This window comes from Sus scrofa, chromosome 13 (genome assembly GCF_054392235.1).
Source record: "Sus scrofa isolate SSC_HxYL_T2T_F1_AM1 chromosome 13, Sscrofa_HxYL_maternal_Yorkshire_Landrace_v2.0, whole genome shotgun sequence".
Lineage (NCBI taxonomy): Eukaryota > Metazoa > Chordata > Mammalia > Artiodactyla > Suidae > Sus > Sus scrofa.
This window is the reverse complement of record NC_139395.1, coordinates 134,393,595-134,465,683: the sequence shown is the minus strand read 5'-3', so window position 1 is coordinate 134,465,683 and position 72,089 is coordinate 134,393,595. Positions and strand designations below refer to the sequence as shown.

The following is a 72,089-nucleotide window of genomic DNA, read 5'->3' as shown; positions in this document are numbered from 1 at the left end:
GTACACAAGTAGTGTTGATCATTTCCCAGGTGAGCACCCAGTGTGACTCACAGGGGGACTTTGCAAGAATGACTGGAAATATCTACAACTTCATTCCTACTTCCAAACTTCCTGTTTTGTGATTGGTCATCAGATGTACCTTCCAGTGTTTTATCACCTATCTCAGACTTTAACAAAATATGTTCTATAATGCCAGGGAAGAGAGGAAGGATTGTACCGCTTCACTCTTTTAATGTACACCCTTCAGCTCCAAAATTTAGTGTTCTCTGTGGATATCCTATAAAATTAAGGAGAGCTTATAAAGGGCCTGTGACCCACAGAGAGCTTAATGCATTTTAAATGAACAATTCTGGTAACAGTGTCAGATTATGGATTTCCAAATGGCAGCCACAATCATGATTTAGAACAGATGGTCAAACCACAGGCAACAGAATCCACAGAATTTTCTGCCATTCCCAAGAGGCTAACAGAATCCAAGAGAAGTATCTGACATCACTTAAATTGGTAAACAGCTCAAAACAATCTTAATTAACAGTTCGCTGGAGCACTTAATGACAGAGAGCATGCCTCAGTAGAAATCGGTATTCTTAGGCAGCATTCATATATTATTAACTACATAGGAAGATGGTCTAATGCCCTAGGAAAAGCAGTCAAAATTAGGAATTAGGAAATCTTAGGTTTGGTCTTAGCTCTGACACTAGGTGACCTTGCGCAGTAATTTGAATTTTCTGAACCTGTTTCCTTGTCTATAAAATGATGTCTAAGTTACCTTCTCTTAGCTTTAAATGTGTACCCAAAGCAGTTGGAGAATGGGGAGGACTTTAGCCATAAATGAGCAAAATAAGAATCACTCAAGCATTTTAGATTATAATAAACTAAAATCCATCTTTCAATACAAGAGGCTGCAAAGTTAAACGTTGACTGCTGTGATTCATTTTGCTACTAGAATTACTATGGCAGAGGATATTATTTTACTGGAATTATTAATGCTTGCAGCAGAGCAAACCATCCTGCCTATGGATAAGGATCCTTTCTTAAATCAACAAAATCATGTAACATTGTCAGTTAGGAAATGTTGAACTATTTTTTATATAGTCATCTTTGGTTCTCTGTGTTGTCAGTCTTCTGGAATAGGCTTTAAAAAGAATGGGTAATCTTTTCAGCATTGCTTGTTATCCAGTGCAAGAAACTCTGATAAGGAAAGACTCCACAATGAGCCTCAGCAAGTAAGCAAAAAAAGTTTCAGCCTGAAATAACCCAGAACTAGTTAGGTCTAGATGCCAACAGGCACATTTACTCTGTTTCTTTGCACTCTCCCTATGTTTCTGTGATAGAATTTTTTTTTTTTTTTTTAAAGACTATGTTCAAGTTTTCAAGAAAAGTCATGTTAGGCATGTACTTTCTGAAACTGATGTTAGAAGAGAGGAGAGAGGTTGAAGAGAAGGGACAGGGGAGTAGGAGAGGGGACAGAATTAAGCTCCCGGGAAGGAAGCCCACTGCTTCTCAAGTTACCGTTTGTAAACCCTTTACCCGGTTCTGTTTGGGCTATTGTCCCGGGTAAATCATCCATTGAAAATCAAGCTCTTCAGCTCATTATATATTCTTCATTTGAGGTGACTAGAACTATTTCCTGAAACCTGGTTTGGGTGCTAATTACCTGCTCAAACACCTTGTAAATACCTCCATGAATTTGTCATAGGAAATTTTCACTTTTTTATTTTTCTTAAATTGAGCACACTTATTGCAAGTTCCCCTTTCAACTTCCTAGTCATGACAATACAAGCCTTCTGAGTGGAAGAGCCTTCTGCTGCTCTGGTTACTGTGAAGTGACTCTCACTCCTCCTCAGCTACCCCAAGGCATAGTTTGCAGCTCTGACTCTATTGTAGAGAAATGTTTACCCAAGTCAGCAGCATATTTCTATACAGAGCAGTAAGCTGCTCTTACCTCCCCTGGCCTCTCTCCCTCCCTCCGCAATGAGGCAAGAGCCCCTTTTCACAAATATCCAAAGAAACTAGTACTAAAGAGACTTGCTCTCACAGTTCTTTCTCTTTAGATTTTTAAATAACTGTTTCTGTCAGCCTTCTTCCTCTCCTAACCCTCCAGCGAAAAAACCTCAAACTCATAGTATATATACACACGTCTTGTCCATGTAATAGGATGACATTTCTACCAGTTTTGAAACTGGAAAAAAAATTGACTGGGGGAAAATGTTTATTCATTTCTATATCTCTAATTGATTCAATACAAAATTATGGCATCTTTTCTTTCCTTCCCACATCTAAGCAAATGTATGTCCGAAAACATAAATGTAGGTGTCATCTTTAAGAAAAATAATCAAATTAAGCCAGAAAAATGTGGGACAAAACCACATCAACAGAACCAATATAAGTCAAGATTTTAAATACACATACTTCAATTTTTTATCCCTGGAAAAGAACTGGAAGACTAGAAATCCTGCTTCCTGACTACGCAAGATTTTTTTTTTTTTCTTTTCCTTAAGAAAGCTGAAGGTGAAGCCTGTCTCTATGTGGCACTGTGGTATAAGTGACCGCTGTTGTAGAGGAGAAAAGCCCATGAAGCTTAAAATTTTTGCAAAGAGAAAACAATCCTCCTGCAGACCACAGTAAATAAAATAACAGCAGTGGGGTGATTTGCAACCATGTAACGGGGCTTTTGTCTGGGTCTATTTCTCTAGGCCTTGAGGGTTTCTGTGTTCCTTCTCCACGGGATCTCAGTGTAGCGCCCCTCCATTACAAAGGCCCAGGGCTTGAGCCCCTCCTCCAGCTGTTCACCCCCAATCTTGCCCATGCTGAGGCTTACTTACAGCAGACTGAAGAGTTTCAGTGGGGTGCAGGGCACTGTAATTTAGGATTTCTGCAGTACAGGGTGAATTTTCAAGAGTGTATCAGAAAGGGGAGCCAGACTTAAAAATAGCCTTTACTCATCCTACTAACCATTTCGGTGCTGAACTGGTTTTTAAGACTAGGCCAGCAGGGTTTTTCTCCCTAGCAAACACTAAAATTGCTACAGCTGCCTCTGACCCTTTTATATAAATACAATACTTCACTATGTCTTGGATAACATCTGAATAAATGTTCTGACTCATTATAGAGAGAATGATTTTAAAAACCATTGTATTCTCCTATACGCCTTGTTTGAAGGTAGGAAAGAAGGGAAAGGATTAGAGAAATAGAGGTAAGAGGGAAAGTGAAAGAAAGAAGGAAAAGAGAAATCTTGATGAATGGAGGAGTGAAGCCTCTTGTTCTGGTTTGTACTGATCTTATTTAAGCTTGGGGAAAACTGATGAGTCTGTGATTATTTTAATGACCATGAAACCTGTGCATTCAAAGAAATAAATGAAGCTATGTAATCACCTTCTAAGTAATATCAAAGACCCAGAAAAGGACCAGGGGGAGGGACATCATTGTATAATAGTATTTACATCATAGAGGACACGGCAGGCAAAGGTAAACCAGGGGTTGAAGTATTTGCAGAACTAGAGCCCAAAATTGAATCCAATAATTGTTTCTACTTTGGTATTTTAGCAAGAGAAATGCTGTTTTTCTTTTCTTTTTTCTTTTTTCTTTTTTTTTTTTTTTTTTTTTTTTGAGGTTTTGTGAGCAGTTTATAAAGCAAGTTAAAACTTTGGAAGTGCAACAACAGAATATACCAACGATTGGCAAACTGAATCAGAAGTTGTATACTAGATGAGAGTATTGGGACAAGATGCTCTAAATTTTATATAGTAATGAAATTACTCTTGGTTTAAACAAAGACAAATTTCTTTTTTTTTTTTTTTTGTCTTTTTGTCTTTTTGCTATTTCTTTGGGCCACTCCCGCGCATATGGAGGTTCCCAGGCTAGGGGTTGAATCGGAGCTGTGGCCACCGGCCTACACCAGAGCCACAGCAACGCAGGATCCGAGCCGCGTCTGCAACCTACACCACAGCTCACGGCAACGCCGGATCATTAACCCACTGAGCAAGGGCAGGGATCAAACCCGCAATCTCATGGTTCCTAGTCGGATTCGTTAACCACTGCGCCACGACGGGAACTCCCAAATTTCTGATTATCTTAAATAGCATGACATTCCTTTTTTTTTTTTTTAGGGTCTTACCTGAAGCGTATTAAAGTTCTCAGGCATGGGGTCGAATCGGAGATGTAGCTGCCTGCCTACACCCAACGCCACAGCAATGCAGGATCTGAGCCACGGCTGCAATCTACACCACAGCTCACAGCAACGCTGGATCCTTAACCCACTGAAGGAGATCAGGGATCGAACCAGCGTCCTCATGGATACTATTCCAGCTCATTACAGCTGAGCCACAACAGGAACTCCACATTATGTTCTTTTAATCTGACATAAAATTATATGACTGCTTGTCTAAGGGAGTATGAGACACTGACACTGCCCTTGAGATAAGCAAGAAAGGCAAACACATATACACAGATGACTAGCAATGCCTCTGGGCCTCAGTTTTCTCATCTGTAAAATGGGTATAACATTTCATACCTAGGTTTCTGTGAGAATTAAAGAAGATAATAAATGGAAAGCATTTATTTGAGCAGGTGCCCAATCAAAATAGCTACTATCATTCACCCCATTACTCTAAATAGGTAACGGAAAGTCTTAAGGAAATTAGGAAGCCCAGAGAAATAAAACCTAATTAAAAACAAAAACGAAAACTCAGCCCTTCAAACCAATGAAGCTTCTGAGTTTTGGGTTTTTTTTTTGTTTTTTTTTTTTTTTTTGATAATTGCAACGATTTTTAATTTTTATTTATTTATTTATTTTGCTTTTTAGGGCCACACCCACAGCATATGGAGGTTCCCAGGCTAAGGGTCCAATCGGAGCTACAGCTGCCGGCCTATGCCACAGCCACAGCAACGCTGGATCTGAGACTTGTCTTTGACTTACACCACAGCTCACGGCAATGCCAGATCCTCAAACCACTGAGTGAGGCCAAGGATCGAACTCACAACCTCATGTTTCCTAGTCGGATTTGTTTCTGCTGTGCCATGACCAGAACTCCATGAAGCTTCTGATTATGAAATTGTCATTAATCAAACTTTGCTACAAACAGGGTTTCCAGATAAAAAACACACCCACTTAAATTTTAGTATCAGAACAACAGATATTTTTAGTATAAGAATGTCCCATGCACTATTATACTAAAATATTGCCTGTTGTTCAGCTAAAATTCAAATATAACTGATTGTCCTGTTTTTTTTATTCAACAAATGTGGCAACCTAACTGCAAACAGTAGAGACCTAGTTTGTTTAATTCCTACTTTTTAGCCCATGTCCCTGCAGAGGTACCAGGAAAGGAAACCTTATTTCAGAAAGTCAAAAAAATTTAAAAAATGAAATTTATACAATTAAAACTTTTCAAATTTTCAGAACTTATCAATTAAGAGAAACAATGTCTGTTTTTCCATTTTAGAGTTTAGCAAGTGGCTTTTGGTTTTTAATAATCTCTCACCTAAACCATGGCAATGTGCTGTTTCTAGGTTCCCTTGGCCAGTTCTGAATTTTGTTTTGTTTTGCCTTTCCTCTTTCTCCAGTGCTGGGCTCCATGGAAACTTGCTTATGCAGAGAGACCTGTGGAGCTGAGAGTAAACTGACAAATAAGACACCCAGACTGAGATGCTTTGTCAAAAGGAATGATCCTTTCCAGTCAAGTGGTACTATGTAGGGAGGGGAAGATGTAGGTCCAGGAAATGTTTACATCAATGGAGTAAATGTAAAAGGATGTTATGAACATATCTATGACATTTTGCATTTCCTAGATTAACACCTGGTGTTCCTTTGTTAGTTTATGTTTTGCAAAAAGGTGACAGGGTGAAGGCCTACAACAGTTTAATGAATTCAGAAACTTTCATCAACAATGAAGTTAATACTTGAAGCATGAGCTTTGTACTCTAAATTCTGTGAGACACTACCTATGTGCAGAGAGTAGTAATAAGGATTTCTGGTTTAATTTTGTTGACAAAAGACACTATATTAAGTTTTGCTTTCATATGTATTTACTTGGCTTCATGGTTAATTAACATGGTTGATAAAACACATACTTACATACAAATTCAGGTATATTATCCACTGACATGAAAAATGAAAAAAGGTTCAAAAATAACTTTATGGAGTTCCCATCGTGGCGCAGTGGTTAACGAATCTGACTAGGAACCATGAGGTTGTAGGTTCGGTCCCTGCCCTTGCTCAGTGGGTTAACGATCTGGCGTTGCCATGAGCTGTGGTGTAGGCTGCAGACGCGGCTCAGATCCTGCGTTGCTGTGGCTCTGGCGTAGGCTGGTGGCTACAGCTCCGATTGGACCCCTAGCCTGGGAGTCTCCATATGCCGCGGGAGCGGCCCAAGAAATGGCAAAAAAAAAGACAAAAAAAAAATAAATAAATAAATAATAAAAAAATAACTTTATTTTAGTGTTTAAAAATGTTTTTAAAAATTTCAAGAAAGTCCCCTCATGGCACAGCAGGTTAAGGATCCAGTGTTGCCACAGCTGTGTCGCAGGTCAAAACTAAGATGCAGGTTTGAACCCTGGCCTGGGAACTTCCACATGCTGCAGGTGCAGCCAAAAAAATTGAAAGTTGCAGTTTTTGCTTTAAGTTCCCTTATCCATCACTGATACAGATGTTCTCTTAATTTTTACAATTTTATGATATCCCAATATTTATTTAAAGTCCGTAAACCTCTTTAATCATTTCTAAGTAAATGTTAAACTTTTTTTAGATATTATTATCCTATCGAAATCCTTATTTCATCTTAATTTAGAATTTAAAACAATGAAACCGAGAAAAAAGAAAGAAAGAACTGTCAAAGCAAACACAAAACCAAAAGAACATTAGAACAACACATTTTCCTTTGAAGAGCAGAGAAAAATCATGGGTAATTCGGGCCAGTTGATTTCTAGAGAACTCCAGCTATCAGAATGACTTTGTCGGGAGCAGCCACCCAACAGTCCTGGCCATTACATGTCAATCTGTCAAACCAACAAACAAAAACACCACAGGCTTTAGTGCAAATGGCATATGACAAATGCAGATGTGCCTCTGAAAAGAATCCTTTGCTTTTTAAACACCTGCAAGGATTCCAAAACAACTGGCATGCCTTCCACTCTGCCATAGCCACTCTCTTGACCCTGAGTTCGGGGTGGTAAAGAAAAAATGCCTAGAATGTACAGTCTTCCAACCCTATTTGGAAGAGCAGTGGGGGGCTGATGAGGAACTAGTACAGTGTTGATGTCACAATGCCATGCACCTGCTTTGGATGTAAAAAGAAAGAGTTTATTACAGAAACTGCAGCGTTTTTTTCATCTTCTCATTAAGTAGACATGAGCAAATTCAAGTGTGTCTCCCATTTATTAGGTTAACCCATCCTGAATTAAAAGGGCTTATTGAGAGGTTTTTTTTTCCTTTTCTTCCCCAACAGGTATATTGTCTTCCTTTCACAATTAAATTGCCTCCTACCTTTTGGTTTGGGCAGATGAGTCATTTGTAGTACTGTTGCAAAACAGTGTTTCTTAGACACAACAACAAAAAAATGTAGTTTACACTTTTATAGACATTTTTTAAATATTAAAAGGACAAGCATCCCACAAATACCTTTTATTTATTTATTTATTTATTTATTTATTTATTTACTTACTTAATTTACTTATTTATTTTGCTTTTTAGGGCTGCACCCAAGGCATATGGAGGTCCCCAAGCTAGCGGTCAAATCAGAGCTACAGCTGCCAGCCTACACCACAACCACAGCAACTTGGGATCCAAAATGCATCTGTGACTTACACCACAGCTCACAGCAACACCGAATCCTTAATCCACTGAGTGAGGCCAGGGATCAAACCCGAAAACTCATGGTTCCTAGTCGGATTCGTTTCCACTGTGCCACGAACGGGAACTCCACAAATACCTTTCTATTTGATGATTTTTTTTTTCATTGAGCATTTTTATGTCTAAAAAATATATTACCAAAGAAACATAACTCATTCCCAAGGAATAACCCTTCTGTGTCCGTTTCAGCTGGTATCTTTTGTAGTGTGATCCTTATAAAACTATACTATGAAACAATGGCTAACATACATGTCTTTAAGGATCTCAGCTGGTAGAGGAAAACGTCCCTTTAACCCAGTAATTTTGTTTGCCAGAGGCAGTTTGATAGCATTCTTCATCTCTTCCTTAATAACAATCATTATAATATGTACATGTAGTTACCAAACAGAATCTCTCAGGTTAGTAGTCAAGCTATAAATATAGATAGGGCACTACTATGTTATCAGAAAGAATGTCAGCCAGAGCAGGCTGCCCAGTAGCAAATTACAAAGTTTTGGCTCCCAAGAATGAGATGCGTTGTTTGCTCTTGCACACTGCAGCTGCCACCCCACCCCACCCCCCTTGTTTGGTGGTTTATTACACACAAGCTACTAATGAATGGGAGCCGCTGTTTTACAGTACACCACACTTACAGGACTTATCTCTAGGCCCACCACAGATTTGACTGATCAACAGCAGGGCACCGCCATCATAATTCTTCCTAGAAACAGGAGTATAAAAAGGGGTTTGTTGGAGGTTGGCTGGGTCTGCAGAGAATCCTGCCCGCAGGGCTTGCCGATGCCATCACTAGCTGTTATGGTCTTTGGCCTAATAAGGTACAGAAACAAAGATTGTTCACTTATTCAAGAAGACTAAAGCACCAGAATGATGGAAAGTAGAGGCAGTAGGGCACACATCCAAGTGGGATTAAGGCCACAAGTGCAACTTTATAGGGCTGTCTGGGTGGCAGAATAAGGAACTGCAGCTGAAAATCCAGTTCAAACATAATTTATTATACGTCATTCATAGTTAGAGGTGGCTGTCATTAGGACTTAAATTGTTGCATTGTGTCCAACTGATTTTGATAAGTATTTTTGGAAGCTTCTTACGTGTTATCATAACTCAGAAACAGAGGCAGAAGGTAAACAACAGACTGTTAATTAAACTGATGTAGTGCTATCTAAGAAATATATCTGGAAAGGGCCATAGTGCTTCATTTTTTCCCCATTCTCTACCATAAGTCACACTATGTTCTTCACATTTCTTTTTTTTTTTTTTTTTTTTTTTTTTTTTTGTCTTTTGTCGTTGTTGTTGTTGCTATTTCTTGGGCCGCTCCCTCGGCTTATGGAGGTTCCCAGGCTAGGGGTTGAATCGGAGCTGTAGCCACCGGCCTACGCCAGAGCCACAGCAACGTGGGATCCGAGCCGCATCTGCAACCTACACCACAGCTCACGGCAACGCCGGATCGTTAACCCACTGAGCAAGGGCAGGGACAGAACCTGCAACCTCATGGTTCCTAGTCAAATTCGTTAACCACTGCACCACGACGGGAACCCTGTTCTTCACATTTCTAACTTTTGGCATTGTTTTTACTGCAGTGAAACATCACAGTTGCCATCTCCTAGACTTTCTCAAACTTTCAGATAAACATCAATAAAATAAATTCATCTATTTCCCAACAAAACAAACACAGTAATCCTGTTTTATATCAGAGGAAATTTCAATTTGGAGAAGTCATTTGCCCCAGTTCTAAAGACATTGAATGACTTAGCCTAGAATAAAATTCTAAAGTTAAATACTACCGGAATTAGAAATGTGGGCTATGGAGTTCTGTAGTGGTGCAGCAGGTCGAGGATCTGGTTTTGTCACTGTAGCAGCCTGGGTCACTGCCATGGTGCAAGTTCAATCCCTGGCCTGGGAATTTACACATGCTGCAGGAGTGGCCAAAAGAAAAAAAAAAAAAAAAAAAAAGGAAAAGTAAGCTATTAGAAGGGTATTTCCACAATGAGCCCTGCATATTTTGAAGTCACTGTACAATAGTCTCTTGTCTGCAAGAGAGGACTATACTTGGCTGAGACTTCATTGTATTACAAATGGACTATATGTTCTAGGATCACAATGAATTAAAGTCATTTCAATTGACTTTAATATGTATTTGTAGTTAATGAAGTTTGATTATCTTAATATTATTTAATAGAGTGTTATAAGTTATAGAGTTTGTGTGTGAGGGTACTGGGGTCAATCACAATAATGTCAGATCAGTGTTAATTGAGGATTACAATCTGAGATTAGAAGTAAATGTAGCAGTTTTTCAAATAATATCCTTCAAATAGTTCAAGTAGCAAGTCATCCTCTCAGCCCCGCCTCCCACCACCATGTTTTATTTATCCTGATCAAACCATTTGAGCTTTTAAAATTGGTGTCATAAATTTAATATTATCTTTAATATTTACTTAGGACATTGCCCGGCTTACTATTTTATTCAGTCTTTTAATATATTCCCTTATATCTCTCTGCTCACGTCCACTTTGGCAGCACAGTAACTTATAGTAGTCTGGTACTTGTCTTAGAAAGCAGAAATGTCTTTTGTGACCACTGTATGTGTGAAGCTATTCTAAATCAAATGGGAAATTGTGAGGTAAGACAGTGTGAAACTGTGTTAAACTAGTTCTCCTCTGAACTCTGTTACTTTAGCTATTTGACCTTATGCAATTTACTAAACTTCTCTAAGCCTCACTTTGATCATTTATTCTATGGGGATATCTTATATACTTGACCCTTCTGCATTCCTTGTTATATATTCAAGGACAAGTAGCTGCTTTAAAGCAGAAATAACTGGAAACAACCTAAATGACCATCAATAAGATAATGGTTAAAGAAATTCGGGTACTGTGGGATATTAGGCAACAGTTACAAAGAGTGAAATGTTTTATAGCAATGTCTGTGTTATAATAATGTCTTCCCTGCAGTTCCCATCATGGCTCAGCAGTAACAAACCCAACTAGTATCCACAAGGACATAGGTTTGATCCCTCGGCTCGCTCAGTGGGTTAAGGGTATGGCGTTGCTGTGAGTTGTGGTATGGGTCATAGACTCGGCTTGGATCCTGTGTTGCTGTGGCTATGGTGTAGGCCAGCAGCTACAGTTCCAATTCTGATTCGACTCCTAGCCTGGGAACTTCCATATACCGTGGGTGCGGCCATAAGAAGACAAAAAAAAAGGTCTTCCCTGACATATTATGAAGTGAGAAAAACACATAATAAAATCTCATTTGTTTAAAAAAAAAGCTTAGTATATGTGTGCATTCATAAGAACAAGGGTATCTAACCCTTATATAATGCTTACTGTGTGCCAAACACTGTTCTAAGCAGTTCACATAAAAATTTACTTAATCCTTATAATAACTCAATGTGATAGTATTGTTGCTATCCCCGCTTTTACAGATGAGGAAACTGAGATCATACATGTGGTAAACAATAGAGCTGGGACCCAAAACTTGATTCTCTAGATCCAGAGTCTGTGTTCTTCACTATTATCTATCTGTCTGGCTACCTATCTATCTATCTATCCATCAACTACCTATCATTTGTCTGCCTATCTTTCCAACCATTCATCCATCATCCATCCATCTTTATACCTGAGATATGGAAGGATGCACACTCTTGGAGAAGTGATGAAGGGCACTTTCACTTTTTTCTACATTATCACTTTCATTTCTATAAATTTCTGTATTGTTGGCCATGCCATAGTAAAATTTAGAAGCATAATACCGGGTATATTTGATTAAAAGTTGCAGTAATTATTAAGGAAAAGCTTTACAAACAAGTGGTCCTTAAGTGGGTATTAAAAGCAATGTTAACAATTTTCTTTGAGTCACCCCTTAAATATGAAAATTGTTCTGTATCTTTTAGGGCAAGTGGTATGACATCTTTTACATTTTTTTTCTTTTTAGGGCCACACCCTTGGCGTTTGGAGGTTCCCAGGCTAGAGGTCTAATCGGAGCTACAGCTACCAGCCTACACCACAACCAAAGAAATGCCATATCCGAATTGCATCTACAACCTACACTACAGCTCACAGCAACACTGGATCCTTAACCCACTGGGCGAGTCCAGGGATCAAATCAGCAACCTCATGGTTACTAGTCAGATTCATTTCTGCTGAGCAACAATGGGAACTCTGACACCTTTTGCTTTTAACTGCAACATTTTTTTCATTCAAGAGCACCTACATAACACCTTGTTTCCCCTATGAACATTCAGAAGTTTTGTACTGACTGAAAGGAGCCTATAAGTAAAAGACTTCTGTTAGAGGAGGGTTATAATTTGAGGGTATGTGGCAGGGCAAAGTCAAATCAAAATTAAATATATGATTCTAGACAATTAACCAGTGCTTTATTCAACATGATTAACCAGCAACAGATAAAAATGGGTGTTTCTTTTACTGTCACAAACCCTTGCACCCATCCACATTGTTTGCCTCATATTTGATTCTAATTTGATGTTCCATATGTTTCAAACCATTTCCCCTATAAAATATTTCTTGGGCCTGGAAGCTTTAGTTAATTTAGTTTGAAAACTAAACTGAGACTTAGTTTCTACTTGAGTTTCATATTAGTAAGATCGACACATAACAAACATTACATTACTGGACTGTTGTGCATTACTTCACTAAAAAACTTGTATTAGTTTACTATTTTGATTTCAAGATGATTATGATATTGCTAGAATGTATTTAGTGTGTCTTTATTCCTTGCTTCTTTGCCTGTTAGTATCTTTTTATCAAAGATTTTGAGGTTGATCATACAATTGGCTGATACTTCCTGATTATAAGATATCCCTGTGGCCTTTTAAATGTATTTGAGTGTATTTCTAAACTTTCATTCACTTGCATAGGTGTAAATGAAGAACATCTGGGTGGCAGAATTTAAAAAATTATTTTTTCCTTTCTTAAGCTAAAGATTTGTTCACTTAAAAACACATGTTAAGGAGTTCCCATCGTGGCTCAGTGGAAACGAATTTGACTAGTATCCACTTGGATGCAGGTTCGATCCCTGGCCTCGCTCAGTGGGTTAAGGATCCAGCATTGCCATGAGCTGTGGTGTAGCGTGAAAGCATGGCTCGGATCTGACATTGCTGTGGCTGTGGCCTAGGCCAGCAGCTAGGTGGGAACACCACCATGTGTCACGGGTGAGGCCTTAAAAAACAAAAAAAACACAAAAAACAAAAACCACATTTTAAGATGCAGTGTAGGAGATCCTGTCGTGGCTCAGTGGTTAATGAATCTGATTAGGAACCACGAGGTTGTGGGTTCAATCCCTAGCCTTGCTCAATGGGTTAAGGATCTGGCATTGCCGTGACCTGTGGTTTAGGTCGCAGACGTGGCTTGGATCCCGAGTTGCTGTGGCTCTGGCAAAGGCCGGCGGCTACAGCTCCGATTAGACCCCCTAGCCTGGGAACCTCCACATGCTGGGGGAGCAGCCCTAGAAAAGGCAAAAAGACAAAAAAAAAAAAAAAAAAGATGCAGTGTTTATCCGTAACTATAATGAAACTTTGAGAGCAAGTGGCACATAAGAAGTGACCCACATAATTTCTTTGAGAAAGAATGATTGATTTTCCATGAGTCTTCAATTTATTCTTTGAAATGTTATTTCACAAATATGAGAAATACATATCTACATGAGGATACTGAGGAACATAGAGGCACCTAGATCCAGGGATGAGCTAGTGTGACAAGCACTAGATTTCTCACACTTATTCCTCACCACTGAATTTTAACTCTCTTTAAAATAAATGTTTTTAATACCTGTAAAATGTTTTCATGGCACTTATGATGACAGTATTTCCTGAATGAATAAGGTATAAAATGGCCCATTAAAACAGATAACATTTGGTCTCACTTTGTGTTATTCTCAAAACTTTATTTGAAACCAATTAAATAATTTTTATTGTACACTGTACAATTTCATTTCTATACATTTCCCCCCACCTAGAATATGGTCCCATATCTGTCTATCACAGCCCGGCCCACTCTTCAAGTCCCATGCTCTCTATCAAACTTCTCCAGGATATTCTGTTTTCATAGCAGTTCATACCTTTACTGTGACTTATTCTGAGGAAACGTATCCAATTTCTTTTTCCTGGATCGATAGCTGGGCCCAAATCCCAACCTTTTTTGGTATTTTTAAATTATAATCCGTATTTCCACAAAATTTCACGATGGCAGGAGTTTATTTAGTCTTTTGTTATCTTTGAATAACTTGGAGGAATACCTTATACCTACTGTAGAGGAAGTCAACGGCATTTATTCAGTGGGTAGCAGGCACCCAAGGATAGTCAACTGAAATAGATTTCTCCACTAAATTAAGTTCCATAATCAGGAATTGTATCTATCAGCACTCAAGTATAGATATATTCACAAATTTGAGAGAGAGAAAAAAATCTGATATTAAACAAACACTCAAATAATTGACTGAATTTTTCACTATACATTGTGATCTTCTACTACATAGATATAAAATATTCCTTTTGGAAGAATACAAAACATTTTTATGACTGGTTGACTTGCTTAAAAACCTCATTAGGATATTTTTAAATTTTAAAAGGAAATCCTATTTTGCCAAAATTATGTGAATTTGTCCAGAATGATAACAGCTTCAGGAGAGAGGGAAAGGAGGAAGAGGAGGCAAAGGAGAAGGAAAAGAAAAAGAAGAAAAAGGAGGTGGGGAGAAAGAAAATGTATTTTTGATATCACAATATGTTGGGCAGGAGTAATTTAAAAGAAAAATGAAGAATCTCTGACCTTTATTTATGCTTCCCAGTGCTCGTGTGGTGTGTGGTGCTTCTATGTACCTTCTATGTGCAAACTTTATGTAGCAATTGACAAATTTTCTTTTGGTATTCCTAAAATAATTTCTTCTCCTCCTCCTTCTTCATCTTCTTCTTTTGCAACATGGGAAGTTTACATGAAAGTGTACCAACAGCTTAGATTACTTAGAAATACTACGAAGACAGCAAGAGGGACATTACCAGAATCTATAATACTAAAAGTTGATTCCCAGACTTCCCGTCATGGCTCAGCGAAAACAAATCTGCCTAGCATCCATGAGGATGTAGGTTCGATCCCTGGCCTTGCTCAGTGGGTCAAGGATCCGGTGTTGCCATGAGCTGTAGTATAGGTCACAGACTCACTAGGATCCTGTGTTGCTGTGGCTGTAGCATCGGCCTGCAGCTGCAGCTCTTATTCAACCTCTAGCCTGGGAACTTCCATATGGAGCAGGTATAGCCCTAAAAAGGAAAAAAAAAATTTTTTTTCAGAGTATCTAAACAAACATTTCAATGTTAATATGAGTCTTTATTTTTGCATTTCTTAATTTGCAAATTGTAGAAAAGACACTCCAAGTTTGACTTTGGGGGCTTGAGCATCTACTTCCAAATCAAAATAAACAATTCTCAGTTTAACTGTCATGTTTTTTTTTTTTGTTTTTGTTGTTTTTTTTTTTTGTCTTTCGTCTGTTGTTGTTGTTGCTATTTCTTGGGCCGCTCCCGCGGCATATGGAGGTTCCCAGGCTAGGGGTTGAATCGGAGCTGTAGCCACCGGCCTACGCCAGAGCCACAGCAACGCGGGATCCGAGCCGCGTCTGCAACCTACACCACAGCTCACGGCAACGCCAGATCGTTAACCCACTGAGCAAGGGCAGGGACCGAACCCGCAACCTCATGGTTCCTAGTCGGATTCGTTAACCACTGCGCCACGACGGGAACTCCTAACTGTCATGTTTTAATTGAAAAACCTTGCCATAAGAAAGGTTATAATATACGTCATTCTTTATATACAATATGCAACGTCTAACCAGAAACAGTAGCTTTTCTTTTTTATATACATTTATTTTATTTAATGTATTTATTTATTTATTTATTTATTTATTTTTGTCTTTTTGCCTTTTCTAGGGCCGCTCCAGGGGCATATGGAGGTTCCCAAGTGAGGGGTCTAATCGGAGCTATAGCTGCCGGCCTATGCCACAGCCACAGCAACGCTGGATCATTAACCCACTGATGGAGGCCAGAGATCGAACCCGCAACCTCATGGTGCCTAGTCGGATTCGTTAACCACTGAGTCATGACAGGAACTCCTTTTTTTTAAACATTTAAAATTGTATTCTAATCCTAAAAAGACGACTGAATTTGTTTGGATGCTTGCATAATTCAGGGGCAAAGGCCTTGATTTAAGTTTATGTAAAATTACTAATTTAAGTGTATACAACTTAAGAAATTAAAAAATAGGAGTTCCTGTCGTGGCGCAGTGGTTAACGAATCTGACTAGGAACCATGAGGTTTCGGGTTCGATCCCTGCCCTTGCTCAGTGGGTTAAGGATCCGGCATTGTCGTGAGCTGTGGTGTAGGTCGCAGACGCGGCTCGGATCCAGCGTTGCTGTGGCTCTGGTGTAGGCCGGTGGCTACAGCTCCAATTCGACCGACCCCTAGCCTGGGAACCTCCATATGCCGCAGGAGCGGCCCAAAGAAATGGCAAAAAGACAAAAAAATAAAATAAATAAAAAAAAATAAAAAATAATAATTTCCAGGGAGTTCTCTTGTGGTTCAGCAGCTTAAGGATCTGGCATTGTCACTGCAGCAGCTTGGGTCACTGCTGTGGGGTGGGTTTGATCTCTGGCCTGGGAACTTCCTCATATCTCGGGTGTGCCCCCACCACCGCCAAAAAAATTTCCGTGTTAACATCCACAAGCATACATTACATAATTAAAACAAAATAATTTAATTAACTAATAACCTAATTAGAGTCACATGGTGTAATCCTTTTGTGTTTCTTAATTTCTGTATTTTTTGGGGTTTTGGTTTTTTTTTTGGGTTTTGGTTTTTTTTCTGGTTCCTAGTCAGATTCGTTAACCACTGTGCCACATCGGGAACTCCCCCTTAATTTCTGTATGTTTAGAGAGGTTGTATCAATATCCGATTAACTAAACTTTTTATTTGTCGTTTTTTAGAGTATTTTGTAAACTTTTTTTTTTTTTTAACACGGAGAGTAGAAATCCAAGAGAAGCAAAAAGTAGCCCTTCACAACTTTGTTTATTCAGTCTTGTTAAGACATCAAAAGATACCAGTCTATAAATGCTAAAAAGGGCAGAGCTGGGGAGTGAGGAAATTAGAGAGAGGTTGATAAAATGGTACAAACTTTCAGCTATAAGATGAATAAGGTCTGAAAATGTAATGTGTAACATAGTGACTATAGTTGATAACACTGTATGAATAATCGAAATTTGTTAAGAGAGCAGAACTTAAATGTCTTCTTTTAAAAAAAAGATAAATACAGAAGGTGATGGATGTGTTAATTAACTAGATGGGAAAAACACTTTCACAGTGTATGCTTCTATCAAATCATCACGGTGTACATTTTAAATATCTTACAATTTTGTAAATTATATTTCAATAGAGCTGAAAAAAAAATCTAGAAGGGAAACCTTACCTATAACACTGCAGAATTTAATCAATGGTATGCTCTCAAATAATTACTTAATATGCATAACCTACTTCTAAAAGCATATTTATTATTACATTTTGTTTTGAAATATACATACAATCTACGGTTTTCTTGTACATTTTAAAAAATTCAAGGTAGTTATTTAATTTATATAAGGCTGTTCATGTTTGATTTTTAAAGATTAAGACTTTCCATTCTAAAAGACCGATACATTGACAGATGGATAGGTAGATAGATAGACAGACAGATACACACACACAAAGAAAAACAATAATTAGCAAAATTTACTTCTCAGTGAATAGAATTTTTAAAATTGGGTCTTTTAACCTTTTTGTCTGTGACATATAAAAACTTTGCTCTTTGATATAAAATCTTGATTTTTCAGAGATATAGAAATAAAAATAAAAAAGCCTAAATAACACAACACAACATTCTAAATCAACTATACTCCAATAAAACTTTTAAAAAATTAAAAAGCCTATTGCTATAGGTTAATCAATTGAAATAGAAAGCCATAAAGAGAGCTATCCCAGTTCCATTTATCAGGTGGATCAGAGTGTGCAAATGACTCAGCTGTCTCCTTGGCAAAATGGCATTAATGATATTTATTTCATGACATTATTCTATGGATCAAACAAAATTATGAATTGAGAAGTGCCTTGTAAACTCTAAGGCATTAAATAAAACTAAGATGTTTTTCAATAATAATTTTATCTAGCTGAGGAATTATGATTTATGCAAGATATCATTCCCAACAGTGAGTTTGATGTCTAAGCGCGGGACCACTTCAGAACCATATATTTAACCTATAGGAAGTAGAGTGTCTTTCTGGTCCCCTCTCAGATTAGCAACCTGCAAGAAAAGGATCTACAGTTAGAGCCATGCTATATTAGGTGGACAGTGTAATCACTAGGACAATTCTTAACACAAAGAAAGTGGAAATATGAATCTGAAGAGGGGAAATATCAAAGGTACTCTTTATCAAAAGTGAAACTTTGAAATCCATCTATTTAAGGTTAATCACTATTCTTTTAGTTAAGCTGTTGTCATCTCTAACTTTCCCTGAGTAGAAAATAATCTACACTTCCAACTAAGTTATTCATGGTCCAATTTGTTCTCAGAATACTATAATAGGCTTTGTGAAGATAAGTTTTATAATAGGGATTTAACATAGTGAGAAGCTAAGACACAGAGGCCTTCAAACACAAAGAGTATATATGTATATAAACTGCTCAGTCCCCTCCTCCTCTTCTTCCATCCTCCCTTGTCCCCTCTCCCGAAAGGACATTCACCCCTATTTAAAATCTAACTTTTACAAAGGATTCAGATGAAATGTCATCTCAACAACTCCACAGTACAATTGGTTTATCTACTGCAGCGTTGCTTCAGTGCCATTTCAACAGTGCTGGGAAATGGGGGAAACTGCGTAAAGTACCACTGGAAGCAGGAATGCTGTGAAAGGTTTTGAGAAAGAAACATTCAAAATCTTCCCTCTCGGCAGTTCCGCCTTGCTTGATGACCACATTTACATACTGAGTACATGCTCAAAGGGAACTCTACTTTACTGGAGAAAATAAAACTTTCAGTTTGGCATCTTGGGGAGGGGGCAAGGGAGAAGAAGAAGGAAGAGGAGAATCACTGATGATTTACACACATTATTACTATTATACTTTGCAAGCTTCTGATATCTTAAACTATTGAAAATACTTAAAGTTGATTTGGAGACACTATTAATTTATTGCTTTTTCCTCTTTAGCTCTATAAGATCTTATTTCCTCTATTTATAATGTTTATCTCATTGTATCCAAATGAGTGCCTATTTGTTTTACAAAGTAGAAAGGCACTTAAAGTGAAGCGCAAGTTTATCTTCATTCCAGACTTTTTTTTTAAGATTCCATATTTTCCCATTTTAAACATTTCAAGACAGAAGCACATGAAATGTAATATTTACAATACTTGAAACTCTTTATCTATTAATGTATTTTAATAACTAGCTTCTCTTTTCCCTACATGTTACATCCCTGCTGAACCTATTTTGTTGCAAGTCAGGCTATCTTATTTGCATATTTGTAACAAAGTATATAAAAGGATGAAGATGTGTAGTTCATTGAGTTTTTATATTCAACACTTTTTTTATTTAAAAAATCTTACAAAACACGTAGAATTATATAACAAATATACATATTAAATATTTTAAGCAAAGAAAAATTTAATTGTTTTTTAATGTGCTTTTAATGATTTCTAGCACTCACACCTCCTTCCTTGCTTTCCAAACTGTTTATACTGTCCCCAATAACACTCAGTGGAAAGCTGTCATTCCTGGCTAAATCCTTACTTAGGGTGGATGCTATGCCTCCGTGAGACAGGGTCAGGGGGTCAAAATCGATTTTAGAGGCCACCTGGAGAGTCCAGGCCATGAACTGACTCAAAAAATTTATATCAGAGCCGGAATAGTCCACCTCCCAGGGTCAGATCTGGCCTGACACTCCAACCGCAGGCTGGGGCATGCTAGACCGAGCTCAGAGAGAGGCCAGAGTTGTTGACCCTGCTAGCTGACCTCTTCAAACTTCAGGAGAATTTTTTTGGCAGTTACCACGGTGACTGGGTACTCTAAAAGCTTATCCTTCTTACTGAAAGGAGGAAAAAAAAATTAGGAAAAAATATGTTAAAACCTACCTTGCAGAGATGCCTATCACAGTTAAAGTTTAAAAGGGGGGGGGGGGAGAAATTGAAGGAGCTCTAAATTGTCTATGACTTTTATATTAATTTCCACTGCTGTTCCTAACAAAATTGGAATTTGTAAGTTCTTTCAAAAAAGCAAAATTTCACATTTGGAGCAGATACTACTTTAAAAAATTAATAGCTGACAACAATTTGAATAATGTATTAAAATACTTTTTCAACAATGTAATGTACTTGGAATATTCTAATATCTCTATGATTTTCTTTGAGAATCAGCTTTGAAATAAGATCTATCATAAATGCTAATCTAAAATAGTGTAACTAAATTACCATTTTTGCATCAAAAACACATGCAATTTTTTTTTCTGGGAGAAAAGTATCCATTTTTGCTTGACTTGAAATAATAAAGTTAGAAGAAAAGCAAGAGGTCATTATTACATGTTTCTAAATTTTTTTACCAAGTGACTTAGTAAAATAATATGTACATTAAAAACAATATCATGAAGATACACTTAACAAAAGAAAGCTGAGAGGAAAAAATTCAAGGTGCAACTTTTTTTAGAGCAATTTAAAGCTTCAAAAAAAAAAAAAAAAGCCACAGAATATTTTTCTGTTAATACCAAATGCTATCTTGTCTTAAAGTTCCACAACAATAGAAAGACTTATGAATTAAAATTTAATTCCCCATGGGGTAAACCTATCACATTATAAAACTCCACTAGTTGAATTTTGGTGACAGATTGTAATACAAAATACTTTTAAATGGCTCCTGTATATGACTTGAAATTAGATGAGAATCATAATAATTTAGAAGTCAAATATTCTTTAATCATATTAATACTTGCTTTAAAAAAATGCCTGTGTAACGTATAACCTTTTGTAAAGTTAAATCTCTGACTTGTAGTGTTGTTACTACTCTGGCCCTCCCTGAATTTTCTCATCTACTTCTTACATGACCCAGGCCCTGGAAGTCTTGAAAGGACCTTATACAGAGTGTGTGTGTGTGTGTGTGTGTGTGTGTGTGTGTGTGTGTGTGTGAACAGAAGCACTCACAAACAATTAAGCCCTGGTGAGGGTGGTTTTGCATTTTAAAAAGCAGTGGCTATATAACAAAACAATGTCTTTGGTCTAAATATCATTTCTCATCTTGACTCTAAGCCAAGTAAGGAAAAATGATGAATTACAGAAATGTAGTAACTGACACTCCAAAAATGAATACTGAAATTTCAGAGGAATGTTTTAAACTAATCTTGAATGTTCACTTTGCTGTGACCTATTTTCACTGCTTTGTAATCACCACTAAATTCCTAGAACAGAATGGACACAAAACCAAGTATCTGTTAATTAATCTTAATTTAAAAATATATATATATAATTCAGAATTTAATTTCCTTTCTTGTCTTGTGTTCAAAACACCCAGTGAAAGGAAAGACTGGCAATATATTTCGAGATGATTTTGTCATGTGATCCAACTGCACTTTACTAAAACACAGGTCTTTCAATTAGAGAGTGTGGTGCTTGCTATTGCAGAGTGGGCAATGAGGTTGGTGAGTCACTACAACTCTGGTGCCAGCTCATTCTCTATGATGAACTCAGACTGTCCTTCCCAGCCGGGAACTCTTGGCAAGCTTCCTTAAAGACCCGGAGGCTGGCAAAGCATGAAGAACTATCAAACAGGAAATGAGGTCCTCCTCAGGTTTTGAAAAGAGATGATAGAAGACTTAAAGTGAAGCAAGCCAGGCCAGAATCTTCCTAAACCACAAGCCTTATCTTGAGTGAAACATTATTTCTAAGTTGGATCTGAAAAGGAAAAGAAGTTAAAGTGTAAGACAATGGACCATTTGTACTCAGGAAAACAGTGCCAAGTCTTAGTTTGGTTTCCTCAAGTCAAAGTTAATATCTCTCCCAAGAAAAAACCAAAAATCATTTGTTGGTTTTCTGCATAAATTTCTACTAAAATGACAATGAGATAAATAGATATTTTATTCAGTAACTCATAGACTTGGATTTTCTCTTATGTTGAAAATTCACCAATTTGTCATTAGAACTACAGGATTCAGGAACTGGGAGGGATTTAAGAGATTATCTAGTCCTACCTCTTTACCATATGCAAAATCTGAAGCCAGGAACCTGAACTGCTGTCTTACATACACATTATTAGTTACATGCCTCAACTGGAATTTAGATCCTATTTGGCATTTCTACCCTGGTGTGTTCTCCACTGCAATGAGCAGCCTCTTCACTGACAGAAAGGATACTGAAAGCCCATACCAGGAGACATATTCAGAGCCCTTGGAGACAGAGTTATTCTGGGGCCATGGTATAAAACAATTGTAAAGCTCATTCAGGTTACACTTCCAGGAGACAGTTTTAGGTACCACACAAGCAGAAATTCTGCAAAATCAGGTAGTGAAAAAATCCAGTAATATGTACTATAGGAAGCTTCAAAATTCCCAGGAACTTATTATATCTGATGGTAACAAAGGTGTGTTGTTTATATTATTTCTCCAGCCAATTGTTTTTATTGACTGTTTTGGCTAATAGGCACTGATTGATTTTCTTTTAATTGGTACAGAGTCTCCACTCTGCCAGGTTTATAATTAAATATTGAAAAGCAAGGGTTTGGGTGTTAGTCTAAGCTTCCAGTGGTATGAAAGTTTGTCCAAACAATGCCTGCCAGTCCATAGGGGCTTAGTCTGGTCTTTCTTCAATATTTCTCTAATTTACTTCAGTTTTAACTTGTTTCTTTCTTCTCTTTTTTTTTTTTTTTTGGTCTTTTTGCCTTTTCTATGGCTGCTCCAGGGGCATATGGAGATTCCCAAGCTAGGGGTCTAATCGGAGCTGCAGCCACCGGCCTACACCACAGCTCACAGCAACGCCGGATCCTTAACCCACTGAGCAAGGCCAGGGATCAAACCCACAACCTCATGGTTACTAGTCGGATTCGTTAACCACTGCGCCACGAAGGGAACTGCAGTTTTAACTTGTTTCTATTAGGATCAGTGGATCCTAAAGTGAAGTAAAAAGAAGCCTATAGAAAAATGTGGAATTCATTGCTGATACCCCAAACTGCCACTTGTCAACAGCTGTAACATTTACTCTCTATACCATGTATTTTCAGTGCAGTCCCCCAATTTCCCTTCTAACTTGTCATGGCATTTGGGAGAACTCAGGATTAATTCTGAGAATCTGGCTCAGGGCCCCAGAACGGAAAAGAGTAAGGAATAATAATTTAAAGGGAGGAAAAAAGGTACTAGGTATACTGAGGGGTCAGTGGTTTTTATAGGGAAAAAGGTTGGTGTTTAGGAAAACAGTTTTGTGTGATTAAGAGGTGATGGCAATAGGAGTCAGGTAATCCTTAGGTCCATCTAGAATTTCAAAAAAAAAATGCTACATCTTTTCCATAGGTTGCAATGGGTGTTGGTTAAAGGAGGCATTTTGGGTACTAATTACATGATAAATTTTGGAGCAGGGGATGAAACTCTGAAGTTGCATCAGAAGAATGTTTTCTTGGCTACTCAAGGCTCCTGATGAAGTTCAGCTACCTATTGCAGTTATGTGTGTGTCTCTATTTTTCTGTTTCTTAAAACACTCCCCTTGACCCAGAAACAGACTTCACTGAAAGGAGAAAGAGATGTTAATAGAAACTTCTTAGCAGAAGAGAACTTTCCGAATACAAATATTTTTCTTTTTGGATCAAGGAAGAAAGTGAGGAACTATTAAAGAGAACTTCCCCAGAGTTCCAGCTGTGGTGCAGTGGGTTAAAAATCTAACTGCAGCAGCTTGGGTTGCTGCAGAGGTGAGGGTTTGATCCCCAGCTTGGTGCAGCGGGTTAAGGGATCTGGCATTGCTATAGCTGCCACATAGGTCATAGCTGAAACTTAGATTCAATCCCTGGGCCAGAAACTTCTGTATGTCATGGGTGTGGACATTAAAAAAAAAAAAAAAAATGAGAACTTCCTGCTTGGTGCTGTGCTCCATCAAGCTGCAGGGGTGATGTGGATGGAAAAGCTGGAGTTGCTCTCCCCAGGTTCTTGACCTGCCAGAGCTCGTCTCTCGTTCAAGGTGGGCACAGCACTCCATTTTACACAACATCCACTGCCCTGCTCCTATAAGGGCACAACCTAGGGCAACTTGGACTGTGCCTGCCTTTTGCTGAAACATGACCACTTGAAAAAAGGCCCACTCTTTTGGCATTCTTCATAGTCTCCTTAGGAAATTGTTAAAGACAGAAATTTTGAAATTGAATTTTAATGATTGAGAAAAGAGGGGTAAGGCACAGCAGCTGCTTCAGAGCAGCTGCCCCACTGCTCCATGCTCAGGAAAGGGCATGGTCTTGGCCACGACAGCCACCAATCAAGAAGAGGGGAAGAAAGGGATCATGAAGGTGAACGGTTCAGGTTTAGAGCTGCGGTCCTGGCCCCTGGTCCCTGAAAAACAATCCACATCCACAAACACAAAGGAAAAAGCAAGCAAAACAAACAAAACACAAAAACTCAGTCCTAGGTTGCTCAAGAGAATTGTGGGCCCAAGAATACGTGTGTGGAGGGGGGGGGAGATGAGGGACTGATCTATTAAAAAGGACCTGGTGGGGGGAGGGGCTTGAGGGGGAAGGGGAGAGTTTTGTAGGAGAAGGAACAAGTTTCTCTCCCGTTTCCCCATGGCTTGTGTGCCAGAGTGACTGCAGTCGGATTAACTTTCTTTTCCCTTCTTCTGCCTGCCTGGGTCCTGTGGAAATGAGAAGCCAAACACAGGACAATGCTCTCATACCACATTTCCTCATCCCGAAACTCAAGGGCCTGAGAGTGAAACTTCACCAAAAGTTATTGCAAGCGACAAAATCGGGCTGACAAATTGTCGATAATCGCGCCTTCAACGCGTCGGATGGCTTTCAGGCAATAAAGAAACAGATGCGCCAAAGGGTAGGCAGGGCGCGGGCCACAGCTCAGGCGGCAGTTTCCAGGTTGCGCCCCGCCTCTACCCGGCGCCACACCTGCCCCACAACAAGGGACCGCGTGCCGCGGACTGCAGGGCTCCCACCGGCGGCGGCTGGAGCTCCAGCTCTTTTTCTGGCCGAAGTTCACACAGACTGCAAGGTGGAGCCTCTCTCTTCCCTCTCCTCCAATTAACCCTTGCAGTGGTGCGCGCGTCTATGGTCTCAAATGCCCTTGATTTACAGTCACGTTACCGAGTTTTCTTTTGTTCGAAATCCTGGGCCCGCAAGACCTTGGCATGTGTTGGACGTCTAGTTACTTCTGCATGCCTGTCTGTACCCTGCGACAGAGAAAATATTAGGAATTGAGGCTCAAGATAAATAATAATGATATTTTTACCTGTGGATACATTGGAAGAACATGTGCATATTAAATCATTTCAGAATTTAAGATAAATCTGGAAAGTTCTTTCAAAGTGTTTTCAGGTTGGTATCTCTATTAACAGCCCCTCCTCCCCATATGCACATAGACTCGCTAGGGTGCCCTTTGTTTTTTACATTTTGGATTCACTACATGTTTTACATTAGGAGCAACTTTAAATGTGTACATTGATGTAAAGATGAATTCTCTATGTAAGATATGATTTCTTGCATGGTTTATTTACAAATCAGTCACCTAATCAGAAGGCATCAGATTCAGTGATCAGTTGCAGCCCTCCAAGGAGGATGACTGAGCTATAAAAGTTCGCGTTCACAGTTAAATTCACTCTTCCACTTTCTCCAACTTGAATTTTGATTTCTGCATTTAAATACAACACAGCCCTTGAATTAAGGGTCTTCTTGTTAAACTGGAGGCTGTTCTCATTTCCTTGAACTCTATAAATGAACTGCATTGTCACATAATCGATAGGGAAAACTCATCTGTCACAGATCCTAAGCAACGCCTTGCCGCAGAAATAACACGATCTGGCATTTCTGAGTTTGAAAAATGTGATGTTTAGATGACATGAGACCAGAACTATCCATACGGCTTAAATGTCATGTTCTCTATGATGGGCTGAGAACGCACATGCTGAGATATTTCCAATAGGCGTCTCTCCTTGTTAGAGACAGGTGGTCCCGTTTTCTTCTATAATCAAGTAGTATAACGGTATTGAGATTTGGGATTCAAAGCTATTTCTAAGCTCATCTAAGTTTGTCTGCTCTCACAGAGTTTATGACAGAATTTCAAATTAAGCATTTTCCTCTCTGAACCAATGAGCAATTCAGATTTGAGTTTTGGAGATGGAAATCTGAAACTAAATGTCCAACAACTTCAAAACCTATCCTTTGAAGTCCCACATCATTCCCATCAATGTGATCAGGATTTCTGCAGTGTATAAATCCTTCACCTCAAAAGTAACTGAAAGGCATCTGATCATAAGTAACAGGAACCCATAATCTCCAGCAAGCTTTTTCTCTGCCTCAATGTCACTGTAGTTGCCTTTATGGCCTTCTCTCTACAATCTGCCACCTACAAATACTGCCATATCCTACAAGAGCATGAAGATGTAAACCTTCCTTATCTGTATTCTCTCCCCTTTTATTTTTCATATAGCACTTTTAATTCAATGACTTCTTTCACTGCTGGCCTTTTTTAAAGGAAAAAAAAAAAAGCAGTACTAGATGGACTTACCTTGGAATCTACTCCACTTGATAGATTAGATTATGTGATAAAAATGTTAATTTCTCTCACAGGAACTTTGCTAAGAGGCCTCATGACCTTGGCATACGAAGACTTCTTTACACACCAAAGGTGAAAGGTAATCTGTTTAATAGATTTGCTCTGTCATTGAGTTAATGTATTAAATAGTACAGTTACCCTTAGCCTACCTGGACCCATCTATACAAAGAAAATGCTAGAGGGGATCAGATAGTAGAGAGCTAGGGGAGACAGTTTCAGATGTTAAAAGTTGTCTTTTCTAAAACTAAAGCTATCAGAGCCTGCATTTCCCACATCTTCCACGGCTAGGCTAAGATCTTTGGGATGAACTAAGAAACACCACCTCTAATTAGTTCATTTGTCATCAGAGAACCACTGCATGAAGCCAGGTATTTTGTTCCTATTCAACTCTAGAAGAAAATGGGACAACGTGGGCTATTATAAAAAGCTCAGCATTCAGTGCCAACATTTCAAATTGGCCTCATTTTACAAGATCTCAGAAACCCCCAACTCATTCAGACTATGTCTTGGCAACCCTGCTCTAGCACCAAACAGGACTGTTAACACACACGAGTTTATCCATTATCATAGTTCACAGGCTTCTCCATAGTTGCAATTTGACATTTGGAACCTGTGTCATGCAGAAGGGCTGGAAATCCATCCAGGAACCAAGTCACTTATTTCTAAAGTAACTGTCATAGTGGGTAGCAGCGGGGGAAGGCGGGGAGCTGGAGGAGAAGAAATAGGCACACAATAACCAAGCTGTCTATAAAGAGCAGGTAACTGATAAAAAAGAGTTCTCTTCTTGAGTACTTGTTCAGTGTGTGAATTTACCTTATTTACAATTATGAGAAATGATTGCTCTTATCCCAGCCTTATACACTGAACTAATTGTTATAATTATTATTATTATTATTTAGAAATATGGTGCCTTCAATATCTTAGCCTTGACTCTCAAGACATAAACCACATGAGGTCAATGCCACAATTTTGAGGATTTGCCTGAATTCTTAATCACAGTGCAGAGTATGATACACTGGACACAGGAGATATATTGGACAACCCCAATGTATACACGGCTCTAAAATTTTAAGTTGTTAATTTCTCTCTATACTTACATACCCCCCCACTCCACCTCCAACCCCTCATTGAAAATATTTCTTTCCCTTACTGTCTTCAGTCTAAGTTTAAGAGTACACAAACCATTAGCTGGAGGTAGCAGTGTGTTTGCAGTACTATTTATGAAATACTTCTCTATTTAGTTCCCAATGTGGCTCAGCAGTAATGAACCCGACTAGTATCTGTGAGGTTTCGGGCTCAATCCCTGGCCTAGCTCAGTGGGTTAAGGATCCTGCATTGACATTAGCTGTGCTGTAGGTCACAGACTTCACTCTGATCCTGTGTTGTTGTGGCTGTGGCTGTGGCTGTGACTGTGACTGTGGTGCAGGCTGGCAGCTGCAGCTCAGATTTGACCCCTAGCCTGGGAACTTCCATATGCCACAGGTGCGGCCCTAAAAAGACACATGAGAAAGAAAAAAGAAATGCTTTTCTCTTATGTTTCTCCCTAGGCATCTATCTACCCGGAGGGACAAGAAATGGATGGTGCTAATCAACTAAGTCTGAAAGAAAAGGTGGGGGGTTGCAAGAGCACCTTCACCACGGCAGTGATCTGGCAGCACCTGTTTTCTCACCCAGTCCCCCGAGCTTGCTCTCAGATTAATTTTATGAACATACTATCTGGGTGTCCATTTATCTGTTAAAATAGTCCAGGGTGTTTGCCAGGAGTATTGTACCACCATTGCTGGCACATTTGTCTCCTCTGTCCAATGTCTGTCATTACACAAAGCATTCTAAAAAGCTAATTTCCAGCTCTGAAAACATACTTGTAGTACGGAAGTCCTTATATTAGCATAACAAGCACAAAGTTCCAAGGTAGTAATTTGGTTATAGATCTCAAATCCTTCCTGTTCCATCGGATTGATGTTTAGGTATGATGTCACCCTGCTGCCACTGGGATCTGGGTCAGTCCCCTGCTGGAGGGAATTTCTTCTGTTTCTGTTTTTTGTTTTGTTTTGTTGTTTGTTTTATTTTGTTGGCCATGCCCAAAGCATGCAGAGTTGTTCTAGGGCCAGGGATCCAACTCAAGCCGTAGCAGTGACAGCACTGGGTCCTTAACCTGCTGTGCCACCAGGGAACTCCGTGTAGGGAAGTTTTCCTGTCATGAACTAAAAGTAAAAGTTTCAAGTTTCACCTGCCCAAGTTGGGACACAAAAATGCCTCCATCTCTCTCTTTTTTCTCCTTCTGTATACTTCTTTCCTTGACCACCAAGAAAATATGTCTTAAATGCTATTCTTCCATAGGTGTCTCATTGGACATGGACAAATATCAGTACTGCTCTCATAGGCAACACAAGAACTTTTTGGTCCTTTTGTTGTGGGGGGGCGTTGAGAAATCCGACCTCAGTCTGCCCTGCCAATTGTGGTGGTGCAGATTAGCTGAGACTCTGCTGAGGCGGATGGTGGTGGTGGTGGCAAGGGTCAGTAAGGTTGAGATGTATTCAAATGTTAATTTACACCTGAAAAGATTGAATGCAGTTACCCACATGGGGGGTGACTAGAGTTTCTCATGAACATGGGCCTTGAGTGCTTCCTTGGGAAAGCTGAAATGGAGGGGGAAAGTAGTCTAAAAGTTATGAGAGCAGGAAGAAGGACTGGGAGCAGGGAAAGCCTTGATGAATTAAAGGAAATTTATTTAGCTGCCAGTTACAAATCTGCATTCAATGTTTCCATTTTAGTGTAGTTTTTAAGGTATACCAGAGGGGTGGTCACTTCCTCTTTACTAAATATTTGGAGATTGTTTATCAAATTCAAAAATACTGGTGTGGAAGTAAGGATGAGGAATTAGCCTTGTTTTACCGCAATCAGGATAGGTGTTCTTGTTTTGCTGTCTTTCTCTTTAAGAACTGCTACCTACCTTGCTTAGTAGAATCCCAAAGTACCTCATGAGTAACTAAGAAAGAAAAACCTACATTCCAACACTGCCCTTAACCTCAAACATAGTAAAAGGTTCATTCAGACCCCAGGACCACACTGAGGCATTAATTAGGCTGATGAAATCCATCGAAATGTATGAATTCAGCATAATCAAGTTTCTACCACAGACTATCGTTAAGGAATACGTGAGCAGCTGGGAGAATAGAAAGTACTGTTAGAGTTAAGTCATGCATGTAATTGAGTATATTTAACATAACCATTTTAATGATCAGTGATTAAAAGTGCATCTTACTTAAATGGTATATCCTCTGCAATTTGTTCATATCAACTTGATAATATTCTCAAAGGAAAAAATAGGGATACACATTTCTAAACAAGATCTTTTTGAGTTTGGGGGAAAAAGCAGGAAGGTGAACTGGTTTTTTAAAAAAGTGGCTTTTACATAGGAACAACTACACTGGTGTGATATAAATTAATCACTATTTTAGGCATCTTCTGGGCTCAAAGTATTAGGAATATACTACAGGTGATTTTTTTTCATCCCTTAAAAAGAATGTATTTCATTAAAGATGCTATCTCTGACAAATTTTTTTTTTTTTTTTTTTTTTTTTTTTTTTTTTTTAAGCGTCAGAGAGAGGGGTCTGCTTAAATCTTGATGATTTTAAGAACTTGTCTTAGGAACCTGGGAAGTTCACCTTTCCAATTCCACTTCCGACCTGTGGGGTTGGTTGGTTTATCTTAGTGGAACTGGCCTCGTGTGAAGATAGCATTGGGAAGGAGAGAGTGTTGCAAGGAGAGAGATACACCTGGATGTGGCCGTCTAGGGCCACAAATAGCAGAAGCCCTCAAAGGGAAATAAGCCATTCAAATCAGCTAGCGGCCTGAATATAAACCCCACACGCTTAGAGGCAGACTCTGCTCTGCTCTATTCACTCAAACCTGGCCAGATAAATGAAGTCATTGTAGAGCCACTCACAAGCCAGCCCAACTCTTTTTGTTATAGTTTCTCAGCTTTTGTGCTCAAAACACGCAAATCACTAATTACCCAGGAAAGAAGAGGTGGATCTAGAGCTAGAGCTCAAAGTGTGTCTATCCCACAACACCTACACATCTATGCAGGCACTATAAAAGTGAGGGGTTAGGGAAGGGATGCAGTTGGCCCAGCTCCCAAAAGTTGCCTCAAGGGGCTTTTTTTCCCCTCCTTCCCTCCTGTCACCACTCCCATAAAGAGATCAATCTATTCTCCCGCTCAAAATAGGGTTTGAAGAGTGGCACATCTTGAATGTCTAGGAGTTGCACCATGACTTTTTACAAAGCTTAGTGGGAGAAAGGAAGGCACAGGCACATAAAACTATGTTGAGGCATACACTCTGCCTGCTGCAAACAAAACAGAAATATTTTAAGGGAAAATTTATTTGAAGCCCTTCTTTCACCCAGTAGCATGTCTTCCTTGGCTTGGAGGGACAGCTCTTGAGAAATCAGGTCTCTCAAGGAGCTCTCCCACACCCAATGTATAGTCTATAAATATAGTGGAAGAGTCATGCCAGGGGTAGTCAGTGCAAGAGAATCTGGAGTCTTGAAAGCATCTTTTTCTTCTGGCTATGGTGGCACTTAAATGATAATGCGGGCAATGGAGCTAGGAGATTTATATCTTTTGGAAAGTAGGGCGAGCCAGATGGTAATAGCGTCATTAACACACAAACTTGGGATGTGCAAGTGAAGCTTGAAATTGGGAAAGAGATCGGGAGAACAAAGGGGGCTGCTGTTGAAAGGCTACCCCTCTTCTGCTGGCCAAAGCTAAGAGCCTCGTGGTACTGGGGTCTGCTCCTGCCCAGAGCTGGATAATAAACGACAGCTTTCCCCCTCCCCTGTTGTGACTTAGAAAGCACGGAGAAAACTTTTGCAGTAGGCAAATGTGGTACTTATTTATGTGTAACCCTTTGTAGTCTGAAGTGGCAGGAATGGGCCTTTAATTTAACTGCACTCCCACCCTCCACCCCCTGCCCTAGTTTGATAAGCTCTTGCAATTGTTGACACTTATTTTATGAAATCAAAGTGCCGCTTGTTGCACATTTCAGACAAAAGTTCATTTTCCTCCCTTTATGTAAACATTCTAAGTAAATATTAAAGGTTCAACAGCACTACCTTTTTCATTTTGGTGGTGGGGGTTGGTAGGAACATGTTGAGGGGGTTAAACTATAGAGTTTTACTTTGGAAAGCCTAAATGTTTAAGTTAAACTCACACTTGCCCAAATAGATATAATTCAGAGAGAATACAGAAGGCATAAAGATTAACAATGACATTAATAATAATGATGACGCATGTTTATAATAAACACACAAACATCCATAAATGGGCAGGGCAGTTTGGAACTAAAGAAAATGAAATTAATAACTTTGTTTTCATATGTGTTTTATTACACATATGTAAGACAGCAATGGTAACAGTCATTAAGTACTGAACAGCTTGAGTGATGCCTGTTAGCGACTCAAAGTTGACAATGTCTAAACTAAAATCGAACGTTTTTCTTTTTTTTCTTCTACAAAAAAAAAAAAAAAAAAATACTGGAGCTCTTTAAAAGCCCGGAGGACTTACCCTCCAGGCATTATTCAGAGAAAAACTGAGACTGGCCGTTCGTCACAGGCAATTGTAAAGGGTTTCAAAGGGCCGATCAAACGATCGCCAGAGTAATCTACATTCAAGTCCGGATGGTGGTGTTACGGCACACACCTGCGGGGTGTTTGCTGTCCGTGCCCCTCGCCGAGCTACAAATCATCATTAAAGCGAGCTGCTTAAGCTTCTTCCCAGCTTCTAGACAAGCGTTACTTGGGACAGTTCACTTTGATACTGCCTCAGCTCGCAATTGACAAGCATGCTATTTTGGAGCTCAAGCCCGAGCCCACACCCTAGTTCGCGCGCGGCAAAGTGAGGAGGGTGTTGTGGAAGGGGTAAGGGGAGAGTGAGCAATGGTAAAAGCCTGTTTCTCCAATTTCCTGAGCAGAATCACCACAGAAATGTGTAGGAAACCAGGCTAGAAACAGCTGAAACCCGCCTGGAGTTTTCTACTGAGGGTCCTCCAAAAGTTCAGTCTTCGCCCTAACTTCTAACCGACTCAGACTACAGACAAATCTCACAACCTCAGATTTTCTGCTTCTCTCTCTTACGTACATATACTCGGGCCGGCACACTCCCTCGAGTGCAAGATAACATTATATTTCTCAGGACTGGGAATGTACTTTGAAACTTCCACTTTTGATTCATTCGTTTGGGGTTACATGCCCCCTCCCCATCCCCCGCGCTTTCTAAGCGACCCTACCCTCAGTGCCCTCACCGAGAGAGAGAGAGCGCGCGCGCGAGACAGAGAGAGAGAGAGAGAGAGAGAGAGCGAGCGCGCGCGCGCGCCAGCGAGGAAGAGGAGAGAGAGAGAAGGGAGAAAACCTGGAGTTGGGTAAAAAGAAAGGGAAGTGGGGATCGGACAGCTGGAGCAGCGGAAAAGGCAGGAAAGTCGTTTTCTGTTTGCTGCCTGCATGGGTGTCTTCGAGCCCTCGGCAATCCGTGTGCGCCCCATTTGGGGCGGGGGGAACAACCCCGTGCCGGTGATGCCAAGATCAACCAACACTCAGAGCGAATGTTATCAATAGACCAATTTTCTGCTCCCACTGCGAGCTTTTTCACTTCAGTCTAGAGTGGAGGCGTCCGCACTGCGCAAGACGCCACAGCACCGTAGCGTCGGGGAAAAGAGGGCGCTAGATGCGGGAGGCGCAAATATGGAAATTAACTCATTAGGAAGGGGTGTGGTTACCGAGAAGCCCCCTCCTCCATCCCTTCCTTTCTCCGTTGCTGCCACAGTCCCAGCTTGCTAAATATGAGATTACAAACAAACAAATAAAGCGGAAGCTGACTACGCAGCCCGAGATCAAACACGCTCCAGATAATTCGCTTCACTCAGCTCTACGGCCAGACCTGCGGCGCAGCGCGGGCCCCTAACGTCGGCCGGTGACTTCCGCAGCCGCTCCAGGCCAGCCCGGCTTCCGTGGCTATGAAAGCCAGGGCCCGCGGCGGCTTTTCGAAGGCACAGCACGTGGCCCTGGAGCCCCTTTTGGTATAAGTTTTAAAATATCAGACAAACGCTCCCACCAGTGTGGTGACCCTCCGAGAGCTTCTGCTGATCCCAGAGCTCCTGCCCTGAGGCTGCCTGGAGGGGAGCGTAGTGATATTCTCTCTAGGAGAACCTACCCCCTCCCCCAAACTAGAAAGTAGCGTCCCAGGGTGCCTGGCCAGGGTTTTTTCCCAGTCTAGGGCTCGGCACCCCGAGCGGGGAGGGAGGGGCTGGTTGGAATTGTGAAGCCAGGCTGGGCAAGAAGTGAGTGCCGGGGTCTGTGTGAGCGTTAAAGACCCGGGGTGAGATACTACTAACCAGAGACTAGGTATCCAAGACTGAAGGCGAGGGGGTTGGCAAACCTAGGCTGCATAATTCTAGGTCGAAATAAAATATTTGGGTTGGGGAGGGGGGAGGATAAGAAAGAAACAAAACGCAAAATCTCTCACATCCCCCTCCCCAGCCGCCCTGCCCCCCACATCCTCAAAGCCGGCCTCTGTGGAGGGGTAGGGGGAAGAAAATTGTGCTTTTATGGTTTTTCTTCCTGCGTGGCCCGCCTCCCCGGCCCTGCTCCCTGCCCGACGCTCCCCCAGCTGCGGGCCCCTTGGAGGAAGGCCGCCTAGTCCCCTCGTCTCCCGCTGCCTGCAGGCCACCGAGCCTCAAAGCGCGCATTGTCCAGCGGGGGCGGGGAGGCCAGCAGGCCCCTGGAGAAGAATAACACTGAGCCCAAGTCCTGTTAGGGAAAGTTTCCTAATGCACTCCTGTGGTAAAATACACTTTTAACAGGGCGGGGGGGGGGGAATGTAGGTGGGGTGGAGATAACTTTTGAAAATCCACTGCCTTCCTCTCAATTTCTCAACTCTTCCCCCTTGTGACTTTTTAGGTCTTAAAGGGGGAGAGTGGGCCAGAAAGAAATTGGAAGGGAGCCGAAAATGTGAACGTGACTCTAGAACCGTCGATGTGATGGCTTTAAAATGCGGGTGGGAAGAGAAGGGGGGTGTCTCCACCCAGGTCTGGGCGGAGGACAGCTGCACAGTCGGTGCGCTAGGGGTAAGGGGAGAGGGGCCCCGAGGACGCGTGTGCAGGCGAAGCATTTCGCACCTCGTGTTTATCTTTGAAGTGAGGCAGGCGGGGGGTTGGGGGGAGCGAATTGTTCTGCCTCCCGACGGGCAGGAGAAGTTGAATAAAATGGAGAGGCGGGCACACGCAAAAACAAAACCTGCTGTAGACTCGGAGTCTCTCTCCTTGACCCGAATTCCAAGTGTTGAGGGTTCCGCATTGGCGAAGAACTCCGAAGTCTTAAGACCCCAGAGATAGCAGTCCACCAGCGACGGCAAGAGCCGCCATAGAGAACCGTTAGAATTCAGGCTTTGGGGGCAAATGTGATTCATCTTTCATTTGGGCAGCGGAGACCTATTCCTTCCAAGCATTGCCGTCTGCATTTGCGGGGTCTCTAGGTGTCTGCTCTGACAGGCGTCAGAAAAATAATGGCTCGTGCCCCTGGCAAAACTCTTCCTGAAAAAGTATATTACTAGACCTAGATACTGCGTGGGTGATTCCGTTTTAAAAATCAAATCAAAACAAAGTAAGACTTTTAAAAAGCCCTAGGCCGGTGCTCTAGGTGTCCAACAACCAGGAACTTAAGGGGCGCATTAGTGGTTGTGGCTCTTTGGGAGTTGCGCTAATTTGGTATGTGGACTCAATGCCTTAATGCTAAATCGGCAATATAAAGGGCTGAAGAGCAAGCCCGATAAAAGCTCTAATTGTTACTGCAAGATTTAGGTGGTTGCTAGGATCTGAGGACCACCACCACCACCGCCGCCACAAAAAACCTCCAATAGAGTGTTTGGGCTGTGTGCATTGGGGGTTGGGGGTAGAGTTTCCACAGCGAATAGTGCCCACATCTGCTGGAACTTCCATATCTAAGCTGTTCATTTACGGGAGCCAACTTATGAAATCTCCACAATTAGATCTTCATTGTTCTTCCTCCACAACACTGTCTAGAAAGAAAAGGTCTTCTCGGTCGGGGCCAATCCAACGAAGCGTTTGACGTTATTAAATAATAAAGCGATTGTGATTTACATTGTTGTTCAGAAAAAAAGGCCAATTATCCACTGTTATGTTGCCATAAAGATCATATTAACTCGAATTAGTAATCAAACAATATGCAAGCGTTTAAAAAAGTACAGCCGAACTGGGTGACAGCTACCGCTACGTCTTCACTTTCACCAGCGAACCCACCCGCGCCGGCTGCCGGAGCGAGAGAGGCAGTCGCCGCAGACCCGAAAGGAGTACGAGAGCAGCAAAGTAGTGATTAACAGTCTCCAGTGTTAATTATTCTCAATTAATCCCAAACAGCGCAAACCTTCCCTGGGTCTCTGGAAGTTCCCCGGTTTGGGATGCTCTGAGAATGCCGCCTTTTTGGGAGGGGTTTATAAGAAATCCGGAAGACGCAATCTCAATGCAAGTGTACCTGTGCGCGAAGGGAATGGTAGGAGTGTAGGTGTGTGTACGGATGTTGCGTGCGGTGTGTGCGCGGGAGGTTCACTGCCTTTCCCAGAGTCTGTGGGTACACTCGAGGCGGCGGGGCCGGCAAGGCCTGCAGCATCCTTGCACCCCTAGTGAATCTTGCGTCTTCTCCACTCAAATCCCTCTTTCACTCTCTGTTATTAGGTTTATAACTCTTTGCCCACTTAAATTTGTGCAGCCAACCAAGGAAATCTAAATAGGTTTGAGTCGCCCCTTGGGTACAGAATGGAAGCTTTAATAAGAAAGATTAATTGTGGGTGTGTACCTGCCGGAAGACGCGGCAGCTATCAAATAGCGGCGGGCAGTGAGTCGAGGGGAAGGAGACGCCTCTCGTCCAAGGCCCAGACTTTAGTAGGCGCCGTAGGCATACTTAATGCAGTCCTCCAGGAACTCATGGCAGTTACAAGCAGAGGGTGCCACAGAAATGTAAGACCCGTCTCTTCCTGTGTTTTTTGAGGTAAAGAACTTGGCTCTTATTCACCCTGCAACCAAATCCCCTAGCCCTATGCCCTGCCTCGCCGGACCCCCGACTCCTTGCCTCCACGCCAAGGCGGGAGTTGGGTAAAGTTGTGTCCGCTGCCCCGAGAGGTCTGCCTATTCCCGCCCCCATCCAATGAACAATGTTTAGGCGAAAGATAAAGGTGTTGCTCCAGGCGCTAGAAAGTTGATATTTCTGTTGCCGTGATGAAAAATGTATATGGTTTCATGGTTTTTTTAATAAGCAAAAGGAGAGCAGTTTTCCTCGGCGTGATGCTTCAGCAAGTACGGGCACAGAGGGAAATCTGCCAGTAGCAGGGCCGTGGAGATCTCGCCCCGTGCGGCGGCGGCAGCGGCGGCGGGGGCGGTGGGGGAACCTTCCTGGCCCGCAAGGTCCTTTCCTCGCCCCTCCCTCTTTCTACTAAACTCTTTTGGATCCCAGACTAAGAAGTGGCGGGGGGGGGGGGAGTGGGGGCGGAGAGGAGTTTGAACCGGGAGGGGGTGGCAGCGAAAAGGGGTGGAGGAGAATAGCTTTCCTTGTAGCATTCCCTCCTTGAATAATTCCATTTAAAACTTGAGGCAACAAGGCCTGAGTTTAAACAAATGGAAAATGAAATCTTCGGAAAGTCCGGCCCTTACAGCGGTGGGGCAGCCAAAGGGTGGTCACATCTTTGTCGAGAGTTTTCGAACAGTTGCCGCCTTTCCTAACCCCCTTCTCTATCTCCTAGTAAAACCAATTCAAAGGGGGACAGACTCCACTCCACAAGATTAATGTCCGTTCATTTGCAGGATTAACCCTCTCACGAAGCATAATAAAATACTAGAGGTTCTTTTAAATTTAAATAAATACACGAAATTCGTGCCTTCTCTCCTTTCCTGTTTGGTCTATCTCCAGACACCAGAAAACAGTGCCTTGGAACCTAGTAAGTCGTAGAAGAACTTTTAACTTAGAGTTTTCAGATCATCTGTGGGCTGTCATAGGCATTGATATTGGGAGAGAGTGGAGAAACCAACTTAACTTTGAATATCTATGGCTATACGTTTTGATTTGGAACTCGAGATTAAAAAATCTATTTGTTCCTCCCAGGGCTCAGCAGATTTCAGTGTTGGTCATGTAGCCACAAAATGTTCATTAAAGGAACCTAACCAAGGCTACTGTATGGCCACTTTGTGAACTCAGAACTATGGATGGGGGGAAAAAGTATGAAAGTGTGAGTTGATGTCACGCTGGCTGTCAGTGTGTGGTCTATTGTGGAGAATGGTGCTTTTTGACTGAACAGAGGGAGCCCCCCTCCCCCCTTCCCCAGCTCTACTGCACCTGCACTGGATGAGGGAGTCCCTGCCATTCAGCCCATCGCAGATTGTTCAAACAGAAGACATCTCTGACAGCACTCAATTCATTACATTTCTTCCTGCTTTTCAAACCAACACACACACACAAAATGAGTATTGCCAGCCAGTGACAGCCAAAAAAATCCTAAAATACTTTATATGCAGCTAATTTGGAAGCTCACACAACTAACCGTGAAATATTTTGTATCCTTAACTTGTAAGGCTTCTTGGAAAAAAAGATTACCTTATTTTTCCTATTGAAAATGTACCTCCATAGTTTACATGGGCATAGTAAGTTTGCAGAAAGACACTGCAGCATGGCACACAGAAGAGTTTTAAAGGCAATGGAAACAGAAACTTGCAAAAGAGAAAAGCCCCTGATTTATCTTATCAGAGGGTGGCTTGAAATGCATTCATAATTTATGCTGGTGAACCAGCTTGCTAATAGAGGTGAGCTACCCAAAAGCCAGGGGTGGGCAGTGAGCAAAGCAAGTGGTAAGGGAGGCATCAAGGCTGAAGTGTGAGCTAAACATTTAAATTAATTTCCTAACAACGAAGTCTTCCCCCCATATGCTCAGGTTTATTTTGCCATTTTAGATTCCAAGACGTTTTTGCACCATTTCACAAAGCTGATGAGAGAGTGTTTAGAAAGCTGATGAGAAAGTGTTAGTCTAGTTTAACAGAAGTTGGAGTAAACAAATTCCCATAAGGGAAACTTGATTTTAAGATGTTTTCTTTGGAGGTGGGGGTAAAGGGGAGACAAAGAAAGGGAAGAGGATTTTGAGCAGAAGACAGATTTGCCATTTAGTATTTCAGACTTATTAAACTGTAATATTATGCAATAGCCCAGATTTAAGCTAAGTGCGATAGTCAAATCGACCTGGATGTGAGCTGATACTAAATTGGCTGCCTGGGAAATATTGGCTAATTCTCAGAAAATCATTAGTCTGAACCAATATCAGAGCATAAGGCCTAGTTTCCCAGACCCCTCCTGCATCGCAAGGATATTCAATAAATTAAATTGGTTTTTAAATAAAAGTTGAGAAATGCAGAGGAGCTTTTACCCAACATCTAATTTTATCCATTTTACATGGATGCATGGTCCAAATGTCTACAGTTTAATTCACTGTTCCAAGGAGTTCTCTCGGCAATACTTTCTTGATTCTAAAAAGATATTAGAAGCTACACATATAATTAGGAGTAGAGAAGAAAGGAGAAAATGGAAATGGAAGCTAGAAGCAATCGCCCTAACCATGGCTCCATATCAGAACCAGAAAACTTTTGGGAAGCTAATTCTTAATCCATTGCTGAAACTTATACACAGCCAAATAAAATAAAGCTATGGTGTACTTTGTAAAGGCTTTGGTGCAAATTATTGAGAATCTCAAAACAAAGCAAATGTAAACCAAAAACAACTCATTCAGACCTCAGAAAAACCTAGTTAGCAAATCAAGTAACTTTATATAACTATGTAACTTTATATGTATAAATATATATAACTATATATATGTGTGTATGTATGAAGGGCACACATATAAGCTCGAGTGCCACAGCGACAGTGATTGGTGTTGTGTGCCTGGGTGTATGTGTGGTAAAGATTCTGGCTATCTGTGTATTTAGTTATGCTCTGAGGGGCAAGAGCCTCTGCAGCCTCAATCGCTGGAGCTGGGTGCTGGGAGGGAGACCAGCTCTACTGGCCTCGCCCTCCAAGTGTTCGGATTGCCCTTTCTGGAACACTCAAACGAATCATCCCATCCCCGAGGCCCTGCAGACCCTGACGTCACGAGGTGGGGGTGGGAGCGCAGTCCCGTTTCTGGCCTGGCCGCCAGCGATAAGAACCCTCGGGAAGAATTCACCGCTCCTTTTAATACAGTAATTATTTTTCTGCCTTCTGCGGGTGGGGGCGGTTCTTGCCTGGAATGTTGGTATCCCTCCCTTCAGGAAGATGCCCAGGGACGTCAAGTTTGCAGGATAACTTCCTAGGCGAACCTTAAGCTAGGAAGGGCACTTGGAAAAGGAAGAAGTGTGGTTTGAACAAGGATAATTTCACAGAAAGGAGAGGAAGACCCCAAATTTCTGTATTGGTCTCTGAGTCTAAAATGAGAACCCTTTGCCTTTTCTTATCACCTAATTCCCCTGGACAGTGAGAAAAGTAATAGCTATCAATTAATCGTATTTTGTGTCAAGATGACTTTGTACTCACCTTCTACGAGGTAACTATATATTATCCTTGTTTTACAAATGGACAAGTGAAATGTCTGCATCCTATCCCTACCTGCCCTGATCCTAGAGGGGCCCAATATTCCGGGGAGCCCACATTGCTCCTGTAGCTTCCCACAGCCATGCCAATCCGAAGCCTCTGACTTAGGGAAGCACTAAGAGCGGGATAAATAATGCTGAGCCTCAGCACCAAACAGGGACAAATAATCCTTTAAAGTAAGGGTCTGGGGTAAGAGGCATGAGGAAGGCAGAACTTGAGGCAGTCACCCTCTGATTTGGGAAGTTTGGGGACTTGAACCATCTTCAGCACCATGAAGTCAACGTGGAGAAGGCTGGGGTGCAGGAGGTAGAGGACTTTGGAGGGGCGAGGGCCTGTGACGCCTCCGGAGACTTTTCAGACTTGCCCCACGCATCAGTGTCCAGGGCTGGGAGAGGAAATCGGGCCATTTGGGCAGAATCTGGGCAGGGAGAACGCGAGCCCTACGCGGCAACTTCCCAAGGAGCCCCACGGGGGCCGTGGCCAGTGCCGCGGTGACGTCAAGTCCCCGGCCAGGAGCTAGCCCGCCTCAGCTTCCATCTGCCCGCGCATCCGCTCCCGGCGCTGGGCGCGGAGCGCTCCCTGGGGCGGGAGGGTGGGAGGCCGGTAAGCTCCCAGCCCCGAGCTGCGCCAGCACAGAAGCCCAGGGAGGGAGGCGAAAAATAGTTCAAAGCACCGAAATCTTTACTAACAGTGCACACTTCATTCTACACATGCAGGCAGACGAGGGTAACGAAACGAGTGACTCTATGTAGATTTTAAATCACCTGACAGTTCTTTGCAAAGTAGAGCAAGCATCTCATGTCCAAAATCCCATAAGTAGCAAATATCTTCGCATTCTGAAGTGAGAGGAGGACGGTCTATTTGTTTTTGAAGAAAAACTGAGTCCACCGCTCAAGGAATCCGAAATATCACCATTACACCATTTAGAAAGTAAAATCCATCTACAACCATATACAGAAAGAGCTCCATGCCACAGGAAATCCTGACCTTGTCTTAGCAACCCACCCTCCCAAAGATAAGTCTCTTAGTCAAAATAAGAAAGTCAAGCCCATTATTTCCTAAAGGCTGCATAAACAAAACATACGAAAATTGAAAACAAAAAGTGTAAAACTGGACCACATTGGCAGAAGTGAGAGAGGTCATAAAGTCTTCCTGGGTGGTATCAGAGGTCATATTTCCACGAAAGTTTTGTTTTTTTTTTTAAATAGAAAATAACTATGAAAGACCCAGAACCAGTTCTCTGGTTTAGGCAATTTCCCTATCTTTGGAAAGTTCCCTCCACAGCTGCTTACTCTAGAACTCCGGAAGCTGTGTCCCTTTGGACTTCATCCATATTTTCATAGTAAAGGTCAAGAAGTTTCTCTTTCTCCAGTCTTTAAGGGAGTCACTTCATAGATGAAGTCCCTAAGGAAATTTATCCAGTCATCTTCCTACTTTGGTCAAAAAAGAAATAAATCAACACCCACTCTCAATCTCACTTGTGGCTGTACTGAAAAGCAGCCTTTGCTCTGAGAGTAAGGAAAGGCAGCATAAAAAACAGTGAGATGCAAATTATTTTAACGCAATAGTGGGAGGGGGAAGTGCTGGAGAATGTTAAGGCAAGCCTCTGCTAAAGCTCATGGCAAAGGAAGTTCCTTCCACCAAGCAAAATATAAGCACCTGTTTTGCAAAAGCAATAAATAAAAGGGAGGGGAATATAAAAAAACCTCTTTTAATTACAACAAATAAATAAATAAGCAGTGCCAACTAGCAGGTGATCAAACCACAGTCAAACTTCAATCTCAGAGCAGTTAGCTATAAACTGTTAGCAGTTGAAAAGTAAACCTTGTGCACACAAAGGCACTGTTTAATTTTCTTCTTGTAAGGGTTCTAAATGAAGACCCCATCACTATGCAGTTAAGCGGTATTTCTTGTCCCCCTGAGGCGCTGATCAGTTCTTTATAATGTGAGAAAAGTGGCAGCTCAAAACCCGTCAATGGAGCTCCCACAACAAAAGTTCTGAAAAGCTGAATGAATTGGGTTTGTAATTACTGCATCCCGTCCCCCACCCCTTTCAGCTTATCTCTTATTCATTCACCTTGTGTTATTGTCAAAGACTCTAACTCAAAATCATCCCCTTCCCATTTTACCTGGGGCCACGGAGGAACTTATGACATGGCAGAAATGGAACACTTGCCCCCACTATACCTGGAAGTGTTTAGCCCAATAGGTAGGAAATGGAGGAGGGATTATTTTGTACCCCAGTTTACTCAGACTGCTAGTACTCAGCCTATGAGCCTTCTGTTTTAAAACCCAAAGTTTACCGGGAAACAGGAAGATGTACCCTTTCTAAATTCAAAGCCTGCCTGAATTTCTGAAATCCTGACATCCCCACTTTAAAAAGGTAAAGGTTATAAATAAATCCCTCCCCTCACCAAATTACAAGGCCCTAAAAGACCACACCAGATAAGATGTCAAAATTAAGATAACTTATTATGTTGTTTTTTCTTTTAAGCCAAAACCAGTAAATAATATTGGAAAAGAGACTATACCCCCCCCCCCCCACACACACACACTCCCAGTCCAGGAAAAGATTTTATGAAAAAGTCAGCTTTAGAATTCCAGGGCTCTGTGTGTATTTCAATCCAAGGCATTGCTGATGGAGAAGATTCTCCTGAGATTTCCTACTGTAAGAATGTGTCGGTTCTAGAAATAAGTACAGCTATTACAACCAAATCTACTAGCAGACTAAATAATTAATTGAAGCGTTGCTCTTTGACCCTTGAAAAGTCCAGTAGGGACACGTTTATAGTAATAATACCTCCGAATGAGCCCTTGTCAAATATTCATTTAGTGGTTAATGTGAGCCATTTTCCCCTGGGACCGTCTGTAATACCAGCTTCCCAGCATTGGCAAGAAACCTTGCTAATCTACTACAGCTCAGCAAAATATTTTAACACTCTTTATTTAAAGTATGGGAGGGGGTGGTGCAGGGAAAGAAAAAAATTGCAGAGGGAACAAACTATAATCTCATCTTTCTGCACATTTCTATTCTGTGTATAAGGTTAACAAAACATTAAATTCACTCTTTTGACTGCAAATTGAATGGTTTTAGTCAGCAGGATAATATTCCGAGGAAGGAACTGAACACTCTAACAGCACTGGAAGATAATCATCTCTGGGCAATGTTATAGGTTTACCCTCTTCTTGGAAATCATGTCATAATTAAAATATTGTATGTTCAATATTAATCTTGACATGAAACTACACATCTTGGGGAACCATTTAACCCAATCAAATTAGTGATTTTCCTCAAATGCAGTTTATCAAAATGGTTTATATTTGCAAACAAAATATTTTGGCTTTCATTTGGTTAGGAGATAGAAGACTAGGAGGGGAACAGTAGTTCTCTCATTCTATGCAGACAGTAATAATCATTCAAAACTAGTTCAACTTTTCATGATATTGCTCTTTCCTCTTGCAAAATATTTGAACCTGAGTATTTTGCCAAAAAGTTGTTGTTTTTAGTCTGATTTTGTGGGCTCTTTTTTTTAAAAAGGAGGTTAGGAGGTTAGCACAGTGCAATTACTCTGAATACCAATATACATTTCTAATATATTTCTATTTTTATTTTTCAAATATATACACACCATATAGTTGATTGGCTTAAATTCCGGGAATATTCTCCCCACCCCCCCAACAAGATCATTTGGATCTTGGATCTTTATTCAAAGTTTCTTTTATTCGTATGTGTGAGCAAGAACTGGCGAATGTGCTCATTACCACGTGAATAATCCGTATATGCATTACAATGGCTGGCCAGGCTGGGGGAAATTCTTTTAGAGTCTCTGCATTAATTAGGGGGGGAAATGCCTCACTTAGAATTGGGAACTGGCATAATAATTGTCCTTTCCCAGTACAATATTACCCTAAAAATGAGGATTAAAAAAAGGAATAAATAAAACCCAACAAGCACCTAAAATAAAGTAATCCACATGAAATAAAAATACAGAAAATGCGATATATCCCCAGTTGAGTCCAAAACTAACATTAACAACACCACAAGAAAGAAATAATTTCTTGGAAACGAGAAGATGCAAACCAACGGGATGAGCTAACTTAGTGGCTGCAGCCGGTGCTTTACTCAGAGGTGGAAAGTGCAGCTGGATTCCAACTTCTCCAAAGTTGTAGCAAGTTCACACAACAAGCCCTTGAAATTGTAGGAAGGAAACCTACGCTCTTAATGCCGGATTTTAGGTTCCTGGTCCCCGTTGGTGGGGGAAGAAGAGCGAGGTAAGCAGCGAATAAAAAGAAAAGTCTCAGAATCGGTTTTACAGATTCTCTGCCTGCGCCAAAGCGTGCGCGTCGGTTGCGATACAGAAACACCGCTAATTCAAAGACCATGTCGATTCCTCAACTTTTCCGCTCCCACTGAGGACAACTATAGTCTTTCTTTACCTTTCCTAGGGCAAAAGAAAACAAATCCAACCTTGTTTCCCCACCCCTTTCCTCCTCCCCCTACTTCTCCACCACTGTAGTAAAACATGGTTAACAGATCAAAAGCACAATCATCTTCAAATGTGATTAGACCGGACAAAGTAAAATATCTACCTCAGAGTTGATTGTTTTCTTCTTTACTATGGCTGTTGCCTGGCTTCTCTTTTGCTTGTTATCAGCTGCAGAGATTATCCGATTTGGGGCTACAGGCTTGGAACCGCGCTGCCAATTTAAGAAATGGAATTCGTGGAGGGAGAGAGAGGAAAAAAGAAAATAAATAATAATAATAGTAATAATAGCCGTGATAAGTCAGGGAGATTTGCAAGACGCTCTTTGATTTCCCTCGCCCCTAAACAGAAAAATGTAAGAGAAAGTTTATGAAGTCAAGGAACAAAGAAAGCAAACCACTTATTTCTTCTCAGACAATAGCAGGGCCAGAGTAATCCAAACAACCACCCAGCAGATGAGCACTTTGCTAGTCTAGTTTGCAATTATTCCGATACAAGAAGCATCATTTTCCCTTATAACCACGTTCCAAAGGGCCATTGTGCTGTGAAGAAAATGAAAACAAAACCAGCCAACCTGGTTCTGATTTGGCTCAATACCCCATCTGCTAAGCTACATGAAAATTTTTAGAATTGACTCCTTTCTGGCAACAAGTGGCATAAATCAGTTTAAGTCCCCATCATGCTTATTCATGCTGCTTAGAAAAGGAGGGGGTGGATTTACAATATATGTCCCTCGTTTCTATTTTGGAAATGACATAAGCATTTCCATTTTTCAAGAGTACTTATTCAATTAATCATCTAGCCATTTATTTGTTGCATTTCACATTGAAACATGCTACTGGGCTAGAATACCAAGGTTTTAGGTACTTTGCTTTCTTGGCTGCGCACAGTATATTCCCCGAGGAGTTGAGTATAAACACAGTGTTATCCAAGTAAATGAAAGACTCAAGCATAATTTCAGTGTCCATATTTCAAAAATTTATTTATCTCAAACTGTGCATAATGGAGTAAAAACTTAAGTTGAAAATGTACCTGTTATAAGGATGGTATTAGTTCAAATATATACATGGATTCTCGGCAGACTGATTCAATAATACAGAGCCGAATCTTTAAAATACAACTACGGAAAATAAAAGGGGGAAAACCTTAAAATATCACAATAAATTTACAGAAATATTACAAACCATAAGAAAATATTTCAAACACAGTAATTTCATGTTGCTTTTTATCTGAACAAAATGTAAAGTTGGGAAACAAAAGCTATTATAAATTACCAACGATGTCAACCTGCTCATGGCCATTTTTGCTTTTAACAGTAAGTTTAAAAAATTTAGTACAATCTAAAACTTTTGCCCCTTTAAAGAATACCATGGAGATGGTTTTGCCCGTACTTATTCTAGTTTTTTCCTTTTGTACAATTTTTAAACAATTAAAATGTCCAAATCTGAATAATTTTCTTCTTTGCACATTTGCAACTGGCCTAAATTTCAGCTGCAGAATCAAAATTCAGCAAGAAGCCTCTCCTTGAAAAATATTGGCAAATTCTCAGCTTATAAACAATGGACATTTTGATTGCCATGTTTATCTCGATAAATACTGTACAAAAGTTGCTTGCAAATATTAAAACATTTTTTTTTCGTCGCTTGGAGACTAGCTCTAAATATTATTGGTAAAGACTTTTGCAAACTTTCTGCAAAGCTCCTACCGTATCACTAGAACTTTTAAAAAGTTTTGCGTAGTTTTCTTTCCTCCAGATCTATACAAGGTCCATTCCCTCGCCCTCCCCACCCTCCCCACCCCCTGGTTTTCTCTGTACAAAAATAGTCCCCCCAAAAGAAGTCCAAGATCTCTCATAAGTTTTCTTGCCGGCATCGCGGTTTTTTGAGTGTGGATGGGATTGGTGTTCTCTTTTGCAGATGTCATTTTTTTTTGTGGGTGATGATTTTTTTTTTTTTTAAGCGTACCGGGTTTTTCTCCATACTGTTTCTTACTCTCCTCCCATTTCCCTCTTTTTCTTTGAAAATTTTCTCCCCCCGCCCCCTCCAGTTCACTGTCCGGCCCTCACATGTGAGAGAGAGGCAGTGTACCGTTGATGGCCGTGCCGGGCACCGGGCCGCTCTGGTAGTGCTGGGACATGTGAAGTCTGCTGGGGGCGGCGGGCTCTGGCACCTCAGCGCCGGGGAGGTACATGCTGATCATGTCCCGTAGGTCCCCGGCCTGGCAGGGCGCCCTGGAGTGGGAAGAAGAGGTAACCACGGGGGGGCTGGAGCTCGCCTCGGACTTGACCACTGAGCCCATGGAACCGAGCGCCATGCCAGGGGTGCCCTGCTGCGAGTAGGACATGCTGTAGGTGGGCGAGCCGTTCATGTAGGTCTGCGAGCTGGTCATGGAGTTGTACTGCAGGGCGCTCACGTCGTAGCGGTGCATGGGCTGCATCTGAGCCGCGCTGTGCGCATTGAGGCCCGGGTGCTGCGGATAGCCCAGCTGGTCCTGCATCATGCTGTAGCTGCCGTTGCTCCAGCCATTCATGTGCGCGTAGCTGTCCATGCGCTGGTTCACGCCCGCGCCGAGGCCAGCGCCCACCCCGACCCCGCTCGCCATGCTGTTGCCTCCCGGGGCCAGCAGCCCTCCGGGCAGTGTGTACTTATCCTTCTTCATGAGCGTCTTGGTTTTCCGCCGGGGCCGGTATTTATAATCCGGGTGCTCCTTCATGTGCAGCGCTCGCAGCCGCTTGGCCTCGTCGATGAACGGCCGCTTCTCCGTCTCCGACAAAAGTTTCCACTCGGCGCCCAGCCGTTTGCTGATCTCCGAGTTGTGCATCTTGGGGTTCTCTTGGGCCATCTTGCGCCGCTGCCCTCGGGACCACACCATGAAAGCGTTCATGGGCCGCTTAACTCGGTCTGGGCTGTTCTTCTGGTTGCCGCCCGCCGCCGCAGCAGTAGAGTTGCCACCGCCGCCGCCGCCCCCTGAAGTTTGCTGCGGGCCGGGCGGCTTCAGCTCCGTCTCCATCATGTTGTACATGCGGGCGCTGTGCGCGGGCCCGGCCCGCCGGCAGCAGCCGACCCTCTGCCCGGCCGGGACTTTGGGGGGCCCGCGGGCGGGGGGAGAGGAGGAGAGGCGGGCGGGGGTGTCGGGAGCGCAGAGCTCCGCGAGGAAAATCAGACGAAGAATAATTTGGGGGAAGAAAAGAAAGGCAAACTGGAATCGGGATCAAAAAAGCGCTTCCCTCCTCTTCTGGCCGATCCTGCCGCCGCCGATGATTGTTATTATTATTTTTTGGAAAGGCTTAAGCCTGGGGCTCAAACTTCTCTCCCTTTCTTTCTCTCTCTCTTCTTTCTCTCAGTCCTAGTCTTAAAGAGGCAGCAAACTACTTTCCCCCTTTTGCAAACACTCTCTTCTCTGCCTTGACAACTCCTGATACTTTTTTGAACAAGTTAATAGACAACCATCCATGTGACGGGGGCTGTCAGGGAATAAATGGGTTTCCAGCGACCAATCAGCGCGCGGCGGCTCCTCCACTCGAGCCCAGCCTCGCGGCCGGGTTTTGCATGAAAGGGGGCGGGGCCTGCCGCGCCGCGGGCCGCGCGGGGGAGGCGAGGGGAGGCGCGGCGAAGAGGGAGGGGGAGGCGGCTCCCACAGCCAGCCTGCCAGCCACTGAGAAACCTTTGTATCCCCCCTCACAGCAACAGGTCACACCACACGCCTTTTCGAAGGAAGTGGGTAAACAGCACTAAGAGTATGATTTTTTTCTTCTTTAAGTTTAATCTTGATTTACTTTTTGGTGCGAGCTGCTGAAATGAGGCAGGGGCACGAGAAGCTGGGGTGGGGGTGGGGCAGGGCAGAGAGGGTGGCTCTGGGCGACTGTCCTACTAGTATTTCAGGAAACCGGCTGAGCTGGAGATGGTGTGTCATTGTTCTCCCACTCCTCCGCACACTTCCCCCCAACTCCAGCCGCTCCAGCTCTTCTCCCTAACCTAGCTCTTCCGGTTGCCCCTCTTCTTCCAAGGGTGTCGACATTCGCTCACCCCCTTGTCACACTGTCCCGACGAGAAGTTAAGAGACTGAAAGCTCTGTCCTCAAAATCCTCCTTGCTTCCACGTAATTTGCTCTGTTTTAAAACTAAATCCTGCTCGGACTGGAGCTGAGGCCAGGCCGGGCCTGGGTGAGCAGCCGAATCCCTGCTCTTTCCTGCCCAGTTCAGCCCTCCGGGCAGGAAACCGGGAGGTTTGCCTTCACCCCAGCCACATCTCCTACCCATCTTTTTCCACTCTGTCAGTGCAAAGGGGATGCTCGTTCTCTCTCCCCATTCTGCTGAGCCTTCCTAAAGGAGGGATCTCAGTGGTGCCGGTTTCCAAAGGGGGCTGAGGGAAGAAAGAGCAACAGAAGGACGCTCAGAAGACTAGGGGGAGGGTAATAACTTCCTGGCATCCCAGGGCACAGCTTGGAGGTGGCTTTTGAGCTTACAAACTACCTCCCACGCAGAGTTCCCAGGACTCGAGCAGAATCAGCCCTGGCATTCCCCCCACTGAGTTCCACGGCTACGGCCACGGCCGCATTGCCCCTGCCGCCAGGGGCTGGGGCTGCGCTCGGAGGGGGCTCCAGGCTTGGGAGTGTTCTTCAGGCACAGGTGCAGGCCGGGCTGGCTGGAGGAAGGCGACCAGGACTGGGGAAGGGGGGAAGCCCCCTCAAGGCTCGGGCTGGAGGAGGAAGGGATGGGGGCGGGAGTAGGGGCTCAGGAATCTTGCCCTCCCAGGACCCATGAGGGTAATTTTAGCCGCTTTCCCATTGTCCCGATGTAAAGATTTCAATAGGTAGGCGCTCAATGCGCGGAGCAATGGCAGCACGTCCGTTACAAATAGGTAGTTTTGTTTCTCTTGTTGTCGCTACATGGAGTCAAACAAAGCCCCGTCTAAGTTTCCTTCCACTCTCTTGTTGGGATCTTTGTGGCTAAAATGCACTTGACTACAAAGCCGGGGGCTGGGGGGGGAGAAAAAAAAAAAAACCTGATGCTATTTATTTTTTTATAAAGGGCTTAAACCATCAGGGTTACTTATTTTCTTTCTTCTGTAACCCTCTTCTCCGCCCCCCTCCTCCCCTGATCTACCCTTACTCACCCTAAGAAAATGTACTGAATAGTATCCGTAGGCCACGTTCCATTTATTATCTTTACAAACTGTGCATTGTTTTGTTCCTTACTAACCTTCCCATAACCATCCTCCCCACTCCCTCCCAAGTTTTCCATTCCCTGACCTCACAGGCGTTTCAGTTCTTGTCAAACTCGATAGGTATGCTCACTGGAAACCCAGAAAAGTTGTGAAAAAGAATCTTGCAGACTTTTCTTAAAAAAATTGCTATTTCCCATCAGCCTCTCCCCCTGCAATTCTCTTTTTTGCTCTGAAGTTACTTTCGTTTGTTTTTTACTTATTAGGAACTAGGGAGGGATGAAGCTAGCCTTCTGGAAACTCATAAATATATGGTACTCTTCAAAATAAAGCAGTGTCTTCTGTTTATTCAAGGTGTAATATTAAGCTAAACATGGATCTGGAGATTAGGAAAGAGAAAAGGTTGAGTTGAGCTGGAGAAGAGAAGGCGGCCACCGGCTTTTCAGCGCGTTTGGTTTCAGGGATGTGGCTGGTGCGCCCCCTACTGGTGGATTCTCTTTTCCAAAGACTATTGCTTTTATCTTCAAAAGGTGTTTGGAAGTAATTAAAGAAAAAAAATGAGGGGGATGGGAAGAAGATCAAACTAATTACACGTAATCTAAACAAAAGAAAAGTTAACATATAAGCTATGGAATCAAATCACAAGAATCGGATTTAATTCGCTTAACTTAGAAATGTACATATAACCTCGAGATAAGTGGGAGGTTAAACCATGGGAAAAAATAGGTACAAATTATGAGATTCAACATATGAATGAATTATGATTGTCCAGACACCATGAAAGACAGACCAAGAATTCATTTTATGATTGTGTATGCATTGGTCCGCGCTTAATAGCATTATTCCAAAAACTTTTTAAAAGCTTATGGATAATTAAGTTTGAGGGGGAAAAAAAACCCCAAAAAACAAAAAACCAAGGGGTTGGTGTGGATAATGGTAGTATATATACATTAAAGTAAATATTAATAACAGATGGTTATAGAAGCAAATATTAATCTCTCTCTAAAGGGTAGTAATAAGAGGCACAAGTTTTTCCTTGGTATGATATATGAAAGCTTTTATACATTCTCAGATGCATGTGTTTGTGTCTGAACTCTACAATAATGCATTTAAGAGGTTAAAGGGGCTGGCTAGGTCTTTTGTTAATTGCTTTTATCATATAAATAAGCTATGGAAATACATTACAATTGTGTTATCATTGGTTGCATTTATTTACAGCTTTATTTTAATTAAGTCTGCTGTACTTATCAAAGCAATAAACTAACTGTGGCTGGTGTTTATGCATAATAATGTGCTATGAAAATAAGATTAAAGAAGATGATGATAGCAGGAACAATTTTCTCATTAGATTTTTAAGAACATATACATTTAAAAAATCAGATCACCGGCCACTCTATTTCAATCCAGCACCATTACTGGGCCCTAAATATAATAATAACTATAACAATCATCATAGATGACAGAAGCAGCACTGTTTTAGGTTTATAACAGACGGCTACAGTACTAATAACAATACATCATTGACTACTGGGGAATCAAAATAAGACTTGGAAGAGGGTGCTTCATCCTCCGAGAATTTAAAATGTTGCCATTGGCACAATTTATGAAAATTGAAAGTGCTTAATCTAAAGACTCTGTAATATTTCCCTTTTTTAGGCAGCAAAAACTGCACTTTCAGAGTAAGATTAGAAATTAAGGAAAAAACGCATAATGCCCAGGATATTCTGATTTGAGTTTGTTTTACTATAGGCTTCAACCTCAAATCCTTAACAAGTGTAACTCAATTTTATTTAAAAATCTTTTGCATTGATATTTTCCTCCTAAACTCCCCTCATCCCTCCTCAAGTATTAAATCTGAAGCCAACTAACAATTTTGTGGAGATAGGGGACTGTAGACTTATTTTTTCTTCTTAGTGGCAAATAGAGGTTTAACTTGCAGTAATTAGGTGAGAACTAGCCAAGCATCTTACTATTATGATGCTTGTTAAAAAACGCTTCTTTTCTGCATCTGCATTTGAGTGTGTTCCCCTCCTCTCTTAATCTTCTTATGGAAATGAAGGCAAACGGCAGGGAACCTGCAGAGTCTTGGAGAATGTCCTTGTTAACTGGAATTTCTCAGCATTGCTAATTAGCAGAGTTTGACGACCACCAGTATTGGGGGGAAAGCTCTGTTTAACCACTCACAAACCATTCCGAGGAAGAGCAGACTAATTTTATTTTGTAATTAAAATCTGAAAAGGGCCCTATTTGACAGTTAGGGCTATGAGAGTTTTATCTCCCCGTGAAATAATTACTGCCTTGATAACTCAATTTTCTGAAAAATGTCAACTGTGGGCTCCAAAAGTTTTAATTTCATTATGTAAGAGAAAAAGACAGAAAAATAGAAGAAAATGTACAGAATGGATTTCTAATTCTGGAACTGGTTAAATATATTAGGAGTTGGAGTTGGCCAAATGAAGGCTTTTTTTTTTTTTTTTCCCTCCCCTTTTTGTCTTATTTCCTTCGGATCCTAACCTTCCAAACAGCTCCAGTGAAAGTGACCATAGCAGTGATCATACTGCAGTGAAAGAGATCATACCAGTAATATGGTAAGAGGGAAACAAAACTAAAAAGAGAAGTACGGCAACATGAGAAAAGTTCCTGATTTTAAAAGCCAAGAATAAAAGAAGATTTCAACATTTAGGATCATGCCGGTGTAATCTGGTAAGATGAGATTTTATTGATATTTATCCTTCAATATAAGAAAAAAGAAAACTGAGAATTCCAGACTAAAGAAATGGTATAAGCCAATTTTTAAATTGTTTCCTTCTCCCCTCTAAACTGCAAAAAACCTCAATCATTTCAAGTTGGATCATGCCACAAGACTTCCAGATGATCAACACCTGATTCTCCAAGATTTATAGACAAATACAGATAAATGAAGGTAAATAAAAGTATTAGAGGAATTGTTTTCCTTACAAAAGCACCATATATTTCCCAAAAATAATCAAAAAAAGAAAAAAAGCAGGAAACCGTTAGAATATTGAAAGTAAGAACAAAAATTAGACTAGAACTGTACTGTTATCAAACTCCATTTGCTTTAGACTGTGAAGGATCTCCCACAAAAAAATCCTAGAGGAGACACTTAAATTTTTATAAAGCAATTTTTAACATGACTCCTTCATCTACATTTCCCCCACTTTCTTTCTATTGCCAAACTTGTCAGATTTTGGAAGCATGAAGGATTATTGACAGGAACAGAAATAATAAATGTTTCTAGACGATAAAAAGAACAAGCATATACCTCTATCCTTTCTTATTTACTAAGACATAGATGTGCATATGGATGCATGGTAGATTGACAATTTAAAATTGCTTAATCATGTTTTTTCTTCTTGTCTGTCCCTTCAGCACCTTGCCTTTAATTTCCAGAAGTGGTATTACACATAACAAATGAACAAGGGGATAACAAATGCTATTTCAGTCCAGACCCAATTTCACCAAATAATTTCACTCAAGAGCTGTAAGGACCCTTGAAACCTAAGGAATGCAGGGCTGCTCTGCATTTAGCTCCTTTTTATACTCATTCTCTTTCATCTAATTCCCACTGATGAAATAAATACATTTTTAAAAGAATTCAATAGTTAGAAAACTAACTATATTTTGTCTTTCAAATTACAGCAACAAAAGTAATACGTAATCACTTATGTACGTCTTTAGGGTTATATACAATAACAATCATATTGCTAATAGTATTATATATGTATATCCTTCATATATTCCAGCTCAAATATTTTCTGGAAAAGGGGATTCATACTTCACAATTTCATTTCCTTTTTTGAATTATCAAGCAGTTTTAACATAAGATTCCATCTCTGCACTGCAGCTGTTGTGCAGGGGAAAAAATTCAGTGTGCCCATTAAATAATCTATTTAAATATAAACTCCCCTTTTAAAGAGACAAACTGAAAACTTAAAAAGCTGCCACCAGTGGTTTTCATTTGTATTGAAAAAAATGAACCTATGATTTTGATATTAAAATTTAGGAGAAGGGAATGAAAAACAAAAATAAAAACCCAGCAAACAGATCCCCAGGAACTGCAAATGGCCCAAAAAATTCTTGGGCCTTTTCATACCTCTAAACCATTGCTGCAGCTTGGGAGTCTTACTACATACCTCCCTGACTGATCGCACTATCTTGTGCAATTAATCATACCAAAAGAAAAAGGTTTCTTCAGAATCCTAATTTTCCACTGACTAGGATTGTTATCCTCATTTCAGGAAAAAGATCATTGTTTCAAATTCTCTGATTATTTCATTTAGTTGTGACCACAACTTTTGAGTGGAAAACAAACATTCCTTAAGCTTTTTCTAGACCATTTTAAATGACACATGAATGACACCTCAGTGCATGCTGGGCTCCACACACACTGCATTGGCAATACACCAAGCAGAGAGAGCATCTTTCCCTTAGCCTGGTCCCTTCCAAGCTACAGCAATGGGATTTAGTTTTCTTCCTTCTGGAGATCTCATGGTGCATACTGCTCCTGTGTTACTTGCAAAATCCCCTTTTGGAAATACAATCAGACATAATACAAACTCACAAAAAGTGACAACTCAACTACCTCAGAAGGCAGAGAGGTTTGGCACCCCCAAAAGCAAGGTGGGGAAAGAAAGATCTGCTTAACCTGTGCCTGAGGGACAGGAATACTATTAAAGAAAAAGGAAGAAAGACTTTCACCTGTTTTCATGAAAAAGTACTGAATGCAAACTATTTAAAAAAAAAACAAAACACCTACAATTACCATCAGCTCTAAACAAAACTATTAGCCACTTTTTCTCCAAGATTTGCAGCATCACCTAGCTTTGGAGGCTACTCTAAATGAAAGTGTACACCCATCCTGGGCGGGCTGGCATCCTCTAGGCCTCCCATTGACATCTGGAGCCCTCTCCCCAAAGCTCTTCTGCTGTCAAAAGACATGTCTGAGAAGTCTGCCTTCCCAGGGGCCCACTTCTGCTCAACCCCTAGTGCCCCCTTTGCAGCCCCGGCTCAGACAGAGTTGGCCTTCCAAACCCATCCCAGTGGAATTCTCAGATCGCTAGCCTGATAATCTTTAAAGGCTCCTAAGGAGCTGAGGCTCTGACTTTTATCTCCCCTCCCACCCTTCTTCCCTTTTTGTAGGCTCTCCCTACTCCTTTCCCCTCCCCCCCTTAATTTGAAGATCATTTACACGATAGGCTGTAATGAGTCCTCCAGAAACTGTTATGATCTACAGTGACAATCTCTGCACCTAATTCACAGATTATTGACAAGCACTGTGGGCTCAATGGTGTCAAGTTGTACTTGTAGTTTCAACACCCTTCAGCAACCCACATAGCAGCTGTGCCCTGGATTAGGACCCACAGCCTAGAAGTGCTTATCTGCCTGCTGAATGGTGGAGAGATGAGTATCTGTCTATACCCCAGCTCCTTCAAGCTAGGCTAGGCTTTCTCCCTGATGCCTTGTCTGTTTCAGGGTTGGATCAATGGGACTAGAGGATCTTCAAAGTTTAAAGATAATGTAAAAGGGCAAATAATAATAATTGAGAGTTTATCCTTGAATCTTGGTTTTAATAATCAACGATTTTCTCCTCTTCCAAATAGCTCCCAAACTCAAAGCCCTACATACTGGCTTTCAGAGTGAGGCTTGGGTTCACCAGGAAAGGTGTGAGGGAATGGTAGGGAGAGGGGCTGAAGACATAGCGCTCAATGGATCCAAAGCCAGGCTGGCTCATCCTCCTGGATCGCCCTCAGAACTGGGCAAGACTGACTACTTACAAAGCAGGGAGCTCAACCAACAGTTGTGGGCTCAGGCATGGAAGCTGGTAAAGAAACCAAAAATGCCCGCCCCGCCCCTAAAGGGCGCTTCGCTGCTGCGGAGGAAACTCGGCAGGTTGCCAGCGTTGCAGCTTTGCCTGCTACTAAGGAGTCAGTCACTCGCTGCCCCCTCCCCAGCCCCCAAGGTGGAAGGGCTGCCTTCCTGCTGGCCAAAGAGGGGCGTGAGTTTCCAGCAGGGGCTGAGGCTGCCTGAAACCACAGAAATGACTTTGTGCTGGGAGAGCTGGGTGGTATTTCCAGACCTAGGCCACCCACTTGTTCAGTTCTTTTTTTCTAAACTAGGGGTTGTGCTTTCTCCTTGGGCCCTGGGAATTTGGAGGCTCACTGCCTGCCTTCTTCCCGCAGCCAGGTGCAGGCTCCTCCCCTTGCCCCCTCCATACAGGCCGGACCGCCTGGGGAAGAAGACGGTATGAAACCTCTGGCCTCTGCTTTTGCAAATTCTACATCACTTCCGAACAGCAAGCAAGTATATCTCCTTTACCTGGTTGCCTCCAAGATTCTGCTGGCTTTGGCCTCCCCATGCTGCAGGCAGTCTTGGACCGTGTTTGTCAGAAACACTGTTACCTTAACAGGGTTGGCACCAAACTTGGCCAGGACTTAATATTTGTGTAATGGGCAATCATCTTTGGTGAAGCAAAGGGTAGGGGAACGGTTGTCTGTAGCAGGGAATCCTGTTTGCCCATCATTTGGATAGAATTCCAGGTAAAAAATGATTAAATGCCTTAATTCTCTTCCTACCACTGTATCCAAACTCATTTATTGAGAAGCTTAAGCTGAGACTCGATTCTGGAATCAGATGGAGAAAGCGTCTCTCATCTTACCAAATAGAAACTTCCTTGAAAACACAATCTCAGGTCCGATGACTGTGGGAGGTGGGGAAGATCAACATTAAAAACAATTTCGGTAGCCACAGTGTTATACATTTTAAAAAGTAATTCTGCTATGAAAATTAAGCTAGTTTTCTTCAGTAGGCAAACTTTAAAAAACAATAAGCAAGCTCTCAACTTCTTAAGGTTTTTATATAAAAGTTAAAATTGTAAGTACATTCCTCAAGATAGAAATCATAACACCTTGTTGAGATCATGTGTTCATTTAGCACACATATTGTTTCAGTCTGATTTTAAGCACATAAACAAACCCCTATTTTCCCACTGTTTTAAATTTAGTGGATGTGTCATTTTTATAATTGCCTTTCTGAACGAATTCAAAGTGTACTTTTGCCCTCACTCGCTGACCAAAGAAAAAGCCAAAGCTCTTTCATATGTAGACAGGTAGTTTTTGAAAGTGTAAAAATGCTCCTCTACCCCTAGGATAATTTGGATTCCTGATCAATGAAAATGCTGAATTTCAAAAGAGAATACTTTTTTTTAAAATTTTTTTACCATTGACACTCCTTTCCTGAAATCCTATGGCTCAGAAAAAAAGAGGGTGTGTATGTCAGGTACTAGATACTGTTTAAGAAATTTCAGATATCTGGAATTTAATCGCTAGCCAGGGAAGGAAAAGTTTGATCAAATTGGTTTGAGGGATGGGAAACATTTAAAGAAGAAACCGGCCTTTTAATTACACTCTGAAAATAAATTTTAAAAGGATCAAGTTGTTTCGTTTACTCAGAGACTCAGTTACTCTACTTGAAGGATTTCTGAGGGCATTCAAGATGCTGCTGACAACGTCAAAACAGCACGCAGCCCCATCTTCCATTTTATTTTTCCAAATCTGGACAGAACGGGAGAAAAAACTTTTGTTTGGTTCTCCACTGCTACAGAGGAAAATTTTCTTTCTCTTTCTCTTAAAATCACGCCTCTTTTGCCTGTTTTACTATCACTGAATGGGGGGGTAGATGGATGGCTGCCAGGATATGAGGAGGTGGAATAGAGACTTCTTTATTTTTTACTGAATTAAAATTGTGTTATCTCCTTTTAACTTTTTATTGAATTAAACTTATATTATCTTTTAAGGATATAACAATTTGCTTCTTTACCCTATCTCTTTTTTGGAGGGTAATAAAGAGTTTTATTTAACCCCAGAGCAAAGTTCTAGCTATTTCTAGGACTGGCGCTGCGCAGCTCCTACTGAGTCCAACAGGGGGCGCTGGGCACGAACCTGCGCGGCGGCTCAGCGTCGCTTCACATCTGAGCCGGGTTCCAGCCCCGGAAGGCGAGAGCCGCTTGCGGGGTCGAGTACAGAGCTTTAGTCTTCTTGGATAAAAAGAGATTAAAGGCTAAATTCTTTTTTGGGGTGTGTGCAAGTGTGTGTGCGTGCGTGTGCGTGTGTGTGTGGGGGGGTATCAATTTTAACCAACTACGAAAATGTAGAGCTTTTTATCCTTTGATGTTCTCATAAAGAAACTCCTATCGGTTGAGGAATTACATGGTTTCTGAGCCAACACTGCAGCTACAGTGTGAGGGAAATTATTTAATTAAAAATATATTTTTCCATCTGTTCACATGATCTTTTTAGAAGTACTTAAAAAGCTGACATTGATCTCTTTGGCCTGTTCACCCTGCCCCAAGTTTCAAATACCTTAGCTATTTCGAAGGTCTTTCTATTAATTTGAAGGGGAAAAAAAAAAAAAAGAGACCCAAATATTTAAATCCCCCCAAACAGTTACTCCTCTGCATCCCTTTCCCCCCTTTCTTTCTTTAAACAGAGACTTTTATGTGATTGACACGTTTCACATTGCGTATTCTGCAAAGCCAGGTATAAATGACAAGAAGCGACTCTACAAAAATTTTTTTTAATGCTGGACTACATAATACCCAAGTATAAGATGAAATCTACATAAAATTGTAATCCACTCACCCCCACCCTAACTTAAAAAAAAAAAAAAAACACCCTTCACCTGTATTTAAATAGCATGTCTTTAATTACAGCAGTTGGGGATGCATGAGGCTGAAATGAAATTAGCAGTCATTACCAGTCCTTTAACTCTGTGGTGCTTTTGATCAGCACTAAATTAGCTTTCCAGTCCTAACAAAGACTCTACAGCAAGCAGTGGGCTGTAAATAAGACAGCGCGACCTGCCCTCAACACCTTTTCTCTTGTCAATCATAGCTCTATCATTCAGCCCAAGATTAACCTTTATCTACCAAATTTAAAAAAAAAAAAAGAACGAAAGAAAGAAGAAAAAGAAAAAAAGAGAAAGGAGGCGGGAAGTAAAGCCCCCTTACCACCACATGTCGAAATAACAGAGGTTCCTAAGAGCCCCCTTTAAATTGTATTATAATGAGCCAGTGTCAGAATCTGCAATTTCCAAATCATCCCTCCCCACTCCACCCCGCCACACCTCTCGAGTATATTAGAAGAGTCAGAATGCTGTTCAGGTGGGAAAGGAATCCCTTTCCCCAAATTACTAATTGGGCATGGGCCATCCTCTATAAATCAATTTGCCATTAGCCTTACTTCTATTACTCTAACGAATTTCAGGAGAACAGGAATGTTTGAAGAAAAACCATTGATAATTTTAAGGCATATACATAAGTTTCGGGGTTGAAAACAATCAATTTACTCCGCTAATAGTCTCTAGTTTCTAAGTCTGTGGAGGAAAAAACCAAAAGCAACAACAAAAACCCAGCTGCTTTTCCCAGTACTGAATTGAGAAAGTAAAAATATGGGTTCAAATTGCCATTAGAGGGCGCCAGAGAGCAATCCCCTATCTCCCCCTCGCACAACTTCCCGCAGAAGCCTTCCTAGCTTCCAGCATCGCCATGCTCTGTAATTCCTTCTCTCAGGTAATATTTCCTGCTTATCCTGTCCTCTTGCCTTTCTGGCCCCCTCAATATCAATCTCTTATAAAGAACAAAATGTCGCCATGTCCCTTTCCTTCTCTTTTTTCACATCCCTTCCCTCAATCACCACCAAAATAGTAAGATGCAAGATGAAACAGTAGCAACCCCTTAACATGTACCTTTTGACTCAACTCACTCTACTCCATGTAACCTTGGTATGGAGAAGGTTCTTTGCAGGGATGAAATGCTAGAATTTAATATTTTTGAAATGGAAGCCTGAATTTTTCATTTTTGCATTTCTCTCTGGGGGCTCACGGATTTAAAAAAATTTTTTAATAGAAAAGGAAACACACACACCACTGCAAGGCAACTGATTATGCTCAGCCCTAAAACTGTTCAGAAGAGAATAAAATAATGTCATTTCATTTCTGCGTTTGTTAAAGAAATCAAAATTAGTGTTTAATTCCAAAAGTTAACGCTTTCAGACTTAAATCTGTCTGTGTTAAATGACTGCTACACAGGATGTATTTCCAGATCTCTTAAAGGTCAAAAGAAAAAAAATAGAATGAGAGGGGAAGAAAGTGAGTTGGGGGGGTGGGCGGAGAGGAGTGAGCTAGCAGTGAATGTCAAAGTTGGGTTGCAAGCTACTTACATGTCCATGCCAGATCAGGGTGTTGTCTTGTAGCAGTTTGATTGGCAGGTAAAAAAGCGAAAGAACGTGAGGGCTCCCTGAGCCTCTTGTCAGCCCAAGCTTGATCACTTCTCACCGGACAGAACGAGTTGAAGGAGCTTGCAATTCCCCTCTCGTCCTCCATCCAAGGCACCGTGAATCCATTTCGGCTTTTATTCCCCTCAGTCTCTCCATCAGCCTCCTGCCTTCACCCGCTTCGCCTTACACCAGCCTCCAAGACCTAGCCTAGCTTTGCCACTGCAATCCCCTGCAACAAGAAAAATCGTTTATGGCTTAAAACCCCAAATGGCTGATTTTTTAAAAGAGAGAGAGAGAGGGAGAGGGAGAGAGAGAGGAGAGAGAGGGTGAGGGGGAGAGAGAGGGGGAGTGAGAAGAATGCACCCAGAGAACAACAAAAAAGTCAGTTATCCTAACACTGCTCTATCCCCCCCACCGTACAGAAGAAGAATAAAAAAAAAAAGCTTTATGTTTTTTCAGTGGGTATTCAAAGATAATTTGATGCCATTGTTTCTGCTACAGATGGTTCTTTTAAATACAATAACACGGCTCTTTGTGCAGGCTACCCACAATAAAAATCGAAAGCGTTCCCCTGAATAACCATTTTGTTCTCTCTTGTATGGGGCCAACAAAAGATGCCGTGAGGTAATGGGTTCTGTTTATTGAAGCCATAGAATAGGGGTTTGATAAAGATTTTTTTAAAGCAGAAGACCTTGCAAGGTCGGGCTGATCTCTTCATATTTTTTTTATTAAAATATTTGTCCAATAGATTATTCCTTGGTGCAGCTGCAGGTTTCCTCCTCAATTCTTAATCAGCCCAAACATCTGTCTCTTTGAGAAGGGTTTAAAAAATCTGCAATTGTATCAATGGTGCAGTAACCTTATCAAATCCTGAGTTTTTAGGCTCAGAGCAGGCAAAGGCAATGGAGTTTCAATTCTTTTTGGTCTTGAAGGGGTGAGGTGGAGGGTTAGGGGGAGAGGAAACACACCAACCCCAGAGAGAGTGACTGGAGAAAACCAGGCTTTCCTCCCCGCCCCTGTTGGCCATGCATAAATGCACAAGCCAGATACACAGATCACTGAGGACTTGGGATGTGTCTCCTGATCTCTGCAAGCTCCACTCATGTATGCATGTTGGACTGAGGTTAGGCATGTTTCCTTACCACACTCCCCTTCTCTGCTTAGGTTCCAATCCCAGAAAACCTAAGATGGAAGCCCAGGGGGAGGAGTGGAACAAGTTACAAGGTTAGTCTCTTGCACCCAAGAGGTCCTACTCCTGGTTCTCTTGCATTCACTGTTAACTTTGACTCATTGATTGCTATCCTGCCAGGGGACTGGTGGCCACAGCTCTCCTGCTACAGTGTCCCATCCCCTCAGGCTTCTTCTTTTAGCCACCTGGCTTCCCCCCTCAGTTCCACAGAGAACATCTGCTTCCCCTCAAAGGGGAAGCCCTGCCACCTAGACCCAGCTGAGGTCTGTATCAACTTTGAGCCCTGAACATTTAAGCAATGAGAGTGCTGCAAGGCAAACACAGGGAAGAGGGCTAGGTTTCTCTACCTTTCTTTAGGAATTAATGCTAGGGTACTCTGGGCCTCCAATAGCTTAGAGTGACAGTAATCCACTTTCATGACTTCTGCTCTGTGTGTTGTCACTTGTGGCAAGACAATAGTCTGGGAAAATGGCTTTAATCTTAAAAACAAGTTTTCACTGGGTTCTCTAACTCTGCCTTCTGTCCCATTAGTCCTCCTTTTCTTCCCACAAACCATTCAAAATAAAAGAAAGATAAATACTCAGATGAATCCCTTAACAGAACTGATCTTAGCTTCCATGTTCCCTTTTGGAAACAACAATGTCATTGGTTTACAACTGGTCTGAAGTAATCTAGTAAGGGATTCTTAGAGGCTATTGCCAATTAAAGTCTTTCCTACAAAACTTGAACAACAAACACTAAAACAAAATTAAGCAATACTTCACGTGGTTATTTCTCAATACTTCATTTTATATCTCAAGATGAACACTTTAATATCAGTTTGAAAAGCATGAAAGTCAGGGCAATACTAAAAAAGTTATGCATATCCCAACTCTCTCTGGATCAAGAAAAATGTGCCTTCTGTATAAGTATGTGTTGGGAGAGGGAGGGAGTGGAGAGTGTAAATCAAGAGCGACCTTTAACAGAACAGACTGAGGAGTGTGTTACTTTCCCCACTGTTGGAAAGGTGGGGGTGCATTATGCAAAATTGAAAGTCAATAGTAGAAATACTTCCTCCAACTAAAGGCAGAGTGGGAGAGGGCAAATGTAAAATGTTTAATCCAGTGTTTCATAACCTTGCACTACAAAAGTAATCCACTGAAATAACCGAATGGTCTTTTCCACTTCCCTTGTCATATTTTTCCTGAATATCTTATAAAGATGCCCCAACCTGTTAAAAGCATTTTCCTTTTCATAATGAACTGAAAGAAGAATCTGAACTGCTTGTCCTCTTTCCACCAAGGGAGAGGTTAGGGGCTGAATCTAAGTGAGTAATATAGGAAGGCATTAGTGAGCACTCTAAGGTGGCTGAAGGTAAATAAACCTTACACATCTTTTCAATTGAATCTATTCAATCCCAGCCTTAAGGAAGTTAAAAATCTCTCAGGTGGCCTCACTCTGGTTAACGATAGGAAGACAGTGTTTAAGCCCCCAAAAGTTTTCTCAAAAGCTGTAATGCAATGACATCCTCTCTGACCTGGGGGAAGACTTCAGCCTATAACTAAAAAATGTGGAATGTGTCACAGTGACACAAAGTGACAAACTCCCTTGGTAGGAGAGGGAATCAAGAACTAGTTGCCTGCAACTGGATAACTGCTTAAAACAAACCAACAAACCTACAAACACAAACCTTTCTGTATCCACAAACTAAGCTTACTGATCATCATGTCTCTTGTTGGAGCAAACACATACCACCAAAACGATTCTAAATTAAAGGAACTGCTTTCTGACAGGATTAGGAAATCCATGTGTACCGATTTTGGGCGTTTATAGAGGGCTCTGAATTGGAAACTTCAGTATTCAAAAGTGCTTTATGGCCAAAGTTGAGCTCTCCAAATTCTGCAAGTAGCAAGCGGTACTGGCGAGATGGGTGGGGTGGGGATTACCCCCATCCCGGGACTGGGCTTTGGGACTGGAAAGGCTCAGAAGAGGAAGGGAGGGAGAGAGAGAAGGAAGAAAGGAAAGGAAAGGCAGAGGAGATAAAAAGAGGATTTAATCAGACTAATGGGACAAGGGATTAGCAAAAGGGCACCCGGGACCTGGTTTTAAATTGGCAAGTGATGCTTATAAGGAAACACTGTACGCACGATCAGGGTCTGGGTGTTCCAGCGAACCAGTGACCATACAAATCACGGGCTTCACAGAGATGGCAGAGTGTCATACTCTAGCCATCAGTTACCGTGAAAGCCATAGCCTCCCTCTCGTAGGCAATCCGTCATTCACTAAGTGGCCGCTCTACCTCTCCACACGGAAAGGAGTCGGACTCAGATGGCCTCCGGCGCGGGCTGAGTCTCGGGGAACCCCCCTGGGGACACGGGCTCGCGGGCAGGCGGCGGAATGCCGCCTGGGGCTCGGATAGGGGCGGCCCCCGCCAGGTCGGAGGGCGACTGCTGCCCAGCCTGAGGAGGGTACGGCTGCGAGTGCTCCAAATACACCACCGGACCTTGAAAGTATTGCTCCCGTCAACTCGCCAAAAGGATTCAATTATTCACTTAGACAAAACCAACACACAGTCCCGCCACTTGATAGGCCCTTATAATGACAGGGGAGCGCGGCCAGGCAGACCCTCCGCGGGACAGGACCCGGGGAGGAACGTGGTTTTAAATCCAAGCTCTTGAGATTCTGAAACCTAACCCGGGAGCGCGAACGAGTGTGTGAAGATGCACGGGAACCTCATTTTTCAGAGCCTCTAAAATAAACTTCTTTCTAGCCGTCTCTCCTTCGTCTTTCCTCTGTCGGGTCAGCGGAACCCGAGGGTAGCTGGATCGAGAAGGAACGAGTCTCATGGGCTCCAGCGGGCCCCCTAGACTGGCGAGTCCCTGCGCACCGGTTCTCTTGACCTGATTTCGCTCGGGCGGTAAAGCGGCGACTCGGCCGGCGGGGCTGGTCTCCCCCGGCCCCGGAGCCGCGGCGCTCCCGCCCACCCGCCCGTCGGCCCTCGCGCGCCGCCGCCTTTCCCGCGCTCTCCGCCCGCAAGTCCCGGCGCGGCCTGCAGGTCCCTGCGCGGCCTGCACGGCCTGCGCGGCCGCGCCTCCGGCTGGGGCTCCGAGTCGGGCTTCGAGAGGGACAGCGGAGGCCCTCCGCCGAGGGACGGTCGGCGCCAACCGAGTGAGTGGAGGCTTGGGTCCCAGGCAGCTGGCAGGCCCGCTTTCCAGGCCGCCCTTTCCCACGCTGGGCGCCCCGAGGGCGGGCAGTCACATCTCCCTGACTCTAGACTCAAGGGTCTCGGGACCCGCTTGTTCCCGCGAGCGCACAGTGTGGCCATTTTGGCTCGTTACCTCGTGCGCCGCGTGGAGAGGCGCGGGCCCGGCGCAGCCACAGGCGTGGGAGCCTGGGGACGCGGGCGACCTACCCAAGGGTTGCATGCGCCTGGGCAACTCGACAACTCCAGGGGTTCAAGGTCAGAAAGTCGGGAACCAGGAAGGGGCTAGGGGCGGGGGGGGGGGGGGGTGGCCCTCCCTGAGGAGGCGGCTGGTGGGTCCGCGGCCACGACCTGGGACGCTGAGGTAGTGAAGGGGAGTGCAGGCTCGAAGGCGGCCTGCTTTCCTAGTTGCCACATACTCAGCATGGTCTTCCTTCCCAAATTTCTGGAATTCTCTGAGGTTCCCCCAGTCTTTGCTTTACTCTAAGACTGACAACACGGACTAAGAAGGTGTGCTTTTATGAGTAAGAGAAAAGTTGGGGATAGGAGTAAGGCCTATGGGTAGCGTTCATCAATGGCCTCCTTAAAATGTTCTTGATATATATGAAATGAAATTATACGTGCAGTCGTATGTTTTGTGTTTATGTGTTGACAGTATCTTAAAATATTAATTTAAAAATGTTAAACGTTTAAAATATGCCACACATTTTGAGACCTCCCTCCCCTATTTCTTACTGTATCAATATTTTAGAGTTTCAATAAATGAAAATGTCTCTGGTCTTTAACCTCTGAGTAGTGGAGCCAGGGGAAGAGACCATGGAATATTTTTGTCTTGTGTCCCTTTGGGATATTCTTACTAGTACAATGCTCCCAAAATTGCTTCTTGCATCAATCTAAGATAAATTAACTTGCATTTTAGATAAAATACTATCATCTTCAAGAATAAGTAAACTAAGGATGTTTTCCAAATGTATGCCTAATGCAATATTGTAACTGCCGGTACAGAGTTGGATTTGATCAGCTTGTATTTGAACCAAAATTTGTATAATGCATTTATATATATATATATAAAATATATTCATATTCTTTTCTGTTATAGTTTGTTACTATAGTTCCCTGTGCTATACAGTAAGACCTATATAGTAGTTTGTGCCTGCTAATGCCAAGCTCCTAATTCATCCCTCTCCTCCCCTTTCCCCTGGGGTAACTATGAGTCTGTTTTCTATGTCTCTAAGCCTGTTTCTGTTTTAAAATAAGTTCATTTGCTGATACATTCTTAAAGAGAGTAAAAATTGCAGTGGATTTTCAGAAAAAAGGAGCACTCCATTTAAGGTTTTGCTTGTGGAAAGGAGTTAATGATCCAAGGAAACTGATTCTAGGGAGAATTTCAATTTACACCTCCCCTTTCAATTCCATCTCCTAACATTCTCCCTTTACCCTTGAAGAAAGATCAATATTCTTTTTGCTTGAGGGTAATAAGAGGAAAGGAGCTAACCTTTACTGACCATCTATTATGTACCAGGTACTTTCTCTTATTTAATTCTCATAATTTATAAAATTGGAATTATGCTCCCCCCCTGAAAAAAAAAAAAAAACCCAACAGAATAAGGGAAGCTCCAGCTGGTTTAAATATTTGTGGTTACACAGTTGAGAAATGGTAGATCTGGGTTTGAAATCTAGCTCTGTAATTCTAAAACCTAGCCAGGTGTTTACAATCTGGTAGACTGAGTCTAAAGACTCAAACAATCACTCTTGGTTACTGACTATTGTGGGTACAGGAGGAAATTGTTTGTGAACAGTGTGTGGTCTTGTCTTTTTCTTCTCTTCTTTTTCTGGAAGACAGCTTCTTAATTTTGTCTCTCTTTAGAATCTTTTGGCTATGAAGGGATTGATTTGAAGCAGGAATGTAAAAGTCTATGTTTTTTTCCTGTGCCACACAAAAGAGTTGAACCTAGAGATTAAACTCAGTTTTCTGAATTTAAGTCTCAATTGGCAACAGGTTTAAGGCTACCCATAGATTAATTTGATCAAGGTAACAGTTTCGTGAGGACAGACTCACCTAGGTCAAACTCTCACTCTTAAAAAACTCCAGCCTCAGAATCCAAGAGGGTGGGAGGGAAATACAGTAATAGCAGAATACATGACTGCTAATTAACCTTATTAACAGCTGCAAACCAGTGAACATTTATATTTTTATTTTCTTAGAAAGGCAATTAATTTTTTTGCCTTCTGTTAACTACCTTTCCCCCCCAGATAATCACCTATATCAAAACCACCCTTTAAAAGGTCAGTAGAAATTATTTTAAGACATTCAAATATAAAAAAGTATTGTTATTTTAATAGGCACTGTGGATAGTTTAATTTGTATCTTGTATTAAATTAAACATACGGTGAACAGGGTATAATAGATTTTCTATAATTTAGCTGCCAATGTGGCAACAGCAGCCAGTTACTCTCACCAGCAGACTTGTCAGTGGTTTGTTTACTAGCTTATTTGAATTAAAATAAAGCTTCGCTTCTGCTGACTGCACATCATTATCTATGAGACCATAATCCTGCTAGCAAATCCTATATCTTCTAGAACTGGCTCTTTTGTTTGGGATTACTGAGAGCTTAGCCTATAACAAAGAGGAATAAGGCATCCCTCTCATCCTCATAATTAAGTGTGGGGACTAATTTAGAAACAAACCCAGAAAGATGTACTATTTGGAGTTATATTTCTATACAGAATGGAGAAGAAACAGGATAGGCCAAACACCTGATTGTTAACAGAATGTTTAAACTATTAAGCAAGTGTACTACAGGAATCCAGCTTGTTAAAATTAAGAGCAACAGCAAATAAGGCATTGATGGCCTTTGCACGGGGCAGTAATTCTGTATGAAGGATCTGAAGGTATGTTTGGGAAGAGGAAGTATTAGGGTGTCAGGCAGGAGATGTGTTGTATGCTTTGTGAATGCCATTTATTTGGTTCTTTCATTATCCTAACAGGCTGAACAATTAATAGTTATTGTTATGAGCAGAATTATTAAAAGGTAGAATAAAAACATTTTTTATTCACTAGAAAAAATTTAACTGTCACTGGAAATTGTTAACATTTTACTTCCAAGGTGCATTCAATTTAGCGAAAAGAAATGGGTGATTTCCTGGCTCTTTCCGTAACCCAGATCAAAATAGACCTTCATGAATTCTGGTAGCCCAATAAAATCTATGTTTAAAGAAAGAATTTCACAAGTAGGATGTATATAAAAACAGCTTTTACAATCCACAATCCATATGTAAACTGATGGCTGCTTGTTAAAGAAGAGGGAAAACACAAGGGTTGATTTATCAATGTCCTTAACATTAATTGTCACAGATGGGAATTCTGAGGACCTATGTGAAACCAAACCAGACCCTAGTGAATTATAAAGCAGGGTCCTTAGACTTTAAAAACATTTAGGCAAAGTGACAGTTCAGAACATCTGTTAGCCTTCTGTCTGAGTATAAACTAGATGTCATGGAGTGCACAGCTGTAGGCATTTTAGGCTTTTTTGCCAACATCTGTCACAGCAGTACAATAATATAGGTAATTATCAACACCTTATATAAACTGTTTGCTATTTTAATTTTTAGAAAGAGTAAAATTAGTGTTACAGTCCTTGGCAAAAATAATTGAGATGAATATAATCATTTTTCTCTAAAAGATGAATAAATGATCTGATCATTCTTTGAAAAACACATTTTAAATATTTTCTGCAGCCAATATTGGTATTGTACCATTTTGAAAAGCAAAAATTCTAAGTGATTTTTTTTTTTTTTGAAAAGATGAAAGTACAAGTTAAACAAGAGGGCGGATAGAAAGAGGTCAATAATTTGTTATTCAGAGCAACCAAAAGTGTGATATGTTTTGTGATAAAAAGAGTTTGTTAATACTACATGATTGTGGCAGTAATTGTTTCCATATTCATAATGATTAATAATTCATTTTACAATGTTAGTATAGCAACATTTGTATTGATGAATTATAAAAAAAAAAATTGTTTCCCAGACAACTCCCTGGGATGGGTGTTGTCTCTGCAGTGGCTTGGGCCACAGGAAGGGTGTGGGATTCCTGGTCTGGTGCAGTGGGTTAAGGATGTGGTGTTGCCGCAGCTGTGGCTTAGATTTGATCCCTGGCCTAGGAACTTCCATATGCAGGGGGATGGCAAAAAAAAAAAAAAAAAAAAAAAAAAAAATTGTCTTCCTCCCCTCTCCTTGCTCCTTTGAGTCCTAGAATTTTGCAGAGAAATGGCATGTAAAACTGTAATTCACATCTTGCCACCTTAGTAACTAAAGTTAATTTGAAAGTTAATAATAACTATTAGCACATCGTATAAATCTAAGGACCCTTCATTCTTTTAGTGCCACCTGGATATGGATCATCTACAGTGCTCATCCTAAGATACTAGGCATTACTGTCTCATATCTGATTCCCTTGACCTATACAGTAGTTGTTTTTCAGTCCAAAGAACTCGAAGCAGCAAGACTATATTCCAAAGCACCTGTTCTGGGGAAGATGCCAGTCAATAATGTCTTATTGAAAGACCAGGCCCAGCTAGAGAAAATAAAGGAATTGAGCTGCAGTTGGATTTCATCATCTAAACATGCAATGTAATCTTAACCAATTCATTACACACTCCTTTTGTTTCCACTACAAAAGGGATGTTGCCTTTGTCAGAGGTTGTAATTCCAGTATGTTCAAGCAAAGACAAGGGAGAAATTGAAAAAGTGCTTTCAATTCTACCCACAGCCAGGAAGAACTGTAGGGTCAGAAGGTCATTATCACTGTCCCATATATAGTGCGGACTAGATGACAGATAGCTAAAGTTTCCACATTGCAGTAGAAAGGTATAATAAAGAGACTCACAGAAAATAATAAGAATAGGAATAGAAAATCATATTCTTTTTTTTTTTTTGTCTTTCTGCCTTTTCTAGGGCTGCTCCCACGGCATGTGGAGGTTCGCAGGCTAGGGGTACAATCGGAACTGTCGCCACCGGCCTACACCAGAGTCACAGCAATGCAGGATCCGAGCCGCGTCTGTGACCTACACCACAGCTCACGGTAACGCCGGATCCTTAACCCACTGAGCAAGGCCAGGGATCGAACCTGCAACCTCATGGTTCCTAGTCAGATTCGTTAACCACTGCTCCACAACGGGAACTCCAAAAACCATATTCTTCAACACGTTTGATTTTACACATGAAAGAATCAGATGAAATGAATCTCTATTTGGACAATAGTTGTGCATGCTTAAAGTTATGATTGCTTAGAACAGTCTGTGGAGGAGGGAAGTTTTTTTAATGAGAGGCCACCATGGCAAAAAAATGAGTCACAGAGGTCAACGTTCATTATCTTAAGGCCTGGAAAGGATCAAATGAGAAAGAGAAGGATGAAGTAAATACAGATATAAAAGGCAGAAACCCTGGCCCAAAAGGAAGGATTAAAAATGAAAGGAGGAGTTACTGTTGTGGCCCAGCGGGTTAAGAATCAGACATAGTGTCCTCGAGGACTGGGGTTCCATCCCTGGCCTCACTCAGTGGGTTAAGGATCAGGCATTGCCGCAAGCTGTGGCGTAGGTTGCAGGTGCAGCTGGGATCTGGCATGGTTGTGGTGTAAGCAGGCTCCAATTTGACTCTGACCCTGAGAATGTCCATATGTCACAGTTGTGGCCATAAAAGGAAAAAAAAAAAGATAGAAAATGACCAAAGGAAAAAAAAATGTGGTAGATACTGATGGAGAGTAAGGCTTATGGGGTTTGGGGAAAGAGCGAAAGAGGATATGATTACCAAATGGAGTATTAGGGACCAAATGAAAATTTAAGGCCTACGAGTGTCAGCACTTCCTAAAGAGAGTGATCAATTGTAAGAAATTAGTCTTAGAGAGAGAAACATTTAAAAATAATAGCACGGAGTTCCTGTTGTGGCGCATTGGAAACGAATCCTACTAGGAACCACAAGGCTCGATCCCTGGCCTTGTTCTGTGGGTTAAGGATCTGGCGTTCACATGAGCTGTGGTGTAGGTCACAGACTTGGCTCAGATCCTGTGTTGCTGTGGCTATGATGTAGGCTGGCAGCTGTAGCTCCAATTCGACCCTTAGTTGGGAACCTCCGTATACTGTGGGTGCGGCCCTATAAAGCAAAAAAGAAAAAATAAAAGTAATAGTATTGTTCTGAAGTCTGTTGAAATGTATTCATTTGATAATTATCAATGCCATATTTCTTTTCTTTTTTTTTTTGGCTTTTTAGGGCCACACTAGCAACATCAGATATCAGAGTGAGCTTCAGAAAATGATTGGATTAAAACAATCTTCACTACAGTGGTGGTTTATAAGGAAATAGACACTATTTCATAGTTTATATTGTGAATACAAAGGTATATTTGTGTTTAAATAATCCCTTGATTACTTGGTACTCGCTGATTGATAGGAATAATGCTTTGTTAAGGTCCATTTTATATATTGAAAATTATTTGCTAGAAGTCAGATCAACCCTCTGAAATAGACACAGTTGGCTGTCGGCATGCTCTTATCTTCTTACCTCTTTTGTGCTATCGCTTCTCCCTGCTTGTGCCCACTGCCCTCATGTTCCTTCATTAAGTGTCTTAATCCAGGCTGATCTTTCCTAGGTAGTGTCCCAGGCTTGCCCCATCCTTCCGCTTTTCAAAGTCTGAAACAAATGGGCCAATAAATGGATTCACCCTAATGTACTAATGAGTGATAATAACATTGTGTTCTTTCTTCAAAGTTACTAGCTTTATGCCAGAAGCTCTATAAAGGGGGAGATAGACACAGATCTTGGACGTTTTTGTTTCCTCTGTGTCACCCAACAAAGTGCCTTCCTCTTAGTAAATATACATTTACTCCTAAATGAATATTTGTTAGTTTTATGTTTTTATCCCCAAATCCAGTTGTATGTAGCTGAGAGTGATCTTATATTTTTTATTTATGTATTTTTTTAGGTTACAACAGGGATAGAGCAGTCAAGAAGAAGAATTAAGAGCTTTTTTTTTTTTTTTTTTTTTTGGTCTTTTCTAGGGCCGTACCCACGGCATATGGAGGTCCCCAGGCTGGGGGTTGAATTGGAGCTGTTGCTGCCAGCCTGGCCTACGCCATAGCCACAACAACGGGGGATCCAAGCTGCATCTGAGACCTACACCACAGCTCATGGCAATGCCGGATCCTTAACCCACTGAGCGAGGCCAGGGATGGAACCCGAAACCTAGTGGTTCCTAGTCGGATTCCTTAACCACTGAGCCATGATGGGAACTCCAAGAAGTATTAGAGTCTTTAAAGGTGGTATTAATTTTTTTTTCCTTACTGATATTTATTACAAATGCAAAGGGAAAATTTAAAAGGAAAATGTTATACAACAACCCTAACACCTTAAATAACCTAATTTTCTATATTCCTTTCTGACCTTTGGCTCACATAT

At 41.6% G+C, this 72,089-nt stretch overlaps 1 protein-coding gene and 1 long non-coding RNA gene across 5 annotated transcripts; both read right to left on the bottom strand.

The window, feature by feature from the left end:
- Window positions 1–16,891: 16,891 nt before the first annotated feature.
- Window positions 16,892–61,243, bottom strand: LOC146397623 (uncharacterized). Of its 4 annotated transcripts, none has more exons than XR_014824393.1 (5): window positions 61,129–61,243; window positions 60,213–60,498; window positions 44,922–45,029; window positions 25,193–25,278; window positions 16,892–21,804 (listed from the first exon to the last, which is right to left on the bottom strand). It is a non-coding gene; the product is annotated as an uncharacterized LOC146397623 (long non-coding RNA). The 4 variants fall into 4 exon arrangements; XR_014824392.1 differs by having other exon boundaries at window positions 60,961–61,164; XR_014824394.1 differs by having other exon boundaries at window positions 19,435–21,804; window positions 24,775–25,278; window positions 61,129–61,205.
- Window positions 46,877–47,836, bottom strand: SOX2 (SRY-box transcription factor 2). The gene is given in 1 exon segment (NM_001123197.1): window positions 46,877–47,836. A coding segment is annotated over 1 exon segment (960 nt).
- Window positions 61,244–72,089: the final 10,846 nt, after the last annotated feature.